Below are 72,089 nucleotides of genomic sequence, written 5' to 3'. Positions count from 1 at the left end.
TTTTCAGACATCCCATCTCAATGTGCACACTCTTTAGCCGTCAAACACCACCTGAGATGTAAGTAATGAAACATTGTACTGACCTATTTATCTGGAGACCCATACAACTGTTCATACAGGGGTAGGACCCCTTTCACTAGTTTTTCCAGTTCATCTGGAGTGAAGGCTGGGGCCCTATCCCCTGCAGTACATGCAGGAGTGACACCCAGATACAGAACACAGCAGCTCACGCAGTGGAGGTCTTGCTTGCTCAAGTGTCAAGCATCAAGTGAACTGGGCTATACAAAATGGCAGTCACAGCCGCCGCGGCCATGACCGTCACTGCCGGTGGTGATCATCATTGGCCCCAGTTTCCCATTGACATCAATGTTAACCAAGGAGGAGTTTCATGGCGGTTCCGAGTACCTTCTGCCATGACGACTTCCGCAGGTGGAATGAGGTCACTTCTATCTGTCCACTGCATGCAGGACAGGCGTCTGCCATTTTACATTTTTAAATGAATTTTATGTGATCCTACTGTGTCATTACTTGAATATTTGCATAATATGCTTAATGTAAGGTGTCAACTTATTGACACTTACATATGAAGTGGGTGTCAGCTGGCAATACTTCAAGTGTATGTTCATTTACATGTGAGAACATTCCGTACTGTGTAACATATAGGAAGCTTTTGTTTGTTCATTACTTCATTTCTTGTACACATCCCTTTGTCAATAGTATGGCAATACGAGCTTCTGCCATAATGTTTGGGTAGGAATTGTGTGTGGATAAATGTTTCCATCTGCAACATGCTTGACAACTTACTGGACCAAACCTTTTTGATTGTCCTATGATATTTATTGGTCACAACACTGTAAGAAATGTACTGAGTACTGTTGTCCCTCTACCTAGATACAGCCAAATCTGAGTGATGAGGAATGCATCAGTCTACTGGACTCTAGCAGACCTGGAAACCATGGAAGAGAGGCACACTATGATGACCTATTGACTGAACCTTCTGGCCATCAGGGAGCTGGTTGCCCAGTTGCAGCCATACCTCCTGCCAGCCTTAAGGAATCCCCATGCCATCCCTCCAACAGTAAAGGGTGTTGACTGTCCTGCATTTTTTGACTAGTGGCTCATTTCAGGTGACTGTGGGACTGGCTGCAGGGATGTCACAGTCGATGTTCAGTGTGGTGTTACAGGATGTGCTGGATGCCTTACTAAAGCATATGTACAGGTTCCTAAGGTTCCCACAATGTCCAGAACTGAACACTGTTAAGGCTGCCTTTTACAACGTTGCTCATGTGCCACATGTATCAGGGGCCATTGATGGTACTCACATCGCCTTGGTACCTCCGAGGGCCAATGAACAGGTGTACAGAAACCGGAAGAAGGCACATCCCACTGTTGGTGGAGGGGACCATTGCTGTGGCTGAGGCTGGTGACCCTGATACTGATGAGAAGGCAGACGAGGAGGAGGCATATGACAAAAGGACTGATCTAATTCGCCAATACTTTCAATGATTCTCAGGTATGTGTGGTCTGAAGTTTGTGGAACAGTTGAACCCTGTATGGGTGATGTGTTTTTGTCCTTCAGTGTGGTACTCATCAAGGTGTATGAGGAGGCTACTGCCTTCCATCTTTATTTTCAAACCTGAAGGGATGGTGACTTAACATGAGGGGAAGTGTAAATGCAATGCTGCCATTTACATGTAATAAATGCTGGTGCCATTAAATATCATCCTTATAGATGTACTCAAGTTGTATGGTCCTAAGTCTGAATTGATGAGACAATGGAATGTACACGTCGTTGAATTGTTCTGTTCAGCAGCCATATCATTTTGTACTCTGAGCTGCTGTCTGGTATGTACCTGTTTTTTACAATGCAAGGTGGTGTACTGTTGGGAATGTCACCTAAATGGAATGATACAATTACTTTGCATGTGCGTGACTGACAGTCCTAGCCTATAGATACATGGTGTCCTACCTACTGCAGCATGTATCCTGTGTATGTGAAATGCTGCTGTATGTGTATTATAATGGCCTACATGGGTGACTTCATTTCACCTTTCCCCTATTTTTGTTTCTAATCAGGTCACATGTGTTTACAATCTGCTTCCTGACATGACTGATAGCACCATTGCCATTGGATGTTGCTACCATATGGATGTACTGACACACTTGCTGGAAAATCCTCCAACATCTGTAATTCTGACAAACATGTTGTACAGATATGTGTATTTGATTACTGTTTGTTGCAAAAGATGTCACCTTAAACAATGAAGACACATACACCATTACTTGTGCTCATTAGTGTATATTTTGTTTTTCAAATCACAGTTCTGAGGAGTGGGGTCATGGATCTGAAATCATCAGAGTGGGTGATCTAGCTGTTGGTTCCACGGGTCCTGTATCCATGAGCCCAGGGATAATGGGGTTTGGCATTGGACAGTTAACAGGATGTATCAGTGTCACACAAGAGAGAATGTTCAGGAGAGGGATCACACCCTGGTGGTGTGTTTGGTCTTGGCCTCAGGTACTGCAGGATTTCTGGATAGATGACCTCTTTTGGGTGGGGGGGGTTCCTCAGCTGCAGGGGTGGGGGTCCTCCTGGCCTGTAGGTCCTCTTGCTGGGCCTCCATTCCAGTAGCTGGGACAGATGTTGGGAGTACAAATGTTGTAAGACTACTGAATGGGGCCTGCTGTTGGGTGGAGATCGCACGTTGGATTCTTGTGAGTTCAATGAGCACCCCTACAATGGAGACCATGATGGCATTGTGTGCCTGCTACTGCTGCATGGCCTCCTAATGGTATTCCCTCCACAGCCTCTGGTTCTCCTGCAAGGTGGTAAGTATCTGGCCCAACGTGCCTTGGGATTGCTGGTAGGCTCCCAGAACTCTGGAGAAGGCCTCCCGGCCTGTTGTGTTGCTACCTTATCCCCTGGCCCACTGTTGCCCTCCCCCTGTGCCTGTGCCCCTGGCGCAGTGTGCCCACTCCCACTGGCACCAGGACCTTCATTGTCTTGAGTTTGGGGTGTTGACTCCTGAGGTATTCCCGTCAGGCCCTCAGGGTATAGAATGACCAAGAACTTCTCCTCCCATGGTGTGAACTCAGAGGGAGGAGGTGGGGGGGCCTCCTGATGCAATGGACTATACCTTCCCCCGTAGGTCATTCCACCTCTTCCTGGCGTCGACCCTTGTGGGTGGGTGGCTTCTCATTGCATTCACCCTGTCGACGATCCTCTGCCATAACTCAGTTTTCTGGGCTTTGAATGTCTGCTGGACCTGTGCTCCACACAGTCGTGACTCCACTCTGGCAAATTCGTCGACCACGACCCTCAATTCCTTGTCTGTAAATCGTTGGTGTTTCTGTGGTGCCATGGTGGCTGTGTTGTGGGTGGTGGGGTATGTGATGTGCAATGAAGCTGGGTGTGCTGTTTGTTGGGGTAAGATTGAGTGCTAGGGTGTGCATCTGGTTTGCGGTGTTTGTGTGCAGTAGTGATGTGCGTGTTGTGTTGCTGATGCTGTTGTTTCTTGTCTGATGCATGTTCAGTGTGATGGTGCTTATGATTTCCAGGTGCAGTGTCTTCTGTTAGTGCGGTCTTCCCTCTCTCTGTCAAACTTTCTGGATGCAAAGGATTGTGGGGGAGTGTAGGGATGTGTTATATAGTGCTGTGATCTTGTGTATGTGGTGTGTATATGTGTATCAGGTGTGGGGTATTCGTATTGTCCAATGTGGTGTTTTGTTCTGGTGGATTTGCATTTTTGACGGCAGCGATTCAGACTACCAATGGATTACCGCCTTGAAAAGACTACGGTGCTGATTTATGATTTGTAATTTGGAGGGCGGGATGTTGTTGGTGTGGCGGTGCTGGAACCACCTCTATCCTGCCATTGGTCAGGCCAACGATTTTGGATTTTGGCTGTTTTTGGGCACTGTTCTGTTGTTGACTCGTAATGTGGCGGCCTTCAGGCAGCCATCACTGGCGGTCTTTTGGCGCCCGCTAAGACGGTGGTCTTCGGGAAATACTGCCAAAGTGATCCTGAGCACCTAAGTCCGAACGTAAAATCTTCACCTAGGCCTACTGTGCAGCGTATCTGACGAGGGCTCCAGGAAGGTCGGCTTCAATTCTGACTTGGTCCCGGATGAACATTTCCAAAACAAAAAAGAGACTGTGGCGGTCATTTTGAGTCTGACGGTAATCACAGCACCGCCGGTGGTGGCGGTAACTACAGCCAACAGGCCGGCGGTGCAGACCCCCAAATAATGGAGCATAGGAGAAACAGCCAGCTGCCCATCCACCCTCTGCCATCTTGGAAGCACCGCCGACGACGGCAGAGGCCACTTGCAGGCCAGCAGAAGGGCCCAATCCGACCAGCATATTTTGAACACCACACCACCAGCAGTTCCGGGTTGGGAACCACCGCCACTCAAAGCCTGGCGTAAACGACCCTTATTAAAGGGAAACACTCACCGGAAGCCCACAGAACATGCCGACGCCAACATGGAGTGAGAGCTGGAAATAATGCCAGTGATTGTCCATGCCATATTCATCCAGGACCGTGACCGCCGAAAAAGACGACGACAGCCTAGCACACAAGGGAGGAAAGGACACAATTACACATTCACCCACCCCACCCACACCTCAACGCACTCCCAACCCCTTCTACCTCCCCATGCCATACACACCCTAACAAAATGTACTTACCAGACACAGGCCAACAAATACCTTCACCAACGCACACACCTGTGTACACCACACCCCCACAGTGAAACAGCTCAATTTAGCACCAACGTGTCTGCTGGGCATCAAATTATAATGTTAAAGAAACTATTCACAAAACGCCAGTGGCCAGTGGCCAGTACAAAGTCATGGTAGGGCAAAGATACCCCACACTTGACTCTCACGATGTAAAGGAACACTCCACTGAGAAGGGGCATCAATGGGGCAGCCAGGCACCTCAGAGTTCAGGGGCAGCGGGTGGCGAATGGGGACTCAGGTTTGGAAGGGGGCGTAGGTTCTGGAGGTGGAGAGGATTTGGCCTTGCCCTTGGGAGGAGGAGGAGTGGGCCTGGACCTGGACCGGGTGTGGGAGAGGGACCAGGGGCAACAATAGTCTTCTTCGTCTCTGGGGAAGGTGAACGGGAATGGGTAGGGCAGACTGCAGAGGACATGGATGAGGAAGGAGTGGGTTTCATGAGTCCAAGACAACATTTAGGAACAAGATGGGGAGCCAGTGGGTTCGAACAGGTCAACATGGGAGAGGGATTGCTTAAAAGGTGCAGCTGGAGGGGTTTTGGAGACATTTTGGGGCGTGGAGGATGAGGGAGTGTAGGTATGAGGTGTAGGTCTGCTGTACTTGGATGCAATAGCCTGTACAGTATGCCCAGGTTTGGTGGATGTGTGTGGAATGGATGTCTGGGAGCATTTCTGTGTCCTGGGAGGAGGGGGGTTGGGCACAGTGGGGGGAGGTGGGTGTTGCTGTGTCTGTCTTTGAATGTTGGGTGTGTGCCTGCATATGGTGGGATGTGTGGTGCTTGTGTTTGACTGCATGCCTCTTGGGTGTTGATTTGGGTGCATGGCTGTCTGCATGTGTGCTTGGGATGGGAGTGGGGTACTGGAAGGGGTAGAGGATGCAGGAGGGGGACAGAAAGACCAGGGACCCTGGCTGCCGTGAAAGAGGAGACCAGAGCCTGAAAAGATGTCTGGAGACCAGACATGGCACTGTGAAAGCCTTCCAGGAACGCATTGCATTGCTGCATCTGGGATGCCAGCCCCTAGATGGCATTCACAATGGTTGTCTGACCAACAGAGATGCTTCTCAAGAGGCCAATAGCCTCCTCAGTGAGGGCAGCCAGGCTAACAGGGGCAGGAGATGAGGTGCCGGGGGCGAAGGAGACACCCACCCTCCTGGGTGAGCGAGCACAGGCCACACGCTGGGGAGCTACTGGGAGGGGGGTGATGGTATGGGAGTGGTGGAAGATGTTAAGGAATGGCTGGGCCCGGTAGGCTCCGCCACCACAAGAGAGCTGCCATCGGAGGAGGTGTCAAAGTCACTACCCCCAGTGGTAGTTGCCTCCCCCGTGGTAATCCCCTCACCCTCCAACCCACTGGTCCTCTTGGCATCGGTGGACCCTGCCTCCTGGGAACCGTGGGCTGCAGCATCCCCACTCGCTCATCTCCCTCACCAGAGGATGCTAAAGCACACAAGCACACAGGAGCACAGAGGGGGGAAACAAAACAAGAAAGAAGTAGGTCAAATCCACATCAAAAATACCTATTGGCACACATACACCCCCACCTATCTAATGCACTAGCACCCAGCATACAGAATTGTTTACCTGAATGTGCCCCTGACTGCTAGGCAACGTCCCACAGTACAACAAATGACCATCCTGGACCTCTACTAGTTAACACTTTGCAATGGGACACAAGGAGAGACGTTGGCAAGACAACTAATCTGCCAATCCATGAGACCACATCTGAACAATAGCTCAAACAGGTGACCCCGCACAGGCCTACATTTCCAGCCATATCTACCTAAGGACACTATTCCATGGATGTAGAGGGGGGTAGGACTTCAGGGACACACCTGTCTATGGGCCTGCCACTACACTGCATGCACCGCATGGCACCTAACTACACTCAGCATAGTAGCATCAGTGTAGGTACTCAACCCCTTGTGGCCTGTTGTGCTGCCTTCAAGCACCCATCCAAATTGGGATAGGCCACCACCAGTATGCAGGCCATTAGGGGGGGTCAGGGTCCGGCGGGCACCTCTCCTTCGTTGGGAGGCCATCCCCAGCTGGGCCTCTCCGGTCTTCCTGCCCCAGCGCTGTATGTTCTCCCACCATTCCTTTCTTCTCATGGGCGCTGACCTGCATGGGACACACAGAGCAATGAAACAGACGTCAGTGTGGGTGTCCCATACACATATGCCATGCCAGTTTGACCTCACATGGCCCATGGAGACGCACATATTGACAATAGTCAAGACGACAACTGACAGACAGAACATGGGTAAGCATCCACACAGGCACCAACACCTACAGGCATCCACCACATTCACACACTTTTAAGGAGGACTAATAGAAACTTACCTGAGCCTCTGGTCACTCATAATCCTCCGCAGTGAAGGCCGGGGCCCATTCCCCTGTAACAAATGCCATTACTAGGCCCAGAGTCAGGACACAGCAGATCATGCAGTGGAGTTCCATTCCTCTCGAGTTGTAGGAGTCAAGTGGCAAGGACATGACAAAATGGTGGTAGTTATCACGGCGATAGACACCAATGCTATCCAATGAAGAGGTGCACAGCGGTGAACACCACCTATCGCCATGACGAATAATGCCAGCGGAATGTGGTCACTTCCTACAATAGACTACCTGTAGGGCAAGGGACTGCCATTTTGCATACACAAAGTCTGTCCGGGGTCCTAATCCATGGCTTCATTCACTCTACCCTTTGTTGATTTATGGTATGATGAGTGATCCTCTTCATGGAATCATAGTGGGAAGAGTGCCTACACTGAGATGCAATGCAGAATACACACCACACCAGGCAATATCTAGGCAGGATTACCATGTTCTCTGCGTCTGTGTGAGGGACACTAGTGTTGCATGTACAAGTTGAATTGTGGAATATTGTGACTGAAGTGTATGTGGCAAATCAATGTGTTTCTCTTCTCCCCATAGGTACAGACCCTTGTGGGGAGGGAGGGCACAATCTGGATCCGAGGAAGGGATTAAGGGACGTTGGCTTCATCTGTGACTTCGTCTCGGTGAATGAGAAGACTACGAAAAAAAGACTAATTCCAAAGGTAAACTTTGACCGTGGCCTACCGCTTGCTGTAGCCGAGTAGAGGTCCATCGCGGTCGGCTTCATACTTTGACATTGCCCCGATGTGCAACCAGACCTCCCAAGTGGCGCTATTAGTTTCTATTCATATCTCTGGTTCCCCTTATCTGATTTTAATAATTAAACTGTCTCCTGTGTTTTATTTAATTACTGTTTTGTGATATTTGAATGCCTTACACACGTTGGCCCTCATTTCAACATTGGCAGTGAAAGCTGCCTACCGTCGCGACAATGGCTGCCAAAAATCTATCGTTTCAGCTACCATCCGTTCACCAAATTATGACCACAGACGGATTTCCGCCACAAGAACGGCGGAAATCCAGCTTTGGCCATACTGGCAGATGGTGGTAAGGTGGCGCTGCTACCCCTAGCAGCACCACGCCAGTAGACCGCTGCCAGCCGTATCATGACACTTGATACGGCCTGGCGTTGTGCTGCAGGCAGGCGCTGCTGGCTGTAGCAGCGCCACATCCTGTTCCCTGCTAGAAGACCCCCTGGATGCAGGTAAGTTGGGCTTCTGACAGTGGAGGGGGGTGGTGGGTGTTGTGTATCTGTGTGTGGGGTTGTGTGCATGTATGTATGAGTGTTTGCGTGAATGCAACTGTGTGTGTAGTGTTGTTTGAGTGGGTGTATGCATATGTGAGAATGCTTTTAAGTATGGAAATGTGAATGCGTGTCTGCATGTCAGTGTGAATGCGTTTACTGATGTGAGCAAGAATGAATGGATGCATGCGTGTATGCCAGTGTGAGTCTGTGTGTGTATGCGTGGTGCATGTCTGTGAGTGTGCGTGAAGGGATGTGGGGGGGAAGGGGGCAGCGTGGATAGAGGAGGGGTGGAGGTAATCTGGGGAGTGTTTGGGAGGGTGGGTGAGCCTCCTACCAGTGACAGGGAAGGGATTCCCTGTCACTGGTAGGGCCTACCACCATGGTTTTTGTGGCATTGCGAATACCATAAAAACCATGGAGGTAGGCAGGCTCATAATGCCGCTGGCGGTACATTAGCGGCCGCCGCGCTGGAGATTGTAATCTCCAGCCTGGCGGCTACTACCACCAAAGCGGTAGGACTGGTAAATTGGCAGGTTGGCTGCAGCCAACCTGCCAATGTCATAACGTGGCGGTATGTACCGCCAGTCTGTTGGCGGTACTACCCCCACATTACCACCTCCTGCCGGGGTTATAATGGCCCTCTTTGTCTCCTAAGTTAAGCCTTGTTGCTCGTTACCAAGCTACCAAGGGTTGAGCCAAGATTAATTTATTGAGACCCTTACTGGATCTAAGTGGGGTGTTGTGCTGTGTACCTACCTACCCTTACCACAAATCTACTTTCAAACAAGCGGGCATTGTAGAAAGTCATTTATTGGCCCTTTCTGTCTTTTTACATTTGCCAGACCAGCTTTCGTTGTTCAGTGTTGTTATGCGATTGATTACATTTTTTACAGATATATTTGTTTTCAAACCCTTTTTGATATAACTGTGGAACATTCATTTGGTCTAAACAGTCCTCTTGCATACTTCTTTCTTAGTGTATGCATAGCTGCTTGATGCGTTTCTTGACCCTCACAACTGTTTTCGTAGCAAATTTTGTCAGTTCACTTTACCAATATTCTCTTACCACCTAATACCCATAAAAAAGGAAAGCACCTTTTTCGGTTGGACCACAAAAGGAATTTAACCTTTAACATAGTTCATACTAAGGACTATGCAGTGGACAATTTACTTTCTATGGGTTTCTCTGTAGCTAAAATGGGAAGGCTGTGCAGGTTGATAGTCCCCTGCATATTGATATGCTACTCACTGGTCAAGAAGTAGCCCACATAGAGTCTGAAAGCCCGTTCCACCAGGGTCAAGGCTGCTACCACTGCATTGGAGCAAGGAGTGACTATCATTGACATCTGCCAGGCTGTGACTTGAGCATTGGTGCATATGTTTACAATGCACTACTGCCTTGATAGCCAGGTCTGGCAGGAAGGTCTGCAAAACATTTTGCTCTGAGCCCACTCAACAGACTCTATACCTTGGGGACTTACTGCTTTGGTATATATTTTAAAGAGAATAATCTATCGCTAGAAGTATCCATCAGAAGGGCAATTTAGTTATCTTTTGTAATTCCCTTTTTGCTGGATACTCTATATTAATTACTGAAGATTCTTCTTAGCCATTGTGTCTTACTGTTCTGTAGAGTGTTTCAAATTAGTATTCAGCACACATTTGCCAACACTTATTTATGTCAAGGGGGGTGGGGGACAATGGGGACTGGGGAAACAACTAAAAAAACACTTACCATTCTCGCCGCTGCCTCCTGCTACCTTCCTCCTCTTCTGGTGTTTCACCATTCACTGGGACACCAGCACAGGCTCCCCAGCAATCCTGGTGCTGCTTTCATGCTAAACCTAGCATGAAAGTAGTGTCAGGTTTGGTCTGAGCAGCTTTGACTCCCACTCAGACACTGCTCTGGGGTCTGAGCAGGTTTTCCAGCCCAGCTGTTCAACACAGCAGGTTTGGAGAAACTTGAGTGCACATGTGTGTTTGGCTGGCCTGAGTCAGCCGGCCAAACACACATGCGCACGTAGGTGCACTCTCTCCTTCTCCTCTTCCCCTCTCCCCCCTCCCGTGGCCCACCCCCACCCCTCCCTGCACTGCTGGCTGAGCCAGCAGATTAAAAATAAAACAATAGTAAGCTATCATTTTATTTCTCATCTGCTAGCTCTTAGCCAGGGGAGCATTGTCCCTCTACTATTGAGGAGGAACCACTCCTGACTCAGAGGGAGAAGACAAGACATCAAGGGTGGCACTTATATATGGCTCTGCTCTGTAATGTCTGCATTGGTACGGAGTCAGCACAAGGTGAAGGGTCGACTGCTACAAAACAATCTCCAGATCCAGTGTGGCACCTGTGTGATATGATATTCTGAGATGAGAATTCTGCAGTTAGAATATCCAACAGAAACACTGTCACCAAAGGTAAGTAACTTGTTTGTCTAATCATGGCAATCAGTCGTATATATCCAAGCTCCCAAAAGGAGTAAACTTGATGCAAAAAACTGTGAGCTGAAAGTTCAGAATCTCTCATAACAATGTTTGAATGTTACAATTGCTCCACTTTCTCTATGGAAGCTTATAGTTAAACATGGAATATATTTATTATTTTAGCCTGTGTCAAAATGACTCAAACCTATCCTTTGTAGAATCAAATTCAATTTACAGTGCACTTTTCATCTTACAAAAGTACATCTCAAATTTGACGAAGTGGACCTTTGTGCCATTTCAGCTTTCAGAAAACAATAATACTGAAAATCTATTTACTTTCAAAAGTCTCTGAAAAGGTACTTGACATGATTGAAACATCTGTTTCATTCAATTGAGAAACTTGTACCTACATGGAGTTTTAATAGATATTCCTCTTTTTGATAAATCTGGCCTGTCAACATTTTTTTGTCTGCTCTATGAAGGGCTCTTACTAGAACTGCAAGGAAGTTTGACAGAAGGTTCACTGATTTCAAGTATTACTTTGAAGTATGTAGGTGCACATGATGTAATTGATTAATGTGATGCATCATGTATCAAGAGAAGAACATAAACATCTATACTGCAAGACCATGGAATACATTTTAAAAAACACACTCCTGCCCCGACCAGCTTTGCTCGCAGTATTCTTTTAGCGTTTTTAACTCTGACTTCTGATGGTGTTATTATTTTTCTCATGCATGGTTTTATCTATTTTTGTTGGAATATTTTCATTGATTGTAATTATTTGAAAATTTACATAAGTAGAGAACATTAATACTGTTGAAGTAATGTTGTGTTTTGTATGTTTTGTTATAAGGGCTTCATTCAATCTCCATTGGGCCTGATTTAGGTGTCCGTTTGACTTTTTTGCCTCTGCTTCCCATGTTTTGACTGTGTGCTGGACTCAGTTTTTGCTGCTTTCAGTACTCTGAGCACTGTACCACTGCTGACCAGTGCTAAAGTGTAAGTGCTCCTGTGTAAAATGTGTATATATAATTGGCTTTTCCATGATTGGCATATTTGATTTACTAGTAAGTCCCTAGTAAAGTGTACTAGAGGTGCCCAGGGCCTGTAACTCAAATGCTACTAGTGGGTCTGCAGCACTGGTTGTGCCACCCACATTAGTAGCCCTGTAAACATGGCTCAAACCTGCCACTGCAGTGTCTGTGTGTGCAGATTTAATCTGCCAATTCGACTTGGCAAGTGTACCCATTTGCCAGGCCCAAAACATTCCCTTTTTATACATGTGAGGCGCCCCTAAGGTAGGCCCTAAGTAGCCCCATGAGCAGGATAAAGCGTAAGTTAAAGGTGGGACATGTACTTATGTGTTGTACCTGTCCTATCAGTGAAATACTGCCAAATTTGGTTTTCACTGTTGCAAGGCCTATCTCTCTCACAGGTTAACCTGAGGACTGCCTTTAAATATTTTTAAAGTGGAGATTCCCTTTGAGAGTAGATGGAATTATGGAGCTTGGTGTCTCTGAACTCACAATTTAAAAATACATCTTTTACTGAAGGTGTTTTTTAGAAAGTAGGCATTTTCTTGCTTTAACCATTCTGTGACATTGGCTGTTTGCCAGACTGACAGTTGGGCTTTTTGTGAATTTCCTCTAGACAGTGACACAAAGGGCGCTGGGATGTAGCCTACATATTCTGATGAGCCACCTGAGCTAGAGTGGAGGGAGGAGTGGTCCCTTACACCTGAATGGGCTGTGCCTGCCCTCACACAATGCAGTCTCCAACCCCCTAGTGTGTGTTTGGGGCCTGGCCTTGGCAAGGCAGGATCTTGTGGACAACAGAGACTTCCCTTTGAAGTTTGCCTACTTCAAAGGCAGAAAAGGGTATAAGTACTGGACCCAAAACCCCAGACTTTAGATCACTTCTGGAATCAAGAGGAACCTCTGACAAGGAGAAGAGCTGAAGAGCTGAGGAGAAGTGCTGTCCCTGTCTGTGACTGTGCTTTGTTGGGCTATCCTACAGTTGCTGCTTCTGCCTGTGAAAGGGGACAAAGACTGGAATTTGTTGTGCATTCCTGCTTGAAGAAGAATCTCCAAGGCCTTGAACTAAGCTTCCCTCCTGTTTTGAAGTCTCAGGGCCATCAACGACTTCCTCTGCCAGCACCTGGAACTCTGCTGAGACTCTTGCCCTGCCATGTGGTGCCCTATCTAATCCCTGGGCCCTTGAAAGTTTAAGTTGGCAGAATAAGAGTACCATCCGCAACGTGGCTGCTAAACGACGTGCCACCCGCTTCGCTGCTGAAATCGATGTTCCACCGGCATCACTGCTGGGAGATTAACGCATCGAGGCTGGAGAAATGACGCAACACATGTTTGGTGCTGCTGATAATGATGCAAACCCAATGCAGCGCGGTTTTCTAACACTGTGCTACCGGATTTCTTTTGCATCATCCCTGGGCATTAAAGTCCTCATGAATGTGCACGGATCTGAGCTGCCCTGTCCGGCAATCGGCTCATCGCTCTCTTGCAGAGAGAACAAGCATTTGCAACACCGCTGAACAACCCTCACCACCGTCGGACAGTGTGTAGTCCTATGCCCATGGGCTGTTGTGCGGCCTGGCCCCTGCAAATCCTGTGGGTCTGACACCCAGGTGAGAGTCTGAGACCTTGCTCTCCCCAAAATATGCATTACAGGGCACAATGCCCCCTCCAGAACCATTGAAGAAGCCATCCACTCACCCCATCCTTCCCAGGATGAAGCACACTGGGCACAATGCCCCCTCCAGAACCAGTAGAAGAAGCCATCCACTCACCCCATCCTTCCCAGGATGAAGCAAACTGGGCACAATGCCCCCTTCAGAACCAGTGAAAGAAGCCATCCACTCACCCCATCCTTCCTATGATGAAAATAACTGGGCATAATAAGAGACAGTGGCCTTGCATTCCCCGGGACCAAGTAGTGACCAATTCACCCACTTGAGAGACTGTGCCCTGCTCTCTCCAGGGCAGAGTGATGAGCATGTTGCCCCCTACAGGACCATCTTCCCGCTGAGGTGCCCCCCATTCCCCATCCCCCTGAGGTGCTTGTCTATTTTCGACCTGATGCCCCTGCAGTGTTCTCTCTGTGTTGTTGCAGGAGTGAGGTTGGGCCTTGAACTTTGTGATGTGGCACTGTGGGCCACGGACATTGAGGACTGGGCAGTGTCCCTTGCATTGTAAATATGTATATACTTGTTGGTTTGGATGCACAAATTTCACCTATATTTATCTTATTACAGCCTTTTTACACTATAGTAGTTGTCCTTGCATTATTCCTGAGAGGGTACAGGGTGTATATGTTATGTTAGTGCATCTGGTTGTGTGTGTGGTGTCACTATCTTCCCCCCTGTGCTAGGCGGCAGTACTCACTGTGGTCGTCAACTCCGGCGTTGGTGTTCGTAGTGGAGCAGAAGGTAAAAGAGCATGGGGAAGACATGCAGCTCGGGCTCCATGGTGGCGTGGTTCTTACTTGTGTGTCCAGAGGTGAGTTGTTTCCCTTCTGTGCAGTGTTTCCGCCAGGCTTTTGATATCGTTGGTACCACCCCGGAAAAGGTGGCAGATAGGTGGGTCATATTACTGTGGGCGATACATTGTCTTCCGCCTGGCTGTTGGCGGTTACCGCCATGGTGCCTGTTGGTTTCACCCTGGCGGTCACTGTGTTAAAGTGTCTGTCTGTCTGAGCGTGGTCATAATTTCATATTTATTACCGCCGGCCTGTGGGCGGTATTACCGCCGCTTTATCGCCGACCTCCAGGGTTGGAATGAGGGCCTAATTCTTTTGAAAACCCATATCGTGACATGTTGGATTTTTGTTGTTTTCGACTTGTTTGATTTAGATAAATATTACCTATTTTTCTAAACTGGCGTGGTGCCCATTTTGCAGTGTTTTCACTGTATTACTGTGTGTGTTGGTACAAATACTTTATACATTTCTTCTGAAATAAGCCTGACTGCTTGTGCCAAGCAACAAAGGAGGTAAGCAGGGGTTATCTAAGTGTGTTTCACCATTGCCCTGACTAGAGTCAGGGTCCCTGCTTGGAAAGAGTGCAAACTGACTGTCAACCAGAGACCCCATTTCTAACATTAGTGATCAGCGGTGAGGATTGGTCTTGTATTTGTACTTGAAATACAGTGATTAAGTATACAATACTGTTTTCAGTGCAGGCCATTACGTGACCAGATACTACTTGCTTTTGCTCTTTTTGGACTTTTTTCCTATGTGACGGGCTGGATTGCGATTGTCCGCACACATCCCTGACTTGTGCTGACTGCCCCTGGTGCTTGTCGTCTGACCCGCCTCCCGTCCCGTGATTGGTGGGATGGTCATGAATGGTGGGCCGCTGAGAGGTCAAAACTGCCACTGGCAGCACTAGCGGGGTCAACGGTTCAAAAGAGATAAACGATGACCACGGGAGGAGGAGGAAGAACCTCGACCACGAGAGGAGAAGGAAATCGCTCATCAGAAGGACGAAGGAGAGGGAGAGTGATGGCGCCTCGAGACCCGGGACACAGCGACTCCCAACTTCTACCTGAAAAACCAACCGGAGGCATCTGACGGGTTCAGCTGAGACAGGCAACCGGGAGGACGGAACGCTACCACCTGCCACGCTTCTGGAGAAGCGTGGCAACTCCAGGTGCGTGGGATCACATACCCGGGAGAAAACGAGAGAGAGAGAGAGAGTTTGAGAGAACTGTATGGAAAGGGGGGAAAGAAGGGGATAACAGAATAGGAACAAAACGGGCACGGAAAGGAGGAAAGGGGGGGGAGAAACCGACACACCACCAATTGAGCACCATAGAGCACTTTTCGTAGACAATTCGTGGCGAACTGACCACTTACCATATTTCCTCTGTTCTCTCCACATGTACTTCCCGGGGACACCTGTACGCCAAGGAAACAAAGAGAGAGACGAGTGAAGAAATACCACAACAGAAACCGCCAGTTCGCCCACCGCCCAAAAAGAAAATCTTAAAACATACCTGCACTTTAACTCACCAATTATCACCTTAATCCAATAAAACACTGGTACACCGGAACAGCGCGTTTGAGTATTCCTTCCACGCGGGCCCAGTCACAAGTGGTGTCAGAAGTGGGATTTTAGAATCCCCACCATGGAAGAAAAGGCAACCATAGCTGACGTAATTGCTCAATTAGCTGAAGGGCAACGTCATCTACAGTTGATATGGGAACAACAAATGAAAGAAGCTAAAGAGGAGCGTGAGGCATTACAAACTGCTGTTAAAAGTCAGGCCACGATTATGGCCAACAACCAGCTGGTGCATGAAACCGCATTGGGAAAACTTACCGACACAATCGCCCATACCAAAGTACACCCTAATGTACCGAGCAGTGTGTTTCAGCATTATCAGTAGCAGGAAGATCCCGAATCTTTCATCACAAACTTTGAGAGGATAGCCAGTACAGCTAATTGGCCTGAGGATAAATGGGGCCAGTATATCGCCCCTCTTCTCACTGGTCACCTGCAGTCTACTTACCAAGCAATTAATCCGAGTGGGACTCTTCCTTATAGAGAACACAAGAAAACCATTTTAGAAAGAGTGGGCTTAGATAGTGAAAGCTACCGCACAAGATTCCGACAAACGAAATGGCAGCACCAGGAGAACCCCCGCACTTTATATTACCGAGTTCAACACGCAGCTGGTAGATGGTTACATCCCTCAGAAAAATCCAGGGAAGAAATGTTTGATGTTATAGTCTTAGAGCAATACCTGGATGCCTTACCATCTACTACTCGCAATTGGGTACGGCAACATCCCGGTCTCACTAATGAAACGGCTGTGGATCTAGCCTGTGCTTATCATAGGGGTCCGGACTTCAGTGCTACCGGGAGACGAGCTCCTCCCCCTCCTATCTGACTGGGTATCTCTAGAACTGTCACACATCGACCAGTGGCGATCCATGGCCCGGACCGCGCTCAACCTACGGGCCCGGTCGCTACCGGTTACCCTTGCACCGGTCCACAATGTTATAACTGTTCCGAATGGGGCCATATTGCCAGGTATTGCCCTCAAAGAAAAGACACAGAAGAACCCATGGAGATAGGTCTGACAAAAGGGAGAGTGTTCTGGACTGGAGGGGAAAAACCCAAATATACCCTCCCCATCATTGTCAATGGTAAAGAAAGAATAACTCTAATTGATTCAGGTTGCAGCCAGAGTGTTATAAGGGGGATCTAGTACTACCAGGCCAGAAAGATACGGAAACTCAAGTCCTCATCGCCTGTGTACACGGTGATCGACGATACTACCCCCTTGCCAATATATGGTTGAAGTGGAGGGACCAAACCGAGAATTTTGGGTCGGGGTACTCTCTAAATTAGAGGAAGACATTATACTAGGGACCGACTATGAGGGTTTTCCCTCTTTATTAGAGAAGGCTGGACAAGAACACCTGTTTAGAGACTGGTGGAATGAGGCGCCCAGTGGGGTGGTTATAGAGGAGCCCAAACCTGTATGAAATACTCTCAGTAGGAGGCAATAAAGGGAGCAACGGCGTTCTTATGGGCAGAATACCTCCTCCCTAGATATCCTTATAAACATTAGAAAAGTTTGCACGGGCACAGCTGACTTCCGACGGAGTCAGAATGAAGACCCTACGTTGAAACACGCATGGCAACAGGCAGCATCCGGGGCAGCACAAGGGGTAGGTCCCAGATTCCTGATACATAATAATCTATTATATAGGAAACCCACCAACTCAAGGGGAAATGATCTGCAATTAGTGGTCCCCAGAAGCCACCGCCAACAGGTGTTACAGTTAGCACATGGGGATAACGGGGAAGGACACCTGGGAAGGGAGAAAACGGAGGAAGCCGTACTTAGAAGGTTCTATTGGCCGGGGGTTTATGGAGAGATTCGTAGACATTGCTCCGAGTGTACCAAATTCCAGCTATACAATCCCTCTAATACAAGACCCGTTCCCTTACACCCACTTCCAGTTATTGATATTCCCTTTACCAGAGTTGGAATGGATATCATTGGTCCTCTCACCCCTTCTACCCGAGGTAGACAATATGTCTTAGTGTTAGTGGATTATGCCACGTGGTATCCGGAAGCCATTGCCCTCCCCAGTATGCATACGAAAGCTGTTGCCCAGGCAATGACAGAGTTTTTTTCGAGGGTGGGATTCCCGAATGAAATATTGACGGATCAAGGGACTCCTTTCATGTCCAGATTGATGACTGAAGTCTGTCGATTGCTAGGGGTGATACAAATCCGTACTTCAGTATACCACCCCCAAACAGACGGACTAGTGGAAAGATACAACAAGACTATTAAGTCTCTCTTACGGAAAAGTATATCTGAGGCGGGTAAGGATTGGGAGAAGAAACTTCCTCTGGTTCTATACGCTATCCGTACCCACATGCAATCCTCTTTAGGTCATAGCCCCTTTGAAATGTTGTTTGGCCGACAGCCTCGTACATTGCTGAATATGTTATCGGAACAGTGGGAAGACACCGAAGAAGAGATAAAAGATTTGTTAACATATACCCGAGATTTTGAAGAAAACCTCCATACAGTATGGGAAGAAGCCCACACTGCTTTGCGTGAAGCCCAGCACAAGCAAAAGCAAATATGTGACACCCACGGTGCAGTTCGGACATTAGCAGTAGGAGACAAAGCATTGGTCTTACTCCCTAGCACTGAAAACAAATTATTGGCTCGATGGCAGGGTCCCTTTGAAGTAATTGCCCAAATAAACCCCACCACTTATAGGTTAGCCATGCCCCAAAGTGGCGGAAGAGAACAGATATACCATATCAACCTTCTTAAGAAATGGGTAGAACCCACTGGTGGACAAGTCATCCATTATGTTACCTCTGATGTAAATGAAGACATCCCTTGTCCGTTACTTTCTCACCATGATGTATCAAACCCAGGAAAACCCTGGATCAATCCAGACCTTACACGGTCGTCCCTAAGCCAGTTACACCACCTGGTGATCCAAAACCAAGATGTGTTTTCTAAATATCCGGGAAGAACCACCTTAATCCAGCATCCCATTCGCCTCAAAGAAAATACGGTATCCCGACAGAGACCTTACCGTATCCCCGAAGCCAAACAGAAAATGATAGAAAAAGAAGTCCAAGCCATGTTAGCAGCTGGTATCATAGAGCCCTCAACCAGCCCCTGGTGCTCGCCGGTCGTACTAGTTCCCAAGCCCGACGGCAGCACCCGATTTTGTGTTGATTATAGGGGGGTCAATAATTTAATATACTTTGATGCCTATCCCATGCCTAGAATTGACGAGCTGGTGGAAAGATTGGGTCAAGCCAGATATCTAACCACGCTGGATCTCACGAAGGGCTATTGGCAAATACCCTTGAGGGGGGAGGATAAAGAAAAAACAGCCTTTGCCACCCCTTCGGGCTTGCACCACTTCACTGTCCTGCCATTTGGGCTACACGGGGCCCCTGCCACCTTCCAAAGACTCATGGATGAAATTTTACGACCATACAGGCAGTATGCAGCGGCCTATCTTGATGACATCGTTATCTATAGCAAAACGTGGGCGGAACATATGTCCCACCTAGAGGCCGTTTTAGGTGCCCTTAGGAAAGCTCAGTTAACTGCCAATCCGGAAAAATATCGGCTGGGACAAACTAGTATTAAATATCTAGGCTACATTGTAGGAGGTGGTAAGATTAGGCCCCAAGTAGAGAAACTAGAAGCTATTTCCCAGATGTCCTATCCTAAGAAGAAAAACAATATCAGGGCGTTTTTGGGGCTTGTTGGCTATTATAGACGCTTTATTCCCCATTTCTCCACGATAGCTGAACCCCTTTCCAACTTGTTGCGGAAGACGTGTCCCAATTCTCTTGGTCCTCCTTCAGTCTCTGAGTTACGTAGTTGTGACAAACTCAAGACCGCTCTCACTTCTGCACCAGTCCTCTGTTGTCCTGATTTTGATAAACCTTTTGTTCTATTGACCGACGCCTCTGAGGTGGGCCTTGGGGCTGTGCTGTCGCAACCGCAGGAAGATGACTCCCTTCACCCCCTTTTGTACATCAGCCGGAAACTTCTTCCGCGTGAATGCCACTATCCGGCTATAGAGAAGGAGTGTTTGGCCATTAAGTGGGCTATTGAATCACTTAGGTACTATCTGTCTGGCAGAACATTTACCCTGGTTACCGATCATGCTCCTCTCACCTGGCTAGCCCACAATAAGGACACCAATTCCCTTGTTCTGCGTTGGTTCCTTTCCTTACAAGCTTTTTCGTTTCAGATCCAGCATCTCCCGGGTAGCCAAATGGTGACTGCGGATTTTCTGTCCCAGTATCCTGCCTCTGAGTGTCTCGACAGGCCACTCTATAGGGGGAGTGTTTGTGACGGGCTGGATTGCGATCGCCCGCACACATCGCTGACTTGTGCTGACTCTGCCCCTGGTGCTCGTCGTCTGACCCGTCTCCCGTCCCGTGATTGGTGGGATGGTCATGAATGGCGGACCGCTGAGAGATGAAAACTGCCACTGGCAGCACTAGCGGAGGTCAACGGTTCGAAAGAGATAAACGAACGACCACGGGAGGAGAAGGAAATCACTCATCAGAAGGACAAAGGAGAGGGAGAGTGGTGGCGCCTCGAGACCCGGGACACAGCGACTCCCAACTTCTACCCAAAAAAACAACCGGAGGCATCTGACGGGTTCAGCTGAGACAGGCAACCGGGAGGACGGAACGCTACCACCCGCCATGCTTCTGGAGAAGCGTGGCAACTCCAGGTACGTGGGATCACATACCTGTGAGAAAACGAGAGAGAGAGTGTGAGAGAACTGTATGGAAAGGGGGGGAAAGAAGGGGATAACAGAAAAGGAACAAAACGGGCACGGAAAGGAGGAAAGGGGGGAAGAAACCGACACACCACCAAATGAGCACCATAAAGCACTTTTCGTAGACAATTGCACTTTAAAGGCACTGTGCACAAAACGGCAGAGGAACAAAGAGAAGGGAAAGAGGCACTAAGCACTATAAGGAGACCACAAGGACCATACCAGGACAGCGCATAGAAAAGACAGAAAACAGAAGAGAGACAGTTACAAAAATAAACCTGGTTCAGAAAGAGAAAGACAGGAAGAAAATAGAATAAATAAAAAAAAAAGACCAAAACCCCAAAGGCGAACTGACCACTTACCATATTTCCTCTGTTCTGTCCACATGTACTTCCCGGGGACACCTGTACGCCAAGGAAGCAAAGAGAGAGACGAGTGAAGAAATACCACAACAGAAACTGCCAGTTCGCCCACCGCCCAAGAATAAAATCTTAAAACATACCTGCACTTTAACTCACCAATTATCACCTTAATCCAATAAAACACTGGTACACCGGAACAGCGCGTTTGAGTATTCCTTCCACGCGGGGCCCAGTCACATCCTACTTCCATATTTTTGCTGACCTTTTTGTTGATTCTTGAACTTCTCATTGGGAACTCTTTTTTCTGCCTTGGAACTCTCCACTTTTGATTTGCCATCTTTTCTCAATTTGGAGATGCACCAGCTGGAGCTGTTTTTGAGTTGGGGAAACTGGAAAGTTACACAGTTGCACAACTGCGACAGTTCTGTAAGGATCTTGCCTGCCCTATTAGGCGCTCCACCAGGAAGGAGAAGCGGCAAAATGTACTGAGGGCCTGGGTGACAGTCAAGGAGGCTGGAGGGCACACAGAGGAGGATTAGGATGATTGGGAGGTGCAGAGTGTTCACAATGGTGTAGTGGATGTACTTGTTATGCCTGCGGGAAGGGTCACCAGGGCAGGTAGCAGTGTGTCATCCAAGGATCTGACTCCTGAAGAGTTGCAGGACAGACAGGCAGAGAGCGTTCACAAGCTGGAGTTAGAGAATCTTAGAATGAAAATGGAGAGGGAAATGGAGGAAAGGAGGTTGAGAAGAGAAGACAATGCTCCTGGTTCATGAGCTCAATTTGAGAGAACTAGATCAGAGTAGCCAGTCTAGTAGAGATGGTGGCAGCAGTACCACATTAGCCTGAGAGGAGGGTGCACATTCTTACAGACCTAGTGAAGGATTGGAAGAGGGAGGATGACATATATCTGTGGGTTAAGGGGTAGGAGTCTGCTCTCCAAATGAATCTGGTCCCTGAAGCACACTGGGGGGTGGGCCTTTGGAAGCACTTTGAGGTAGTGAGGAGGGATACTCTGACATCCTTAGGGGATCCTCAGGGGCTCACTTACTCTCTCATGAAGGACACCCTACTTACTAGGTATGGTCTCACCCCTGAGCAGTTTAAGGACAAGTTTAGGTCCGATAAAAAAAAGGAATCCAAAACAGTAAGGTAATAACTTTTGAGAGGCTGTAAAATTTGATCACTTGGGAGCATTTGTATAGACTTTATTTTCCAGAGCTGCGCCAGCATCTGAATGACAGCAAGCTAATTGACCCCCGGACGATTGCACAGGAAGCAGACCGTTGAGAGAGCACCAGGATCCAGAAGAGGCATGGGGGAGACCATGCCAACCTAGTTCCCAAGGTAAGGATTCCTAGCCCCCACTTGAAAAGAAGCCATGATTTTCCAAAGGGAAACCTGCAGAGGGGTGTTCCCACAAATGTTATGCATGTGACCAGGTGGGTCATGTGAGGGGTGACCCCAAATGTCCCAAGTGGACACAGGCCTCCACGGGTGCTCAGTCACAGGGTTTGGCCAGTTTAGCACTTGGGGAAGAGTTGGTTCCAGGTGGGTGAGAGCCAGCTGAGATGTCCCTTGTCTCAATAGGGGACAGTGAGATGGTCCAGATAACCCTTGTGCCTGAGAACACTAAGAAGTACAGTCAGTGGGTGACTATCAATGGGCAGAGGGTAGAGGCTCTGAGAGACACAGGAGCCAATGTGACTTCTGTGAGAAGTCACCTGGTGCGCGAAGAGCAAATAGATTCCCATGCACTTCACCAAGTAGTTGTGGTAAACAACTCAGAACGCCTGTGCAGAATGGCACAGGTTCCCTTTGAATGGGGGGTCTCAGGTGGCTAGAGAGTAGCTGTGAGTTGAACTATGCCTGTAGATTGTCTGCTTGGCAATGACCTGGAAGATTCCCCATTGAAGGAGGTGGAACACAGATCTTACTCGGAGATGTTGAGTCTGCCTGGGTGAGTGTTTGTGTACACCCGGTCGATGGCAGCCCATCTAGGTGATCAGGAGACCCTGGGGCCTGAAAGTGTGGCCAAAGTGCCTGCCAGAAGGAGGAAGGGTAAGGGGTGCAGAAAACCCATTCCAAAAGTTCCCAAGGGCCAGGAGGAGGCTGAACCTGAGGGGGAAGCCCTGGAGCCTACAGGAGAACAAGTGGCTTAATTGGGAGAGCAGGAGGGGGGACGACTCACCATGGAGGCATTCTGTGAGACACAGAAAACATGCAATACTCTGGACGGTTTGCAGGAGCAGGTTGCAGACCAGGCGTATGTGAAGGAGTCTGGTTCACACCTGATCTACTGGGAGGATATCCTCCAGTATAGTGAGCCTAAGGTTTCTGAGCCTGGGTCAGCCTGTGTGCTGGTGGTACCCTAGTGCATCAGAGCCAGCCTACGGGGTCTGGCTCATTATGTGCCTTTACCTGGTCATCTGAGGCAGGACAAGACTTGTCAACAACTTGTCACCCACTTTTACTGGCCCCAAATGTACTGGCACTCAGATGCACACTGTAGGTCTTGTCAAACTTGTCAGGCAAGTGGCAAGAGTGGGGCACATGTAAGGCTCCCCTCCAACCTTTTCCTGTATTCAGCACCCCCTTTGAAAAGGTTCATACTGACATTGTGGGGCCACTGGATCCCAAGACAGCCATGGGCCATAGGCTAATCCTCGTCTTGGTTGGACCATGCCACTTGGTGCCCAGAAGCCGTTCCTTTGAGGTCATTCACCTCATTCATGGTGGGACGTACTTTGATTTTTTTTTCTTCCTGCGTGGTGTTCCCCAATGAGGTGGTATCTGATAGGGGCACCAACTTCATATCAACCTATATTGGAAGGAGTGTGGGGTGACATATTTGTTCACCACTCCTTACCACCCCCAAAGTAACGGTCTGGTTGAGACATTCAACCGCACCTTGAAGGGCAAGATCATGGGCCTGTCAGAGCCCTTGAGGCATAAGCAGGACGTCCTCTTGCCATGCCCTCTGTTTGCCTACAGGGAGGTGCCTCAAAAGGGTCTTGGATTTAGCCCTTTTGAGTTACTATGTGGCCACCCTATCAGGGGACCTTTCAGTCTGGTTAAGGAAGGCTTGGAGAAAGCCTCCAGTAAGCCCCCCAAGGATGTATTCAGTTACATGCTGCTTTTTAGGAACCAGAAAGCCCACTTTAGGAAGCTCGCCCATAGGAACCTAGAAGCAAGCCAGGAAGATATGAAGCACTGGTACGACCAGAATGGCACTCTGGTTGAGTTCCAACCTGGCCCAAAACGTTGGGTGATGGCCCTATTGGACCCTAGGGATCTCCAAGATAAGTGGACTTGGCCATTTGAGATAGTGGAGTGCAAGAAGGATGTCACCTATCTGGTGAAATTGCAGACTCCCAGGAACCATTTGAGGTTGCTACATGTCAATCGTCTCAAGCCTCATTTTGAGAGGACAGAGGTAACCTTGCTCTTGCTGCCACCTTTCTAGGTTGGGCAACCAGGTGTTGGACGGACTGGATGATTTAAATTCAGCCTACCTAGAGGACATTACTGTGTTCAGCTCCACTTGGGAGGAACACATGAAGCACCTCTACAAAGTGTTAGAGGCCCTTCAGAAGGCAGGCCTCACTATTAAGGCTAGCAAGTGCCAAATAGGGCAGTGTTCGGTTGTGTACTTGGGGCACCAGGTGGGGAGTGGCCAAGTGGCACCCCTACAGCCAAAAATTGACTCAATTTTGGCTTGGGAGCTTCCCAAGACCCAGACTGAGCTGAGAGCCTTTTTAGGTCTCACAGGATACTAAAGGAGGTTTGTCAAGGGGTATGGCACTATTGTTGCTTCCTTTGACTGAGCTAAACTCCAAGAAGCAGCCCAGAAAGGTGATCTGGACTGAGGCCCTCATTACAACATTGGCGGTAAAAGCCGCTTACCGCTGTGCAGAACACCGCCAACACACCGCCGCGGAAATCCGCCACATCTATTATGACCCACAGCTCGGAATCCTCCAAAAATCAGACACCCACACAAGTCCGCCACACCAAAGGTCAGTGATAAACTGGCGAAAACAAAACCTCCACCGTCACGCCAACTGAAATACGCCCACACTATCAGACACACGAATCCATGCAGCGGTCTTTCAAACGCGGTAGTCCATTGGCGGTACACACCGCCGCACTCAAAATACACACACACATACAAAACACAGCCACATTGGACAATTCCAAATACACACACCTGATACACATACACACACCACTCCCACACACCCATTAAAATATAAAACACACACCCACATCACCCACAAACCCTTACGACCACAAATCACGAACGAAGGCCAGAGAGAGACACCACCATCAACAACACTAGCATCCACAGGCACACAACGCCATCACCCACAGAATTTCCACGCACCGCACATTACACACCACTACATATCAGCACACTTATCACCCCGCACACCACCCCACACATCACTTACACCACCCCATGGCGGGGCAAAGACACCCCAGGTTCTCGGAGGAGGAGCTCAGGGTCATGGTGGAGGAAATCGTCCGGGTAGAGCCACAGCTATTCGGATCACAGGTGCAGCACACCTCCATTGCAAGGAAGATGGAGCTATTGCGAAGAATAGTGGACAGGGTCAACTAAGTGGGACAGCACCCAAGAAATCGGGATGACATCAGGAAGAGGTGGAACGACCTATGGGGGAAAGTGCGTTCCGTGGTCTCAAGACACCACCTGGCGGTTCAGAGGACTGGCGGCGGACCCCCACCTCCTCCCCCACAACTAACAACATGGGAGGAGCAAGTCTTGGCTATTCTGCATCCTGAGGGCCTCGCAGGAGTAGGTGGAGGAATGAACTCTGGTAAGTCAAATCTTAACTATTACATCCCCCACCCTACCTGCATGCCAGCACATACCCCTACCCTCACCCTCACCCCCATCACTCTAACTCCTCACAAATGTCCCAACATCACAAACCACACATCCTAACACCAAGCCCTGCATGCAACAACAAAGCATGGACACCCATCACCAAAGCATGCCCACTGCACATACCCATACACCCCCCTAAACCATCATCACACAAGGTCCCACACAGGAATGCAAGCACTGGGGTACACGGTCACCCACCCATTGCACACCATGACACACACAGATGTAATAACCATTCTTTTATACCCCTGCAGGACCCCTACCCAACGTCACCGGACAGGAGGGTCCACACATGTCCACACCACCAACAGAAGAGGCCCACAGTGATGACAGCACCTCTGTCCAACTGGATCTCGATGACCAGCCCGGCCCGTCGGGGACCTCTGGAGAGTCGGTTCCCCTCACACTGGCACAGGCCATCACAGAGCTTCCCCCCTCTGGAAACACCAGCACAGCACCCACCCAGCGGGCCCATACCTCCGTCCCCAGAACACGTCAATCAGCTGTGTGCCCACCACTACAGGGAACCCAGGCTAACCCACCACCCCAACAACAACAGGGACCTGGGGGCAGTGGTAGTGGGCACACGGTCCAGGGGACGGAGGCCCAGGAACACAGGGGAACTGGGAGGGCTGCTGTGGGACAGGGGGCAGACAGGCCCAGGGAACCCACTCTCCACGAGGTCCTCTCCTCCATCATGGGAGCCTACCACCACTCCCAGGAGACAATGGCAACGGTACTGACCAAGTTTCAGGAGACCCACCGCCGGCAGGAGGAACAGTATATGGGCTTCAGGGAGGAACTCAGAATCATCAACTCCACCCTGGGCACTATCGTAGGGGTGCTGAAGGAACTCGTGAACACCAGGAGGGACACTGTGGCACTACAAGGGGCCTCTGACACTAGCCTGGACAATGAACTGCCCACCACCTCCGCCGGTGCTAGTGGACAGGACGCCCTGCAGAGGGGGAACCACCTCGCAAATGGTCCTAGAGATCCAGGAACAAGATAGAGAACGATGCCAAGACCCCGCCAAGAAATAAGACCACCCTGATTGTCATCCTACTGTACCACTTTGTCAGCCTTAAACTGCCCCAGCTCCACTTCCTATGCCCATTTGGGCAATGCACCTGTGAGACGAATAGACTGGACTCTGCCATAGACATTCCTCCGCCATCACCCCCTCACCATTTTACTACCCCCTCCAATATTGAGCACTTAAATAAACACCCTTAAAGCACAAAACAATCTGGAGTCTGTCTGTGATTTCGGAATACTGTATTAGCAATAACTGTGTCAAAAAGCTTTTTCATTGGAATGTCAACATACCTATGTCACACAGCTCTAGTCCATGAGGAATCAAAGCAGATGTCACACAGTGGGACCCACATCTATGAAATCGTAAGGGAAAGTGACAACTCAGTGACCATACACTGGGTGAAAACGACAGACAGTAGAGAGGCAGTAGTGTTTAAGCACATGTAGTAGGCAGGTCTGTATTCTTACCTGTGTCTCAATGGAAATATTGCTGGATCACTGAGTCCCTGTTGTCCATGTCTTCTTCCTCTGCTTCCTCGTCTTCACTGTCCACAGGCTCCACAGCTGCAACAACACCGCCATCTGGATCATCCCCCTGCAGAAAAGGCACCTGTCGTAGCAAAGCCAAGTTGTGAAGCATACAGCAGGCCACGATGATCTGGCACACCTTCTTTGGTGAGTAGAATAGAGATCCACCTGTCATATGAAGGCACCTGAACCTGGCCTTCAGGAGGGCAAAGGTCCGCTCGATCACCCTCCTAGTTCGCCCATGGGCCTCATTGTAGCGTTCCTCTGCCCTTGTCCTGGGATTCCTCACTGGGGTCAGTAGCCATGACAGGTTGGGGTAACCAGAGTCACCTGCAAATGGTGAGGGACAACTGTTAGACACACACTAACCTGTAGGGATATCCCCAGACCCACATAACCATTCCCACTGACTAGCTTCCAGGTGCTCACCTAATAGCCACACACGGTGCCTCTGGAGTTGACCCATCACATAAGGGATGCTGCAATTCCGCAGGATGTAGGCGTCATGCACTGAGCCAGGGAACATGGCATTCACATGGGAGATATACTGGTCTGCCAAACATACCATCTGTACATTCATCGAATGATAACTCTTCAGGTTTCTGTACACCTGTTCACTCCTGTGTGGGGGTACCAAAGCCAAATGTGTCCCATCAACGGCACCTATGATGTTGGGGATATGTCCCAGGGCATAGAAATCACCTTTCACTGTAGGCAAATCCTCCACCTGAGGGAAAACGATGTAGCTTTGCATGTGTTTCAGCAGGGCAGACAACACTCTGGACAACACGTTGAAAAACAGAGGCTGGGACATCCCTGATGCTATGGCCACTGTTGTTTGAAATGACCCACTTGCAAGGAAATGGAGTACTGACAGCACCTGCACTTGAGGGGGATTCCTGTGGGATGGCGGATAGCTGACATCAGGTCTGGCTCCAACTGGGTACACAGTTCCTGGATTGTGGCACGGTCAAGCCTGTATGTGATAATCACATGTCTTTCCTCCATTGTCGACAGGTCCACCAACAGTCGGTACACCGGAGGATGCTCCCATCTCCTCACATGTCCCAGCGGACGGTGCCAATGAAGGACAACAGTGAGCACAGAGTCAAACAACTCAAAGGGATGTACCCACAGCTTACACAGAACACCATTCATAATCTAAAAAGTGGCCTGTATGTGTGTTGAGTCTAGGCCTAGGTATGTGTGATGCAGTTGAAATTGTAGGCATGTGGGTCCCTGAAATGGCGGCTGCCTGACCTGTAATGTGGGACAATGGGATGTGAGGTAACTGCGCTGGCGTTGTACACTGTCGCGGTAGGCGGTCCAAGACCGCGGCAAAATGCTGCATTGGTTAACATTGGACCCTATGGGTCCAAGGAGCCAATGACGTTGTACGCCGACGGTGACGGTACGCACCGCCGCGGACGTGACCGCCGTTTTCTATCTGTTCAATCACTCGAAACCTGATCTTTGACAGGAGAGGACCTACACTGCAAGTGCTGCTGTGACCTCGGTCTGGAAGAGACAAAGGCTCGAGTGTCTGGGGAAAGGGCCCCTGCCTTCACATCGGAGGAGTTGGAGAAACTCGTGGACGGGGTCCTCCCCCAGCACACGCTACTGTAAGGTCCTCCAGACAAACAGGTAAGTACACTGGGAGCATGCTGTGCGGGCTATGCCTGTGTGGAGAGGGGTGGATGTTAGAAGGAAGGGGGGAGAGTGCGGCGTGCATGAAATGACGGTGAGTGCATGTGCCACATGGCAAGGGTAGGGATGGGGGCCAATCACTTTGACGGTGCAGTTGGTAATAACAAGGTGCCGGCTGAGCTAGAGGCCAAAATCTACAGGTAGGCACTTCGCAAAAAACACCTCTGTTTTCTTCCAAAAATTTGTATGTGTCCACGTTGCGCTTTGGGGCGTTTCCTGTCGCAGGCGCTTCACCCTGTACAAATCATGTAGGTCATCGCCCACCAGAAAAAACATATTTGGCTTGCCATCGCCAAGGACGTCAGGACCCTGGGGGTCTACCACAGACAGAGCACCCACTGCCGGAAAAGATGGGAGGACATTTGCCGCTGGAGCAAGAAGACGGCGGAGGCTCAGCTGGGGATGACCTCCCAACGTGGGAGGGGTGCCCGTCGCACCATGACCCCCCTGATGTTCAGGATCCTGGCGGTGGCGTACCCAGAGTTGGATGGACGCTTGAGGGCATCACAGCAGCCACAAGGGGGTGAGCACACTCTCATTCTGCTGATTTTGTGTGCAGTGGATGTGTCTGGGTGGGGGAAGTGGGCTGTGTGTTTCCCTAGGCCAGGGCGAGTTCCATAGGCAAGGTCCCTCCATAAGGCAGGCCATGTGGCACCCCACCCCACCTCTGTAGAGTGCCAAGTACACCTAGTCATGCCTCTGTGTCATCCATGTGTGCAGATGTCATCCATAGCCTAGTATGCCATTTCCCAGGAATTGAACAGTGGAGCCCAAGAGTGCGGCGTAGTGCATGGGGTTTGTGTGTCTGTCGTGTCCTCCAACTGTAGCGGTAATGAATGCACTCAACATGTCTTTCTTCTGTCGTCCCCCACTTTTTGTGGTCTCCCTGTTCTTGTGTGCATTAGCATCATCAGGCGGAGGAGCAGTGGCACCGGAGCACGAGGGGGCTGCATCCCACATGGCCATGGAGGGCCACACTACAGAATCGGACTTCACCATTGGGACGGAGGGCGAGGGGAGCTCCACGGCAGGGACAGGAGCTGACACCAGTGACACAGACTCGTCCTCTGATGGGAGCTCCCTTGTGGGGGCGGCAACATCTGTGCCACCCCCATCTACAGGTACAGCCGCCACCCCCCCTTCCAGCACCGCCCTCCCAGCAGCCCCTCAGCCTTCGCCCCTTGCCCACTCACCGGGAGGGTGGGCATCACCTTCGCCCCAGGCACCTCAGGCCCTGCCCCAGTCACCCCTGCTGCCCTCAGTGAGGAGGTCATTGACCTCCTCAGGTCCCTCACTGTTGGGCAGTCTACCATTTTGAATGCCATCCAGGGTGTAGCAAGGCAGTTGCAACAAACCAATGCATTCCTGGAGGGCATTCATTCTGGTCAGGCGGCCCTTCAGCGAGCATTTCAGACTCTGGCCTCAGCACTGATGGCAGCCATTGTCCTTGTGTCTAGCCTCCCCCTCCAACTTCCTCCACCCAGACCCAATCCCCTGTACCTCAGCCTATCCCAAGCACACCTACAGACCAGCATGCACACACCTCAACACACAAGGGTAGCTCTGGCAAACATAAGCACCACACATCCCACAGGCACTCACGCAAGCATCACTCACATGCAAACACACCAACATCCACTGCCTCCACTGTGTCCCCCTCCTTCTCGTCTCCCTCCTACCTCCCTGTCTCGTCTACACTCACATCTGCATGCACTACCTCTACAGCTACTACTACCATCACCAGCACACCCACCACCACACCCCGCTCACGTGCAGTCACCACCCCCACTACCATTCACACGTCCCCTGTGTCCTCTCCCAGTGTGTCTGTGACGCCCCCTCCCAAGATACACAAACGCAGACACACACCCACCCAACAGCCATCCACCTCATGACAGCCTCCAGCCCATGCACCTTCACCCAAAGTCAGCAAACGGACACCTCCTGCAACACAATCTCTTCCTCCACTCCCAAACTCCCTCCAGCTACCCGTCCCAGTGTCTTCAAAAAACGTTTCCTGTCCAACCTTGACCTCTTTCCCACACCTCCCCCACCCCGTCCGTCTCCTAGGGCCCAAACTAGCACCTCAGCCACAACATCTCCGGGACCAGTGGTGCCTGAAGTCACCGGAATATGGAGTGCTCCGGCCACCAGGGCAGCAAGTGTGGCACGGAGCCACAGCACAGACAGTCCCCCACCTGTGAAGCATCAGAAGTTGGCCAGTGCCCGGCGGGAGAGGGGGAAGACTCCAGCCACCAAAGCCACTACCAGGGGTCCAGGTGGGAGTGTGGAGTCAGCTGCGACACCTTCCAAGGTGGGAAAAGGGCACAAGAAAGTCAGCAAGTCTGGGAGGAGCAGCACGGCGGAGAAGACTGCCATCATCCCAGCTGCCCAGGAGGCCACCGCCAGCACCAGCACCAGCCCAGCTGCCCAGGAGGCCACTGCCAGCAGAAGCCCAGCTGCGCAGGAGGCCCCCGCCAGCAAAAGCCCCGCTGGTCCATGAAGGACGGCCAGCAAAAGCCCCGCTGGGACATGACAGACGGCCAGCAAAAGCCCCGCTGGGACATGAATGACCGCCAGCAAAAGCCCCGCTGGGCCATGAAGGACCGCCAGAAGCTGAGTCACTGCAAAGGAGACCGCCGCTCCAAGCACCGCTGAACAGGGCACCGCCGTCTCAAGCACCGCTGAACAGGGCACCGCCGTTTCAAGCACCGCTGAACAGGGCACTGACGTTTCAAGCACCGCTGGCCCATGAGCGCCAAGGGCACTGACGCTACTGACTCCGTCACCGGCAGGATGAAGCACTCTGGGCACCATGCCCCCTCCAGAACCAGTGGAGACTGTCATCCACTACCTCTGTCCTTAGCATGATAAAGCACTCAGGGCACCATTCTCCCTCCAGAACCAGTGCAGACTGTCATCCACTACCTCTGTCCTTAGCAGGATGAAGCACTCTGGACACCATGCCCCTTCCAGAACCAGCGGAGACTGTCTTCCACTACCTCTGTCCTTAGCAGGATGAAGCACTCTTGGCACCATGCCCCCTCCAGAACCAGTGGTGACTGTCATCCACTTGAGAGACTGTGGCTTTGCACTCCCCAGGATGTAACAGTGGGCAACCCACCCACTGTAGAGACTTGAGAGACTGTGGCTTTGCACTCCCCAGGATGTAACAGTGGGCAACCCACCCACTGTAGAGACTTGAGAGACTGTGGCTTTGCACTCCCCAGGATTGAACAGTGGGCAACCCACCCACTTTAGAGACTTGAGAGACTGTGGCCTTGCACTCCCCAGGATATGGCAGTGGGCAACCTACCCACTGTAGAGACTTGAGAGACTGTGGCTTTGCACTCCCCAGGATTGAACAGTGGCCAACCCACCCACTGTAGAGACTTGAGAGACTGTGGCTTTGCACTCCCCAGGACGTAACAGTGGGCAACCCACCCACTGTAGAGACTTGAGAGACTGTGGCTTTGCACTCCCCAGGATGTAACAGTGGGCAACCCACCCACTGTAGAGACTTGAGAGACTGTGGCTTTGCACTCCCCAGGATGTAACAGTGGCCAACCAACCCACTGTAGAGACTTGAGAGACTGTGGCCTTGCACTCCCCAGGATATGGCAGTGGGCAACCCACCCACTGTAGAGACTTGAGAGACTGTGGCTTTGCACTCCCCAGGATTGAACAGTGGCCAACCCACCCACTGTAGAGACTTGAGAGACTGTGGCTTTGCACTCCCCAGGTTTGAACAGTGGACATGTGGCTCTCTCGTGGATTTGGTGTTGTGCACTCAACCGGCTGAGGTGCCCCCCCTTTCCCTCCCCTTGAAGTGCCTGTTTGCTTGCTCTCTGATGCCCCTGCAGTGTTCTCGCCGTCATGGTCGGGGATCTTGTGTGGGCCTCGCCCATACCGCGTGGGCCCAGTGTTCCACGGACTTAATTGGAGCATTACCTGGACTTCTATGCTTGGTATATATTTTGTACATGGTGTATATATATATTTTTGCCTACTTGCTTTTAATATATTACAATGGTTACACTCATTTTCTATTGTCTTTGCATTCTTCCTGGGGTGTTGGGGGGTGTAACTGTGATGTATCATTCTGTATTAGTGTGTGTGTTGTAGTGGGTGGGGGTGTTGCGTGTTGCGTGTGTGTGTCCCTGTTTTTTGCCTCCCCTCCCCTGTGTCATAGGTGCAGTACTCACCGTGGTCGTCGCCGCCGGCGTTAGTGCTCCTGGTAGAGGAGCAGGAAGACAATTGCAGGGAGTATGTGGAGTTCTGGGTCCATGGCGTCCTCGTTCCTCGTGGGGTGTGTAGAGGTGAGCGTTTTCCCTTCGAAGTCCTGTTTCCGCCGTGCTTTTATCCGCGGCGAATCTGCCCTGGAAAAGGTGGCGGATTGGCCTGTTGTGATACTGTGGGCGGTACATTGTCCTCCGCCTGTCTGTTGGCGGTGACCGCCGCACTGTTTGTTTGTACCGCCGTGGCGGTCGGAGTGTTAAAGTGGCTGTATTTGTTGGCGGTTTCCGCCATGGTCGTAATTGCAAAAATTTTACCGCCGGCCCGTTGGCGGTCTTACTGCCGCTTTAACACCGACAGCCAGGGTTGTAATGACCACCTGAGTCTTGCCAGACAGCTTTTGAGGACCCTTAAGCCAGCCATGTACACGGCACCCATGCTGAAGGTGCCTGACTTCTCCCAGGAATTTGTAGTGCAGACTGATGCTTCCAAGCATGGTGTAGGAGCAGTGTTATCACAGCTAAATGAAGAGGGCCTAGACAAGAATTTAGCCTTCATTAGAAGCAGGTTACTTCCCCGGGAACATAGGTGGAGTGAAATGGAGTGTGAAGCTTTTGCTGTGGTCTTGGCGCTGAAGAAGCTAAGATCCTGGGAATCACTTCTGGGTTCACACAGGCCTCTCGGATGGTTAATGCCAAAGAGGGGTGAGAATCCAAAACTGTTGAGGTGGTCCATTTCCCTACAGGGGATGGACTTTACAGCGGAACACCTCCCTTGAACAGACACACCAATGCTGATGGTCTGTACAGATTCTTCTGCCTTAGTGATGAGAACTCCCATGAGGTAGGGTAGTTCTCCCCACTTTCAATTCAGATACAGACCTGGCATCCTTAGTGTGGTCTCCCCTGTATTTCTTGCCTCTGCTTCCCATGTTTTGACTCTATGCTGGACTCTATTTCTGCTGTTTTTGCTGCTCTGGGTACTTTAACACTGCTGACCAGTGTTAAAGTGCAAGTGCTCCTGTGTAAAGTGTATGTGTAATAGACTTTTCCATGATTGGCATATTTGATTTACTAGTAAGTCCCTAGTAAAGTTCACAATAGGTGCCTAGGGCCTGTAAATCAAATGATATTAGTGGACCTGCAGCACTGGTTGTGCCACCCACATTAGTGGCCCTGTAAACATGGCTCAGACCTTCCACTGCAGTGCCTGTGTGTGCAGTTTTAACCTGTCAATTCAACTTGGCAAGTGTACCCACATGCCAGGCCTAAAAACGTCCCTTTTTATACATGTAAGGCACCCCTAAGGTAAGCCCTAGGTACCCCCATGGGCAGGGTACAGTGTATGTTAAAGGTGGGACATGTACTGATGTGTTTTACATGTCCTAACAGTGAAATACTGCCAAATTCGGTTTTCACTGATGCAAGGCCTGTCTCTCTCATAGGTTAACATGGGAACTGCCTTTACATATTTTTAAAGTGCACATTCCCTTTGATAGCAGATGGAAATATGGATTGTGGTGTCTCTGAATTCACAATTTAAAAATACATCTTTTAGTGAAGTTGGTTTTTAGATTGTTAGTTTGAAAATGCCACTTTTAGAAAGTAGGCGTTTTCTTGCTTTAACCATTCTGTGACTCTACTTGTTTGTGGATTTCCTGTCTGGGTCAGACTGACAGTTGGGCTGTTTGTGAATCTCCTCTAGGCAGTGACATAAAGGGAGCTGAGGTGTAGACTGCATATCCTGATGAGCCATCTGAGCCACAGTGGAGGGAGGAGTGGTAACTTACACCTGAATAGACTGTGCCTAATGCAGTCTCCAACCCCCTAGTGCGTGTTTGGCGCCAGGCCTGGGCAAGGCAGGATCTTGTGAACAACAGAGACTTTCCTTTGAAGTTTGCCTACTTCAAAGGCAGAAAAGGGTATAAGTACTGGACCCAAAACCCCAGACCTTAGATCACTTCTGGAACCAAGAGGAACCTCTGTCAAGGAGAAGAGCTAAAGAGCATAGAGAAGTGCTGCCCCTGCCTGTGACTGGGCTTTGTTGGGCTACCCTGCAGTTGCAGCTTCTGCCTGTGAAATGGGACAAAGACTGGACTTTGTTGTGCATTCCTGCTTGAAGAAGAATCTCCAAGGGCTTGAACTGAGTTTGCATCCTGTTTTGAAATCTCAGGTTCATCAAAGACTTCTTCTGCCAGCACCTGGACTCTCTGCTGAGACTCCTGCCCTGCCAAGTGGAGCCCTATCCAGTCCCTGGGCCCTTGAAAGGTGAAGGTTGCAGAACAAGAGCTAAAATCCACACACAGAACTCCGTGCAGGGATATTTTTGATGCACCATTTGCAACGCGGCTGATAAATGACGCGCCACCCGCTTTGTGGCTGACATCGACGCTCTACCGGCAATGCGGTAGGTAGATCAACATATCGCGCCTGGAGAAACGATGCATCACTCGCTTGCGGCTGCTGATAACAACGCAAACCCCACACAGTGTGGTTTTCGAACACCGTGTGACCAGATTTCTCACGCAAAATCCCAAAGTCATCATGAACCTGCTCAGATCCGAGTTGCCCTGTCTGGAAATTGATGAATCACTCTCTTGCGAGGGAGAAAAACGATGCATCGTCTACCAGACCGGAGAAGGAACGACACACTGCCTCACTTGCGGGTAACAAATTGACGCATTGATGTCTTTTCCGATGCATGCTCGTCCATGCGATTTTATTTTTGACGCAAACCAGGTACTTTGTGTAAAATCAATGTTTCCATTGTTTTCTATGGAGTAAGACTCTTATTCTTTTGAAAATTCATATCTTGACTTGGGTATGTTGGATTTTTGTCATTTTGGTCTTGTTGAATTAGATAAATATTGCCTATTTTTCTAAAGTGGTGTGGTGTCCATTTCATAGTGTTTTCACTGTATTACTCTGTGTGTTGGTACAATTACTTTACACATTGCTTCTGAGATAAGCCTGACTGTTTGTGCCAAGCTACCAAGGGAGTAAGCAGGGGTTATATAAGTGTGTTTCTCCATTGCCCTGACTAGAGTGAGGCTCCGTGCTTGGACAGAGTGCAAACTGACTGCCAACCAGAGACCCCATTTCTAACACCATCCATCACATTACGATCCCCATAGGTTAGAATGGAATCGTAATTCGGCGGACGGGATATCCGTCTCGTTTGTAATGGAGTATTCCCCTCGGGAGACATCTAAATCAGGCCTTTATAAAAGATCTTATCTGTTTACTCTCCCATGTTTGGTAAACATTGGGACTGTCTTCTTTGTGAATGATGTAATTGTTCATACCTTTGGTGATGTTACTGGTTACGTCATTGTTTATGTAAACGAGCATGTTTTTAGTTGTTTTACATTGATCATTTGTGACATCATGAGTGGATGCATTTTATTGGTGGGAATTATTGATGCCTTGCTAACCACAACTGGTTAATTTCAGTGTGCTTTAAGCCTTGTTTTATGACCGTATCATCCCTTCAGCTGTGTTTTTTAGAGGATTTTTTTTAATTTCATTTACAAAATTTACGAAGCTTTGTCAGATATAGTTTAAGGTTTGGCAATAATATATTTTCCCTCCTTGCCACAGCAAAGAACTGTTGACACATTATACGTAGTTGTAGGACATTTCCTTTGGCCATTCCCTTCAACCAATCACCCTCCCTGTGATATTTGCTGTGGTTGGCCTATATATGTCCCTGGCAGGATAAGCTTGGCCCTAAACAGTTTATAGTGGAAAGTTGGAACACAACCTCTTTATCCATAGATCTCCAGTGGTGGGGAGGGGCAAATAAAAGTGGAGGGTTGAATATATGACCCACTGACAGGGATCGAAAAAGACAGCAGTTCTTTTAGGTTCGAATCCAAAGCTTTCAACTTTGGTCCCTTTTAGATAGTGTTTATAACGTTCCATGATTGAGCGCTCTGGAACTGAGTTTGAAAGCACTACGAGTTTCCCACAGAGCCTTTCAGAAAGTTAAATCTAATTTAAATACAAAACTAAAACGATCACTTACCTGGCACTCGTTGCTCCTCTTTGTTGGCAGTCAGTGGCTCCAGCACAGGCTCCCAGAGCCTTGCCAGCACCCCTCTACCACAGAATCACCAGGATAGACTGACGCAGGCTATTTAGATGCTCCTGCAGGCACTGGGTGCCTATGCCTGCTCTCCACCCAGCTGTCTAAGAAATCTCGGGTTGGAGTGTCTAAAGTGTGCATGTCAGGCTGGTTGTCACAAGACAGCCAGCCAAAGTGATGCTAATGCGTCCCTCTATGATAACTTATTACACATCAGGACTCGTTTTAGGCCAATGAATCTTTTGACCCAGTTGAGAGACACCTTAGGACGAGATAACTAATCAGTATGTCAATCAATACGTCATTAATGTCATCAATATTTATTACCACAATGCATTTTACTTTAGTCAAAGACATTAATCTACTCAAGACACCACCATGACCTTGCAGTCATGAATAACCACACCAGTTTAGTAGAATTTTATGAGGTTAATTCCCTATGATTACAATTCTAAGAGCAAGTGTGTTAATTTCAAAAGCAAAACACTCAATAACATTGTCATGATTTGGCAACTCGAATAAAACTTCATCAAAGCAAGGAACACAATTATTAGAACATAACACAGAGTCAACATAGATAAACTTCAGCAGAGTGTCATTAACGCGTCAGTTCAACAAAACATAGATTCAGTCATTTTGTCTATTTGCGTCGGTATAGTGAACCCCTGTCCTAACCACTGATTAGCATTAGCATGTTGGGCTTCATGCAAAACAATTTAGAACACCAATTTGGAAAACGTCTAGCTATAGTCTCTGTCAAAGTAAGCAGTTGGTACGTAGAAAGGAAAAGCAAACAGACAAATCACAAGTTCATTGTCATAGTTACCCTCCAAGGTTTGGGTCAGCACTCAGGTTCAGTCTTCGTCTTCAGGACATCAGTCAATTCGCCATCAGTCAAGGACTCAGCTCACGGGAAAAAAGGGCACTTCCCTCATAAGGAGGTAAAGTGTAAAATGGGCAATCTAAGGAAGAGGATGGTTTAAGTAAAACCAATAAGTCACCAAACAGAGTGACAAAGTTTCTGGATCAAATCGATAGCATTTCCCTAACCAAATCTCCTAGTCTCCTGCTCCCTAATTCTCTAATTCACTTCCTGGTGACAGGGGTTTTTATCCCCTTTTTGTTATACATTCCCCTAAAACTTGATTGGACAGTTGTTGCACCCCACTATCTTTAGCCAATTAAAAAACAGATTATGGGGGTCATTCTGACCCCGGCAGTCATGGACCGCCGGGGCCAGGGTTGGCGGGAGCACCGCCAACAGGCTGGCGGTGCCCCGCAGGGCATTCTGACCGCGGCGGTTTTGCCGCGGTCAGATGCGGAAAACCGGCGGTCTTCCGCCGGTTTTCCGCTGCCCTTTAGCATCCTCCATGGCGGCGCAGCGGGATTCTGACAGCCCATACCGCCATCCTGTTCCTGGCGGTTCTCCCGCCAGGAACAGGATGGCGGTATGGGTTGTCGTGGGGCCCCTGGGGGCCCCTGCAGTGCCCATGCCAATGGCATGGGCACTGCAGGGGCCCCCGTAAGAGGGCCCCACTTTGTATTTCAGTGTCTGCTTTGCAGACACTGAAATACGCGACGGGTGCCACTGCACCCGTCGCACCTTCCCACTCCGCCGGCTCAATTCTGAGCCGGCGTCCTCGTGGGAAGGCTCTTTTGCACTGGGCTGGCGGGCGGCCTTTTGGCGGCCGCCCGCCAGCCAGCCCAGTGCAAAAGCCAGAATACCCTCCGCGGTCTCACGACCGCGGAGCGGTATTTTGGAGGGGGGAACACTGGCGGGCGGCCTCCGCCGCCCGCCAGGGTGAGAATCACCCCCTATGTCATTAATCTTTCACCCCACATTAGTTCTCAGACATTTTATTGGTCCATATGATTGACGTCTTCAGAGGTAGCACGTCCGGTATGATTTCATCCTTCTGTAATTCTTTGCACATCTTTTGGTCAGTAGCTCCATTGTCCGTACCGGTTTGAACAACCTTGTACATTATACTAATCTACAGTGTTGCATTTTAGTTATTTCATTTCTACAAGCAATATGAATTTCATGAGAACGGATCTACTATAGCTACATTCAGCTTCTAGTTGAAGAAAACAAGAGGTCATGTCCTTTTGCGAGTCAGCACACTGCACGTTTAGAAAAACACATTTAATATGAGATCCAAGCAGCTAGGCTTCGACTCATGCTAACTTAAGGCCTACAAGATTTATTAGCAGAACTTTAATAACATAATCGTTAATAATTAGTACAAAACCATTCTTTTGCATAACATTAGTCATTTTTATTAGTCCCTGTATACATTGGCGGCCACTCCTCGTGGTCACATTTCAACGCACGTTTTCAGCAAAACATATTAATATACTTTCTACATGGCATTATTATTATACATTAATTCATAAATATTTCATGTTAATATAGATTATATAAGCTACGCTCTCTCAGTCCCTCCTCTGATGAAGTTCGTCATCACATAAACCTTTCCCTTTCAACCTTTCATTTGTAATTTTTCACTTTGCGCATAATGCGCATTTCAACATCTTGACCTTTGTGTGAACTCTCCCAAATTTCATTAAACATTTTCTCCCTTTCATTTTCTTTGTTTCTTCTACTTCGTTTTGTCCAATTTCTTTTAATTCTTTCATTAGTTTTGCATGCTCACCATAAACCCAATAAACAAATCAAGACAATTAATAGACCCCCCAATATTTTTGCAAGAATCCCGTTCCAAATATTGCTAAACCAGCTCCCTACTCTGGCAATTCCTTTTCCAACTTTCTCCCAGACTCCAGGTTCCTTAAGTTCCTTCAAATCTGCACTATCTCTCGTTAGGTTAGTAAGCATACCTCTAATCTTTTTACTATTAGCAGGAATAAATGAGCAACAATGACGCTTGTTAAGCATCTTACAGACTCCACCGCTCTTTGCTAAAAGAATGTCTAAAGCAAGGAGATTTTGAAGAGTCATAGCTCTTTCTGCCGCAAGTTAAGTATCCATCAGGAGTTTTGCCCCTGTCAAATTTGTCAGCATGTTATCCACAATAGTAGACAACTTTCGAATCTTAATGGAGTTTAAGATAACCCCCACTGAAGAAATTATGGTTCCAAATATGTCACCAACAACAGCAGCCGCTGTTTCTCTCTTTTGTCTAGCTTGTTGTAATTCAGAAATTTTAGGTATTTGCTTTAAGTCATCAATCTGGTACATTTTTGGGAAAACTATCCCAAATAACATGTCCCATACCATCCCTTTGGAAGACGGTAATAAGCATTAAGTCCACATATATAATAGATCCCAGGGATTGCTGGATCCTGTCCATTTAACATGAATGTCCATTTACTCTGAAACAAAAACAAATGACTGCATTCACTCGTTCCCATAAATAAACTGTTGTGCTCAGATTTTGGCCTATATATACAAAGCCTTCCTACATGTAATGCATCTATAGCTAATTTGCCTTGCGTCTTTATTGTGGTGTAAGCATAATCATTTGCATATGTGCGTTTCTCTAGTCCTTTTTCTAGCCTCTCTTTCAGTGCTTTGCGTCTATCATCAGTGTGATCTAAGAAGCTCTTCTCTACAGGTGTTAATAAGCAAGTCAGATTGTTGCGGTGTGCATAAGCTGTCTCAAATGTCAGTGTTGGTTCAAAGAAACCTCTAACTAATTTTATACTATGCTCTTTAGCTAATTTGTTCAGAAACTCAATCACAGGCACAAAAGAAAACACTACATCCAAATTAGAATAAAAATATTGCACATGTTGCTGGTCATAGAATCTTGTTGGTAGCAAACTACAACTTATCCCGTAAATTAGTGGAAAACTATGATAGGTGACCCCCTCTTGTACTGATGAAGGAATCTTTGTGCACACATAACAGTTTCTCGCATCCATTTTATCAACATACTCATTCAGCAAGCGATAGAAGACATTAGTAAAAGTTCCCCCTTTGAATTAGTTCCCTCATGCAAGTGTTTTGTGTCCTGCTCAAACTTTTCCCACAGTGCTAGTGTAACAGTCTCAGGTTTTGAAGCAATGTTAGTCACTTTCTTATCCAACCATGGCATTCCCACAATCACACCTACAATTATTATTGCACACACAATACCTAAAATAACACTTAACCAACCACACACTTTACCCTTTTTGCTACTACCTCTAGAGTAAGCCATGATCTGTAAAGAATCAGATAGTAGAATAACTCAAAACAATCAACTTGAGGACGATTTAAAACTCTTTTGTTTTTTCTTAATGCAAGTCTCTCTTTCTCTCTGTGTGTATTTACAGCGTTTCACTCACCCCAGGACCCCTTTGTCAAATCAGGTTAGCAGCTTGTCATATTCGGGTTTCAAAGTGAAGTCAGGTTATCAATGTCACATTCGGTAATTTTTCAGTCTCTTTTCTCAGCTTTCAGCTTTCAATTTCAATTTCAATTTTTAACACAGTCTCTTTTCTCTGTTTGAATTCAGGTACCGTAGTGTTGGCCTGGTACTTCTCGATCAAAGCAAAATGCCAAGAATTCTTGTTGCTATTCAGATGTTGTTGCATATGCCATTCAGTACCTGCGTACCTTCTATTTGCGACCGTATCGTCCCTTCAGCTGTGTTTTTTAGAGGATTTTTTTCAATTTCATTTACAAAATTTACGAAGCTTTCTCAGATATAGTTTAAGGTTTGGCAATAATATATTTTCCCTCCTTGCCACAGCAAAGAACTGTTGACACATTATACGTAGTTGTAGGACATTTCCTTTAGCCATTCCCTTCAACCAATCACCCTCCCTGTGATATCTGCTGTGGTTGGCCTATATATGTCCCTGGCAGGATAAGCTTGGCCCTAAACAGTTTATAGTGGAAAGTTGGAACACAACCTCTTTATCCATAGATCTCCAGTGGTGGGGAGGGGCAAATAAAAGTGGAGGGTTGAATATATGACCCACTGACAGGGATCGAAAAAGACAGCAGTTCTTTTATGTTCGAATCAAAAGCTTTCAACTTTGGTCCATTTTAGATAGTGTTTATAACGTTCCATGATTGAGCGCTCTGGAACTGAGGTTGAAAGCACTACGAGTTTCCCACAGAGCCTTTCAGAAAGTTAAATCTAATTTAAATACAAAACTAAAACGATCACTTACCTGGCACTCGTTGCTCCTCTTTGTTGGCAGTCGGTGGCTCCAGCACAGGCTCCCAGAGCCTTGCCAGCACCCCTCTACCACAGAATCACCAGGATAGACTGACCCGGGCTATTTAGATGCTCCTGCAGGCACCCAGTGCCTGTGACTGCTCTCCACCCAGCTGTCTAAGAAATCTCGGGTTGGAGTGTCTAAAGTGTGCATGTCAGGCTGGTTGTCACAAGACAGCCAGCCAAAGTGATGCTAACGCGTCCCTCTTTGATAACTTATTACACATCAGGACTCGTTTTAGGCCAACAAATCTTTTGACCCAGTTGAGAGACACCTTAGGACGAGATAACTAATCAGTATGTCAATCAATACGTCATTAATGTCATCAATATTTATTACCACAATGCATTTTACTTTAGTCAAAGACATTAATCAACTCAAGACACCACCATGACCTTGCAGTCATGAATAACCACACCAGTTTAGTAGAATTTTATGAGGTTTATTCCCTATTGATTACAATTCTAAGAGCAAGTGTGTTAATTTCAAAAGCAAAACACTCAATAACATTGTCATGATTTGGCAACTCGAATAAAACTTAATCAAAGCAAGGAACGGAATTATTAGAACATAACACAGAGTCAACATAGATAAACTTCAGCAGAGTGTCATTAACGCGTCAGTTCAACAAAACATAGATTCAGTCATTTTGTCTATTTGCGTCGGTATAGTGAACCCCTGTCCTAACCACTGATTAGCATGTTGGGCTTCATGCAAAACAATTTAGAACACCAATTTGGAAAACGTCTAGCTATAGTCTCTGTCAAAGTAAGCAGTTGGTACGTAGAAAGGAAAAGCAAACAGACAAATCACAAGTTCATTGTCATAGTTACCCTCCAAGGTTTGGGTCAGCACTCAGGTTCAGTCTTCGTCTTCAGGACATCAGTCAATTCGCCATCAGTCAAGGACTCAGCTCACGGGAAAAAAGGGCACTTCCCTCATAAGGAGGTAAAGTGTAAAATGGACAATCTAAGGAAGAGGATGGTTTAAGTAAAACCAATAAGTCACCAAACAGAGTGACAACGTTTCTGGATCAAATCGATAGCATTTCCCTTACCAAATCTCCTAGTCTCCTGCTCCCTAATTCTCTAATTCACTTCCTGGTGACAGGGGTTTTTATCCCCTTTTTGTTGTACATTCCCCTAAAACTTGATTGGACAGTTGTTGCACCCCACTATCTTTAGCCAATTAAAAACAGATTATGTCATTAATCTTTCACCCCACATTAGTTCTCAGACATTTTATTGGTCCATATGATTGACGTCTTCAGAGGTAGCACGTCCGGTATGATTTCATCCTTCTGCAATTCTTTGCACATCTTTTGGTCAGTAGCTCCATTGTCCGTACCGATTTGAACAACCTTGTACATTATACTAATCTACAGTGTTGCATTTTAGTTATTTCATTTCTACAAGCAATATCAATTCCATGAGAACGGATCTACTATAGTTACATTCAGCTTCTAGTTGAAGAAAACAAGAGGTCATGTCCTTTTGCGAGTCAGCAAACTGCACGTTTAGAAAAACACATTTAATATGAGATCCAAGCAGCTAGACTTCGACTCATGCTAACTTAAGGCCTACAAGATTTATTAACAGAACTTTAATAACATAATCGTTAATAATTAGTACAAAACCATTCTTTAACAGAACATTAGTAATTTTTATTAGTCCCTGTATACATTGACGGCCACTCCTCGTGGTCACATTTCAACGCACGTTTTCAGCAAAACATATTAATATATTTTTTACATGGCATTATTATTATAAATTAATTCATAAACATTTCATGTTAATATAGATTATATAGGCTACGCTCTCTCAGTCCCTCCTCTGATGACGTTCGTCATCACATAAACCTTTCCCTTTCAACCTTTCATTTGTAATTTTTCACTTTGCGCATAATGCGCATTTCAACATCTTGACCTTTGTGTGAACTCTCCCAAATTTCATTAAACATTTTCTCCCTTTCATTTTCTTTGTTTCTTCTACTTCGTTTTGTCCAATTTCTTTTAATTCTTTCATTAGTTTTGCATGCTCACCATAAACCCAATAAACAAATCAAGACAATTAATAGACCCCCCAATATTTTTGCAAGAACCCCGTTCCAAATATTGCTAAACCAGCTCCCTACTCTGGCAATTCCTTTTCCAACTTTCTCCCAGACTCCAGGTTCCTTCAGTTCCTTCAAATCTGCACTATCTCTCGTTAGGTTAGTAAGCATACCTCTAATCTTTTTACTATTATCAGGAATAAATGAGCAACAATGACGCTTGTTAAGCATCTTACAGACTCCGCCGCTCTTTGCTAAAAGAATGTCTAAAGCAAGCGGATTTTGAAGAGTCATAGCTCTTTCCGCAGCAAGTTAAGTATCCATCAGGAGTATAGCCCCTGTAAAATTTGTCAGCATGTTATCCACAATAGTAGACAACTTTCGAATCTTAATGGAGTTTAAGATAACCCCCACTGAAGAAATTATGGCTCCAAATATGTCACCAACGACAGCAGCCGCTGTTTCTCTCTTTTGTCTAGCTTGTTGTAATTCAGAAATTTTAGGTATTTGCTTTAAGTCATCAATCTGGTACATTTTGGGGAAAACTATCCCAAATAACATGTCCCATACCATCCCTTTGGAAGACGGTAATAAGCATTGAGGGGCATATTTATACTCCGTTTGCGCCAAATTTGCGTCGTTTTTTTCGACGCAAATTCGACGCAAAACTAACTCCATATTTATACTTTGGCGTTAGACGCGTCTAGCGCCAAAGTTCATGGAGTTAGCGTCATTTTTTTGCGTGAACACCTTCCTTGCGTTAATGATATGCAAGGTAGGCGTTCCCGTCTTAAAAAATGACTGCGATGCATATGCGTCGTATTTATACTCCCGGGCAAAAATGACGCCCGGGAGTGGGCGGGTCTAAAAAACCTGCATTTGCGCCGGATTTTAGCGCCTGGGTCAGGGGAGGCGTTAAGGGACCTGTGGGCTCAGAATGAGCCCAGAGGTGCCCTCCCCTGCCCCCAGGGACACCCCCTGCCACCCTTGCCCACCCCAGGAGGACACCCAAGGATGGAGGGACCCACCCCAGGGACATTAAGGTAAGTCCAGGTAAGTATTTTTTTTATAAAAAATTTGTGGCATAGGGGGGCCTGATTTGTGCCCCCCTACATGCCACTATGCCCAATGACCATGCCCAGGGGACAGAAGTCCCCTGGGCATGGCCATTGGGCAAGGGGGCATGACTCCTGTCTTTGCTAAGACAGGAGTCATTTCAATGGGGGATGGGTGTCGTAAAAAAATGGCGCAAATCGGGTTGTGGCGATTTTTTTGCCTCAGCCTGACTTGCACCATTTCTGGACGCCCATACGCCATTTTCCCCCTACGCCGGCGCTGCCTGGTGTACGTCGTTTTTTTTAACGCACACCAGACAGCGCCGGCGGCTAACGCCGGCTAACGTCATTGAATAAATACGGCGCCCGCATGGCGCTTCAGAATGGCGTTAGCCGGCGCTAATTTTTTTGACGCAAAACTGCGTTGGCGCAGTTTTGCGTCAAAAAGTATAAATATGGGCCTAAGTCCACAGATATAATAGATCCCAGGGATTGCTGGATCCTGTCCATTTAACATGAATGTCCATTTACTCTGAAACAAAAACACATGCCTGCATTCACTCGTTCCCACAAATAAAGTGTTGTGCTCAGAATTTGGCCTATATATACTGTATACAAAGCCTTCCTACATGTAATGCATCTATAGCTAATTTGCCTTGCGTCTTTATTGTGGTGTAAGCATAATCATTTGCATATGTGCGTTTCTCTAGTCCTTTTTCTAGCATCTCTTTCAGTGCTTTGCGTCTATCATCAGTGTGATCTAAGAAGCTCTTCTCTACAGGTGTTAATAAGCAAGTCAGATTGTTGCGGTGTGCATAAGCTGTCCCAAATGTCAGTGTTGGTTCAAAGAAACCTCTAACTAATTTTATACTATGCTCTTTAGCTAATTTGTTCAGAAACTCAATCACAGGCACAAAAGAAAACACTACATCCAAATTAGAATACAAATATTGCACTTGTTCCTGGTCATAGAATCTTGTTAGTAGCAAACGACAACTTATCCCGTAAATTAGTGGAAAACTATGATAGGTGACCCCCTCTTGTACTGATGAAGGAATCTTTGTGCACACATAACAGTTTCTCGCATCCATTGTATCAACATACTCATTCAGCAAGGGATAGAAGACATTAGTAAAAGTTCCCCCTTTGAATTAGTTCCCTGATGCAAGTGTTTTGTGTCCTGCTCAAACTTTTCCCACGGTGCTAGTGTAACAGTCTCAGGCTTTGATGCATTGTTAGTCACTACCTTATCCAACCATGGCATTCCCACAATCACACCTACAATTATTATTGCACACGCAATACCTAAAATAACACTTAACCAACCACACACTTTACCCTTTTTGCTACTACCTCTAGAGTAAGCCATGATTTGTAAAGAATCAGATAGTAGAATAACTTAAAACAATCAACTTGAGGACGATTTAAAACTCTTTTGTTTTTTCTTAATGCAAGTCTCTCTTTCTCTCTGTGTGTATTTACAGCGTTTCACTCACCCCAGGACCCTTTTGTCAAATCAGGTTAGCAGCTTGTCATATTCGGGTTTCAAAGTCAAGTCAGGTTATCAATGTCACATTCGGTAATTTTTCAGTCTCTTTTCTCAGCTTTCAGCTTTCAATTTCAATTTCAATTTTTAACACAGTCTCTTTTCTCTGTTTGAATTCAGGTATTGTAGTGTTGGCCTGGTACTTCTCTATCAAAGCAAAATGCCAAGAATTCTTGTTGCTATTCAGATGTTGTTGCATATGCCATTCAGGACCTGCATACCTTCTATTTGCGACTCTTTTTCTTTTCAGCCTGCATTCACTTTGCAATTCTCCTTCACTTAAATCCTCTTTCCTGGTTGTATTGACTTCTTCCTCCATTGTTTCACCTGGAACGACCTTTTCCCTTGCAGCTTGTTTCTTTGGCCAGTTATCACCTTTATGCGTCTTCTTCCTACTTGGCTTTTCAGCACGCTGAACAGCACCCTCCTCTTGTACTATGGTGTTTTCTCTTGACGGACCTGCAATTGGTTCAGGAGGTGTTGGTGTGCTTTGACCTCCCTCTGCTCTTTCTCCCTCTTCTTCTTCTGGGTCTGTAACGGGTTCAAGCTCTAACCCGTATCCGTCTGCTTCTGGGAGAACCTCTCCTTGGCTTAGTTCTCCTGCTGCCTCTACTGAGATAGGCTCACCGTTCACCTCTCTCGAACATGTTTACTGTTTGAGGGACTAATCTGTCCTCAGTGGGCTCTCCTGCAGTCTCAGTGCCCCCTTGAATATTCTCCAGCCCTGAGACTTCCTTTTCTGGAGTTGTTGTTTCGGGAACTTCAAGTTCCTCATCAATCGGACATGTGACCTTCTTTGTGTGACTGGCATGTATCCAATTTGGAACACCTGCACACTTCACAGCAGTGGTTGTTGTCAATATTACTTGATATGGTCCCTTCCAGTGTGGCCCCAAACACGACTTCCTCACGTGCTTCTTGACAACCACCCAGTTACCGGCTTGTAGTGTGTGACCTGGATCACTGATTGGTGGTAATGTATTGGCCTCCACCTGGTGGGAAAAAGAGCGGACCACATCAGCCAAACCCTTGCAGTAGTCCAACACCAAATCATCCGAGACATTCACAAGAGCATTTGCAGGTACTGCGGGCAACCTCATAGCTCTGCCCATCAATATCTCGTGGGGAGATGGTCCTGTCTTCTTATCAGGTGTATTTCTTATTGACATCAGTACTAAGGGCAATGCATCTGGCCACTTCATATTGGTAGCTGCGCACATTTTTGCCATTCTCGATTTCAAGGTGCCATTCATCTGTTCCACTAGTCCTGATGCTTCGGTTGGTAGCTACAATGCAGCTTCTGTTCAATGTCTAATGCAGCACACAAGAGTTTAATCACCTCATTGTCGAAGTGTCTGCCCCTATCTGATTCTAAAGAGACCGGAAATCCAAACCGTGGTATTAGTTCTCTGAGCAATAGCTTTGCTACTGTGAGACTCTCATTTCTACGTGTAGGGTAGGCTTCGACCCAGTGACTGAAAACGCACACAATCACCAACACATACCTCAAGCCTCCGCACAGAGGCATTTCAATGAAATCCATTTGCATCTTGCTAAACTAACCTCAAGCTCTCCCTATGTGGCTCAAAGTCACCACAGTCCCTTTTCTTGCATTCCTCTGTTGACAGATGATGCACCTGTGACAGGTAACCTCTGCAGCTTGTCTGAATTTCAGATTAAACCAATCAATTTTTAACAACCTGATCATTGCGTCTCTCCCAAGATGTGCCTGTCCATGATAGAGCCTTGCAAACTGTGACAAAAGGCTGTTTGGCAAAACCAACCTCCCCTCCTCTGAGACCCACAAGTCATCTGCTCTTTGTACACATTGCATTCTCTGCCAGGAACGTTGTTCCTCTCTGCTAACACGACCCTGCAGTGATTTTAATTAATCTAATGTATCAACCACCCTTAATGCAAAGTTCAAACATGTCTAATTTTCAGTTTGCAGTAATAATTCCCATTGATCCTTGAACGATATACAGTTCAATGTACAAAACCTTGCGACTTGATCTGCATAGCCGTTTCCCATTGACACAAAGTCCTGTGACTTAACTTGAGCATTGCATTTCACCACGGCAATTTCAAGAGGTAATTGAATCGCATGTAACAAATCTTTAATCTGTTTGCCATTTTTCACTGGTGATCCAGAAGAGGTCATGAAACCCCTCTGTGACCACAATTGGCCAAAATCATGTACAATTCCGAACCCGTACCTGCTGTCAGTATAGATAGTGACTTTCAAATTTGCACCTGCGTGGCATGCCTTAGTAAGGGCAATCAATTCAGCCACTTGTGCGGAATATACTCTTTCGAGCCAGCAAGCTTCTATAATACCGGTGATTGTACACACAGCATAAATGGCTCTCAGTATTCCGACTGAGTCTCTCAAACAGGATCCATCAACAAACATAATGCAGTCCTTTTCTTCTAACTGCGTATCTTTATTGTCAGTTCTGGATTTGGTACATAGTTCTGTTACCTCAAGACAGTCGTGCTCCACTTCCTCTGCATTGTTAACCTCAGTGTTTTCAACAGGAAATAGAGTTGCCGGGTTCAACACAGTACATCTCCTCAAGGAAACATTAGGTGATCCTAGAATAACTGTCTCATATCGGGTAAGTCGGGCATTTGTCATATGCTGTGTTTTAGTTCGAGGTAGCAGGATTTCAACTCAATGTGGAACCATTACTGTTAGGGGATGTTCCATCACTATGCCTTCACACTGCGTGAGGCTTTGACCAACTGCTGCAACTGCGTGCAAACAACCCAGTAAGGCTGCTGCGACTGGGTCCAAAGTAGCTGAAAAATATGCTACAGGGCGGTTTGCACCTCCATGGACCTGTGTTAAGACAGCCAAAGAACAAGCATCACTTTCATGACAGAACAGTAGCAAAGGCTTCGTGTAATCAGGCATACCTAAGGCTGGAGGCCTACAAATGCACTCTCTCAATTCCATGAATGACTCAAGCTCTTCCGCGGACAGAATTATGGTATACGGGTCCTTAGTTTCCTTGCCTGTCAGTTTTATCGATGGTTTAGAGATAATTGAAAAGTTGGGTATCCACTGGCGACAGTAGCCCACTATTCCCAAAAACATTCTGACATCTCTCTTTGTTGTCGGGGGATTCATCTGCAGTATGGCTGTCACCCTCTCTTTTGATATTCTCCTAGACCCTTTCTCAATCAAGTGCCCTAAGTATTTCACCTCTTTCTGACAGTACTGCAGCTTCTTTGGGGACACTTTGGGCCTCATTATGACCCTGGCGGGCGGCGGAGGCCGCCCGCCAGGATCCCGCCCTCCAAATTACCGCGCCGCGGTCAAAAGACCGCGGCGGGTATTACGAGTTTTCCCCTGGGCTGGCGGGCGGTTCCAGTTAAACCGCCCGCCAGCCCAGGGGAAAACGACCTTCCCACGAGGATGCCGGCTCGTAATCGAGCCGGCGGAGTGGGAAGGTGCGACGGGTGCTACTGCACCCGTCGCGTATTTCACTGTCTGCAAGGCAGACAGTGAAATACATTTTGGGGCCCTCTTACGGGGGCCCCGCGACCCCCCCTACCGCCATCCTGTTCATGGCGGCTTTCCCGCCATGAACTGGATGGCGGTAGGGGGGGTCAGAATCCTCATGGCTGCGGAGCGCGCTCCGCAGCCATGGAGGATTCCAATGAGCAGCGGAAAGTCAGCGGGAGACCGCTGACTTTCCGCTTCTGACCGCGGCTGAACCGCCGCGGTCAGAATGCTCATTGGAGCACCGCCAGCCTGTTGGCGGTGCTCCCGTGGTCGGTGGCCCTGGCGGCCACCGGCCGCCAGGGTCAGAATGACCCTCTTTATGTCCGTTCTTTCCTAAGTGATTCAATAAGGCAATTGTGTCATACCTGCAGTCGTCTTTTGTCCTGGACACAATCAACAAGTCATCAATGTATTGCACCAGAGTTGAACTGATAGGCAGTTCTAACGACTCTAGGTCCTTCTTCAATATCTGATTGAAGATGGATGGTGACTCAGAAAACCCTTGAGGAATTCTGCACCAACTGTACACCTTGTCCAGGAATTTGAAACTGAAGAGAAATTGGCTGTCCTCATGAAGAGGCACCGAAAAGAACGCTTGTGACAGGTGCACAACTGTGAACTACTCTGCATCACACGGAACCTAGAACATGATCTCTGCTGGATTTGGCCCTATGGGGCAACATTTTACCACAATCTTGTTTATTTTCCTCAAATCCTGCACAATTCGAACCTTCCCACAAGGCTTTTTCAGTCCCATTATTGGTGAATTACATGGGCTGCTCAATACCTCCTTCAGAACTCCTTGCTTTACAAAATCCGCAATTATCTTTGACACCGGAATCTTGTGCCATGTGGTACTGCGGCACCTGGGGAAACACTGCATTTGGCTTCACCTGTACTTTAACCGGTTCCACTCCTTTTATCAGTCCCACTTTCTTTCCTGTCAGGTCCCACACTTTCTCTGTCACTGTTCCCTGTAATTCAGCTGGTAAGTCTGACACTGTAAGCATCGGGAATAAGGTTATCAAAGGGTCATCTTCATTTACGGTCTCTGTCTCCAATTCTGACAACTGCCCATCATCCCCCTCATCATCACTGTTTGTCTGCACCTCAATTCCTTCATTAGAACAGGTAATTGAACATTTCGTCTTGCACAGTAAGTCTCTGTAGGGACACAGGACTAGAATCACAGACTACAAACTCATGTAGTCCCTGGAAGTTACCAATCTCAACTTGAACTGGGTCAGTAATCAGATTTGTCAAGTACTGGTTCGCTACTCTTACCACTCTTATGGTACGCCCTGAAAGTGGCAATTTCAGAACCTCTGCACTTCTGACTGTAGAGCACTTAGCTCCTGTGTCAACCAAGAATGAAACCTTGTGACCCATCACTTTTCCCTCTACATGCGGTCCTCTCTGATCTACTTCTAGGAACGCTGCAAGCCTGCACTCCTCACTGTCAGAACTGTCATCCAACCATTCATCATTCATTGCATCCTCACCACGCAATGGGAATTGCTGCACTGTGTTATTTTGACTCATCATTTGGCCTGTGACCTACTGAGGAAGCATCACCTGTTGCTGTCCCATTGGAGCTAATGGTAGTTGCATTTGCTGTCTAGGTACCATGGGAACCTACTGTTGTACCTGCTGCATTTGTGCCGGTTGAATATGCGGCATTTGCATTTGCTGCATGGGTTGTAACCCCTGCATCTGAGCCAGGTTATTCTGGAAGTTCTGATTTTGACCTCTCGATTTCGGACCCCTCATATTTTGAAATGTACCGACATCAGTGCTTTCTTGAACAACACCATCCTGCACCATATTTGGGCATTCCTGCTTCCAATGCCCCACGCCCCCTCAAGCGTGACATGGTGACATGTTTTTCATCCCCTGTGCATCATTTTGAACCACAACAGTATTCAAATCTGGACCGCGATTCACAAAACCTCGACCTCGGCCTCTCGGTTGCGCCTGAAATACACCATTCCCTTGTGGTTGCTGCTGTACCAACTGTTGGATTCAGTTTCCCTGCATACCTGCCTGCGCTGCCTTAATCTGCATCACCATCACTTTCTCCTTCAACTTTCTCTGCTTCAGTTCCATCTCGTCACTACAGTATTTTGCATACTGCAACACCTCATCAATTGGCTTCGCTTGCCAACAGATCAAATGATTCTTAATCATCTGGTCTTAGCCCTTCAACAAATCTGAATACAAGATGGTTCATGTCTTTTGACTCAATAGTCTCAGTGCCACTGTAATGCTTGAACGCTTTCAACAACCTCTCATAATAAGCATGAACTGACTCTTTGACCTCCTGTGAGGTCTGGTCTATTTTCTGCCAATCAGTCACTTTCGGCGACACTTTCTGCTTCAAAAACTCAATCATTTTATGATAGTACTTCAGCACCTCTTCAGAAGGTGCTCCAGTCACCTTATCCCTTGCTGGCTCCTGTGTCAGCCAGTTCACATCCCTCTGCACTCAAGCCATAAGTCAGGTGGAACAATGATCTCAAACAAGGTATTTGAGTCCTCCCAGAGACACTTCGCAAGCTTTACAAACCTGTCTGTCTGCTGGTACCACTCTATTGGCTTTTCCCTTAACCTGGGGTAATCGTTTGTGAATGACAAAATATCTCCTCTAGACCACGGTACATGGACTAGAACTCCTCCAGCTGTTTCCCTCATTGGTAATATCTTTACTGTCCCAATGTCCGGTGAGGCTTTAGTCTGACTTGATCCCGGACTTTCACCTTTCTCCTCATCTCTTTTCTTTGCCCATCTGCCTTCCCATTTCTCTAAAGCTCCCCAGATCTGCGCACTGTGTAGTATTTCTTTAAGATGCGCTTTCATTCCGGCAGACCTCATATGCTCAAAGGCCTTAGAATCAAAGTCCAGTCTGTAGCTTCTTTTCAAATGTTTAGTATTCTCAATGTCTATATTGTATTTGTCTGCCAGGTTCGCCAACCTCTGATGTACCTTACCCACTTCTTTAGTGATTTTGGGGCACAGATATCTCAATTCTGCTTCTGTGTATGATTCTAATCTGTTTACCCACATTGTCCCTTCCACTAGTTCCGCAGCTTCCACTCCCAGTCTTACAAAATTTAGATATTCTTCTTTTTCTGGCTTCTCTGCGGTTACCGCAGTCTTTTGTGAAGCATAGGTCTTTTCTAACCACTCATTCAATTGTTGCACAGAGAAACCTTGCAGTGAAATATTTCCTGACTGCATCAATGGTGATTGTGATGTCTCCACACTCATTGTCTGTGGGGCTAGCACACTCAACCCTGCTTGTCTCATTACCTCTAGAGGAGCTCCAATCGGACTGAGGTCTAACAAAGATCTGAGTCCTTCTGCTGCTTGTTCTCTTGGTAAAATGGACTGGGGAGTTCCTGTGAACCCTCCTTTTGTTATTTCTGGGGTCCTCACTCCCTGATCGCATGTGCCAGGCTTTTCTTGCGCATACAGTGGTACTGCTGGTCCAACTGTAATAGGTAGTGATATGGCAGGTGGTGTCTGACCTGGTCCCAAACTCCGTGGAGCGGTAACTCCCAAAGCTTGGCTCCCTGTGACTGATGCAGGTACTAATGGAGATCTTGCTGCTGGACTATAACCCGGAATCAGCGGTTGCTGCGACTGGGGCAGCAATTGCAGAGTTGGCTCAATCTGCACTAACCTTGATTTTGTATATATTGGATCAGGCGGCACTATCAGACTTGTAGTAGTCTCTAGTACTGGGACGTCTGGATAGATTCTCTGTATCTGCGGTGGAGGTTGCAACTGTATCTGCATGTCTGGTGCAGTGGGTACACTGGCATCCCTTTGTGTCAAAACTGCATCACTAGTCTGCACTGTATCTGTAACTCCCTTATCCTGCGTCTGGTTCCCAGGACCCGCACTAGTGCTCGGGGCATTGTCGTTTATTGCATAAGGTGGCGGGTGATCATGCAACAACTGATTAAGAAACTCCTCATCGTCTGAGTTGTCTTCCTCTATCCAAGACCTCTTAGTCTCCTTTGGTCTGCTAGAACTCTTATCTGTCTTACAGGTGGCTTTCTTTCCCTGTGTCTCATCTTCTTGTGTTATTGCTGGGAACAATTTAAGTCCGTCAACTATTCCCCTTCTCCACATTTTGCTCTCATTGTCCCATCTAGCCTCAGCTAAAGTCTTCTCTGCCCTCTTCATTCTCCTTTCGAATTTCTGCTGTCTTTGTTTAATAGCCATTAAGTCCCAGACTGCTAATGCCGCATACTGAGCTGGCCTCGGAGGTGGCTTTTGTACACTCAACATCCACCTCAAATTTTCTAAAATTCTCGTATTGAACGTTCCATGTTCCGGAAACGCCAAACATCCCTCCTTCTCTGTTAATTTGCACCACTGTTTCATCCATAGGCAAGGCGCAACTCCCTTTTCCTCCATTACTATGTAAGCTGGAGTACCTTCCGGCGGTGTAGGCTCCCCCTCACTCGCCATAATGAATGTGTCTCCTTTCAGAGCACTCCTAAAAGCCCTCATTAAATTAATCCTTGCGTCTTTTCTTTTGTTTTGTTTTTAATCAGGAAGTGACTTTAATTCCCAGGACACTCTTCACCCGCCTTTTTTTCAACCTATCGCTTCTCACGGACGGCTGCCAATCCGTGCGTGACCCCTCTTAGCAACTGACCTATCCTAGCGCGGCACTGCTGACGTCACACTCACACTCTGCAGCTGACAAAGTCTTGCGTCTTGTCCTCCTCACACTGGATTCACACCAAACTAATTCAAAATTACTGCAAGCACCTTTAACAACAACTCAAATTTGCCGGTTTACTACAGGAAGGGTACACAATCGCTTCAGAACATTACAGAGATTTCACTTGAAGCCTCTGCCGCTACTCTCTCCTTCTCAGTTCCTGCATTCGCAAGCAGAATTCGACCCGCAAATCCTACTCTTGACTTGTCAATGGTTTGTCCTAGTGCACTTTAGAACTTACCAAAGCTCCATCAAAGGTTTCATGCACACAGTTTGACTCAAACTCTGCTTGTCAACCACGCCCGCTTGACCTATGTAAACCGCACAAATTACAACAAAACCCAAGTGTCTCCTACACTTGTCAATATACTCCAGAGTCTTAGACAACGACGGGTCTGTACATTACCAACCAACCATGTGGATAATTTTTTAGCACAAAGCGCCACACTCACATGAAGAACGCCGACTTCCCTACTCTCATACTGCGGAGTACGCCCACTCCTGCTAAAACAACATTACCAGGCCTAAATATACACAAACTTCACAAATCATCTGCAAAATGCATAATTTGCAAGCGCAAATTCTACACCACATATGCTAAAACGCTGAGAACGTTCCCAACTCACTTAGGCAGGCTCCGAGATCCCGGGAAAGTCATGGGGAATTTAGAAACGCATCATACCTCCAATTTGCATTATCTCAGAAAAACAATTTAAACAGTAATTCTCCGCCCTAGAGCCCTTAAAGGGCCAAACCGTCGCTCTGCAACCAGAACTGCTAACGCGTCCCTCTATGATAATTTATAACACATCAGGACTCATTTTAAGCCAATAAATCTTTTGACCCAGTTGGGAGACAACTTAGGACGAGATAACTAATCAGTATGTCAATCAATACGTCATTAATGTCATCAATATTTATTACCACAATGCATTTTACTTTAGTCAAAGACATTAATCAACTCAAGACACCACCATAACCTTGCAGTCATGAATAACCACAACAGTTAAGTAGAATTTTATGAGGTTTATTCCCTATTGATTACAATTCTAAGAGCAATTGTGTTAATTTCAAAAGCAAAACACTCAATGACATTGTCATGATTTGACAACTCGAATAAGACTTAATCAAAGCAAGGAACGCAATTATTAGAACATAACACAGAGTCAACATAGATCAACTTCAGCAGAGTGTCATTAACGCGTCAGTTCAACAAAACATAGATTCAGTCATTTTGTCTATTTGCGTTGGTATAGTGAACCCCTGTCCTAACCACCAATTTGGAAAACGTCTAGCTATGGTCTCTGTCAAAGTAAGCAGTTGGTACCTAGAAAGAAAAAGCAAACAGACAAATCACAAGTTCATTGTCATAGTTATCCTCCAAGGTTTGGGTCAGCACTCAGGTTCAGTCTTCGTCTTCAGGACATCAGTCAATTCGCCATCAGTCAAGGACTCAGCTCACGGGAAAAAAGGGCACTTCCCTCATAAGGAGGTAAAGTGTAAAATGGACAATCTAAGGAAGAGGATGGTTTAAGTAAAACCAATAAGTCACCAAACAGAGTGACAAAGTTTCTGGATCAAATCGATAGCATTTCCCTAACCAAATCTCCTAGTCTCCTGCTCCCTAATTCTCTAATTCACTTCCTGGTGACAGGGGTTTTTATCCCCTTTTTGTTGTACATTCCCCTAAAACTTGATTGGACAGTTGTTGCACCCCACTATCTTTAGCCAATTAAAAACAGATTATGTCATTAATCTTTCACCCCACATTAGTTCTCAGACATTTTATTGGTCCATATGATTGACGTCTTCAGAGGTAGCACGTCCGGTATGATTTCATCCTTCTGCAATTCTTTGCACATCTTTTGGTCAGTAGCTCCATTGTCCGTACCGGTTTGAACAACCTTGTACATTATACTAATCTACAGTGTTGCATTTTAGTTATTTCATTTCTACAAGCAATATCAATTTCATGAGAACGGATGTACTATGGTTACATTCAGCTTCTAGCTGAAGAAAACAAGAGGTCATGTCCTTTTGCAAGTCAGCACACTACACGTTTAGAAAAACACATTTAATATGAGAGCCAGGCAGCTAGACTTCGACTCATGCTAACTTAAGGCCTACAAGATTTATTAGCAGAACTTTAATAACATAGGGCCAGATGTAGCAAAAATAAAAATTGCGAGTCGCATTTTGCGAGTCGCAATTTGGAATGCCAGGAAATAAACCGGTCTGATTTAGCGACTCGCAGCCGGACTCGCAACGCTGTGTGCGAGTCCGCAGATTGCGAGGTCGCTGTTTGCGAGTGTGCAAAAAACGAACTCGCAATTAGCGAGTGGGTGTCGCAAATTGCGAGTACCTTCAAAATTGCTTGCAGGTGCAGCAGAACACTCCAGAAAGCACACCAGATCACTCTGGAAACACTTCCTGGCACATGATGATGACATCACAGCCAGGAAGTTCACTAATACACCTGGGAGGAGGCTGGACCACACCCTTTTATAACTGCCAGTCTTCACACTGAACAAGCAGCAGCAGCCATGGAGGGAATCCCACGAAAAAGGAAAATCAAATTTTCTGAGAGGGAGCTTGAGGTGCTGACCGAGGAATGTTGTCAGCACCATGATGAGCTCTTTGGGAGAGCAGCCCTCACTGTTCCTGAGGCCACCAAAAAGAAAATCTGGCAGGAAATGTAAGAAAAAATTAATTCCCTGGGTGTGAGCCACAGGACAATTGAGGACATAAGGAAGAGGTGGTATGACCTCCGCTCCCGGACCAAGGAGAGGGTGGCAGAAAGGCTCCGGGAGATGAGAGGCACTGGAGGGGGACCATCATCTGTGCCACCACCCACACCCCTTGAAGAAAGGATTGAGGAAACATTTGAGCCGGAGGCAGTGTGTGGATTTGGGGACCTGGACACCTCAGAGCCCGGCACATCAACCGGTGAGTACCATGTGATAAGCCTGTACCCCTATCAATGTCATACCCCACCCACCATGTACACAGGTGCATGCACAACCAAATTAGCTCCATTTCAGGGTAGAAAAAGCCAGAATGATGCATTATGGGAAATGTAGTCAAATAGGCAGTTCATAGGCAAATGTTTATTAGGAATTGTGCAATAGATACTAGACACTGACAGTGTGTTCCCCATGTCCCACAGGTCTCCTGCAAGACACCCCCAACACCCCAAGCACCCAGGCCCAGGAGGACACCCCAGGACCCTCCAGCACCCCCACCTGCACAGTCAGCAGCATTCCTGCAGTGGGAACGCCTGCTGCAACAACAACACCAGGAGCTGCCCCAGCAACAGCCAGGGAGGATACAGGTGGGAGCACAGGGCAGCCACCACTGCGCAGGCGTCGCAGGGCAAGAGCATCTGGATCCCGGATACTTCCTCCAACCAGCAGTGAGGCACATCTGCTGCAGGGTCAGCGCCTGCAGAACATAATTTTGGGCAGGATTAGTGGGGTGCTGCACCGCTTTGTAAGACACAACCATGCAAGCATGCAGCACCTCAACAGACGCATGGACCTGATGTGCCAGAACACTGGGGACATTGCCTTTGCCATCAGGGAACTGGCGGGCGGACTGCTGGGCCAGGCAGAGGCTGGGCGGCGCAGAGATCGCCAGATAATGCTAAGACTGGACAGGATGGCCACATCGATCGGCAGGCTAGCCATCAACACAACAGGCCTGTCGAGGAGGACAGTTGGCCTGCAAATAGAGATGGGCCATTTTGCTGAGGATGTTGCCAGGGGCCTGGGACGTCTCACACACATAATAGAACTAATGGAGACACGGGAGATGTCGAGGGCCACCGGGGAAACACCCCAAGACAGTGAAGAGGGCTCCACAGTGAGCAGTGTATCTGCCACTGACAGTAGGGTGCTAAGGAGTGGTAGGCAGAGCACCATGGACGCAGCAGGGACCAGCCAGGCTGGCAGGAGGGGCAGGAGATCTTAGAGAACAGCCAGGAGAAATAAATGTGGCACATGCCGTTAATGTGCCACATGACTGGTTGGCATTTCCCTGCCCATGGACAATTTCATCTTGTATATAGTTCATTCATTACATTATTAAACAGTTATTTTACTTCCACTTAACAAAAGGAGTGTTTGGTTAATGGGTGAGTATGGTGGGAGTTTACACGTACCGTCCAAAATATTGCGTTGCAATGTGGTCCCGTCTCAGTCTGCCTTGATTAGCTAGACTCCTATCCCCATGATGGCGATGTGGTTGTTCTTGCTCTTCATCATCAGGATCTGGGTCTGCAGGGGTGAGAGGTAGCCCACGGCGGGTGGCTAAGTTGTGGAGGATGGCGCATGCGACCACAATTTTTAAAGCGGTAAGGGGGGTGTATTGGAGGGCGCCTCCACTGCGGTGGAGGCATCTGAATCTTGCCTTCAGCAGTCCGAAGGTGCGCTCGATCAGGTTCCTGGTCCTCTTATGCGCACTGTTGTATTGCCTCTCTGATTCAGTTCTGGGTGTTAAAAACGGAGTCATGATCCAAGGCCTGAGAGCATATGCACTGTCACCTGTTGGGCACAAAAGTACACTGTTAGGAAGTCCAGATAGTCGTGCACAGTGACCTGTGTGTATGTATGCAAGTGTCTGTGGCTCTACCTAGGAGGTAACCGTCTCCAAATTCCCCACGTTCCAGGCGTTGATGTATCCCACTATGCCTAAACATGTATGAGTCATGGGTACTGCCAGGAAACTTAGCTACGATGTCCGTGATGACATAATGGGCATCACAAACAACCTGTATGTTGAGTGAGTGGGTACACTTCCTGTTGCGGAAAATGTGTTCCAGATTAGCAGGGGGGCATATTTGAATGTGTGTCCCATCTACACACCCTATGACATGAGGAAAGTGGGCAATGCGGTAAAAGTCCAGCTTGGTGCTGTTAATTTCTGCCTCATTCCTTGGTAAGTATATGAAGTGAGACATGTGCGTGACTAAGGCATCTAGGAATGCCCTGAGGAACCTTGACACTGCACTTTGGGATACCCCACCTGCCACGGCAATGACCCCCTGATAGCTCCCTGAGGCCAAGAGGTGCAGTGCGCATAGTACTTGCACATGCGTAGGGATGGCGCAGCCACGCAGAGTCTTGTGTTCTAGCTGTGGTTTCAGTAAATCTATTAATTCTAGAATGGCTGTGCTGCTAAGGCGGTATTTGTCATAGATCTCCTCTTCAGTTTGCTGAAAAAGAGTCTGCCTGGTTCTATATATCTTCTCCTGTCTGTGGCCCCTCCTCCTCCTCTGCTGGGCTGCGTAGACTCTCCTCCTCACTGCTATCAGGTATATCTCCGCCATCTTGAGTAAGCCAGATGCCTTCTGGGTCCCCTTTTATACTTTGGTAATGGTTACCACCTGCTCTGAGTTAGTGGTAAATGGGACGTGCAAACTGGGCTTTTTGCGACTAGTCGCAATTTGCGAGTTGCAATTGCATATGGGTTGCGACTTGCAATTTGCGGGTCGCAAAATGGGGTCGCACCGGATGCGACTCGCAAACGGGTCCCAACGCTTTTTGCGAGTCGGAAATGGGCTTTTTGCATCCCATTTCCGATTTTGCACTGTCGCAAATTGCGATTCGGCCCGTTTGCGAGTCGCAATCGTTTGCTACATCTGGCCCATAATCGTTAATAATTAGTATAAAACCATTCTTTAACATAACATTAGTAATTTTTATTAGTCCCCGTATACATTGGCGGCCACTCCCCGTGGTCACATTTCAACGCACGTTTTCAGCAAAACATATTAATATACTTTCTATATGGCATTATTATACATTAATTCATAAACATTCCATGTTAATATAGATTATATGAGCTACGCTCTCTCAGTGACATAAGCACATTAAACTGAAGGGCACACATTTCCTCTGTGCTGCTGACTCCGCCCTCAGACTCAGCTGCCCACATTAAACATAGATTGGTAATAAATTTGTTTTATTACCTTTTTTTTTTATCTGCTTGCTGCCCTCACAGCAGAGGGGAGATGCTTGTCTGCTCTAATGGAGACACCCCTGCTGCAGAACTAACGGTGCCATTGTCCACTAGAGCAGTGGGGACCAGGCCATCACCTAATGACACTTGTTTAGACAGTTGGATTTCGCTATCAGTTTTTGAACAGCAGTTTGAGAATAATTTTTTAACTGACCACAAAAGTACTAGTGTTTCTGTGCAAAGCCTGTTGAGCACGTTCTTTTTAATGACCTATCAAGGCAGAAAATAGAACTTTTTTCCTTTACTACAATTTCTGAATAAATTAAAAAGAGCCTCTGAATTCATTCCCCTTCACTCAAGAACTTGCAGTGGATGGCCTGCTGAATGCCATGTGTAGCAGATTCTGATAGCAGTGAGGCCCTGCCTTGTGCTCAGGACAGGCCTATCTTTTTATGTGTGATGTACAAAGATCCCCAACCTGCTGGGAGTCTCACTTGTAAACTTACTATTTACTTCCAATTTTGTAATATCTGAAAAGAGTAAACTTAAACAAACATGTAAGTTTACCTTTGTGAATCAGGTGCTGACTCGTCTTACCATTCAGAAACAAGCAGATCGCTGCATTCTGATCAAGTTATCAAACATGAGGCCAGTCTAAGGTAGACTGCATTACAATAATCAAACCTTGCAAACAGGTTTAGCATCTGAACTTTTGGAGAATGGTTAAATAAATAGGAAATTCTCCCTAAGGCTTGATTTTGGAAAAAGCAAACACTTACTATTGATTTGATTTGTTCATCTAGTGTACATTAGTATCAATTTTCACCACCAAGAGTTTTTCTTTTCTAAGCGGATATGGGTTCCGCCCCATTAAAGGGGGGCAAAAATCATAGATCCAAAAATGTGACTGTCAAAAAGGGAACAAAATGCCTGTTTTGTCCCATTTAGTATCAATTTGTTGCACACCATTCACTGTTGAACATCCATTAAAAAAGTTCTTAACACCTCTGTGCTAAAGCCAACGTTGTCCTCAATCCTACAGAGAATTTAAGAGACATTGTTCATGTGCCGCACGCTTTGGGTAAAAAAGTCTCTTTAGGTACTGACAGGAGACTGTTTCTAGCTTTGTGACATTTTCTGTGTCAATGAGCCTCTTGTGTGCAAAAAGTATGCACATTTGATTAAGGCGAAAGTTCAAGTAATTTCGGTAATTTTACATGATACAAACATTTGGAATGACACCAGGGTTATAAAAGTTATTCTAACAACATCCTAACTGCTCCTCAGCTGACATTGTTACCTTAATTTAATACAAGTGTCTAAAAGAAAAGTTATCAAAGTTTGCAAATTTGGTGAGGATAATTTTCATTCCTCATTACTCCGACACTAGGGACCTGGATGCAACAACAATGTATCTCAATTGCCTAACAATTGTGTTCTGAACTACTTGGAACATGGGCCTGATTTAGAGTTTGGTGGGGGTTGTTCTCTCACAAATGTGATGGATATCCTGTCTGAATTTTTACAAGTGCAATAGAATATAGTACACTTGTGGTGGGAGGACAGAATATCCATTACTCTGCTGATGGAGAACTTGTCTGCCTGAATCTAAATCAGGCCCATTGACTTTGGGGTACAGATTTAATCATTTTAATGGAATTCTGTGCAGCAACCAAATTTGCAATACTGCTTAAGGAGGAAACCACAGCACAGAGGCATGAGTATTAGGAGAGCCCTGCAACTTCTGTCTTTCCCTGTGTTGTCACTCTTAAAGGTTGCCTTGCATGAAACACAGCCTCTCAGGGTGTCTGTGAGCTTTTGAGCATAGGATGTGTGCTAAAAATATATGCTTCTAGTACAAATTCCTATGTCTCAACAACTTCAGAAGGATTTTGTCATTTGGATGTGTGCTGCGAACGTTAGTACACTTACCATAAATGGGTTTTTCTGAGAGATTGAAACATTTCTCCTTGCTTCAAGGAGAGCTTAATTTATATATGTGCGCTGCGAGGCTGCTGTAAAGCCTGCCTTGATGCAAAGTGAACCATATCAGTGCAGATCATGTTTTTACACTGAAAAAGACACATTTACAATTCCAAATACCTTTTGTGATCGAAAATGAATAAAAATACATTGCTTTGCACCACTCCGTGGGACCTTGAGCATGATTTAAGAAAAGTGGCGAAGCACCCAGTGCAATGCCACGTTTCCTACTCCCCTTAGCACCCCATTTGCACTACCTTGTGGGTGCCATATCTAAGATACAGCGCACCATGGCGGTAGTTCGTAGCTTTGCAGGATTAGCGTAAAAAATGTTTAAACTAATCCCACAAAGCCCATTGAGGTCCATTGCAAACAATGGTGTGCCTCATTTTAACGCCTGCTCTGAGCAGGCATTAAAAGTGCTGAAGAAAATGACGCAGTGCCATTTTTTCGGCCCCCGCTAATGGGAGAACACCCACTTTTGCATACAAAATGCCTGGGTCAGGCATAATGTCGCGCACAGGGTTACAAAGTGGTGCAGTGCATGCATTGCGCCACTTTGTAAATTTGGCACTGCAATTTTGGTCTCATTGGGCCACATTAGCATAACAAATGACACTAATGTGACACAAGGAAGCAGTTGGGGGGCTTAAATCTGCCTCTTTGTGTCATATTGTAGTGGTGCAAACTGAGTTCAAAACGGTCTGTTGTCACTTGCAAACATCATGAGAATCCTGTGGCTTCATGCGACATGTAGTTTCCTCAACTGAACGTACATGTTTTGAGTATTACAACTAGCAAAGATGCAGCTGGGAGTGACCAAGATACAGATCATGCTCAACTCAGAAACGTATCTGTCTGCCTAGTTCCATCTTGACCTTCTAACCCAAGATGAAACTATTGAGGACAGGAATGATACCTTACCCAGTATGTACAATATGTATTCATAAGGCCTCAAGCTGCATCACCAGATTGGTTTTGACTGTAGACAAATTGACACAGCACTGTGCACATGATGACTCCTGTCAAATGTACAAGAACATTTTGGGTTTGCCTGCATCCCACTCAACTAGGCATCAAAATGGTCAAAGCCATATGTTGCCTCTCCACTGTTCTGGCTTCACTGACGGTAAGATGTAATTTTCAGTCCATCTTCCTAAGTGCAACTGATCTGCACATCCCATCAGCTGCTTGAGTCAAATGGGTTCAGCATACTTCACATATGTCAGGTCAAATAATCCAGTACCATGGTAACTTTGCACAATTGGATTACCTACAACTTAAATATGCCCAAGGTATTTGCTTACTGTAACAAAAAACCTTTAGAGGTTTTTCACATTTTCACATTGAATTGTCACAATTCAACCAATGACAATGTGCGTTTTTCATCAACAGGTGGATCTGCCACTGGGCAGAGGGAGTCCACAGAACAAACAACTATTAACCCCCTAAATAAAGCCCTCAGTGACGACAACACTCATGGACTTGTGGGTGTGAAGATTGATCCTGACCCATCTGGGCAACCTGGTCAGATGGCAACAGTGAGTCTCACTGTGGCCACAACATCATCTCCCACTCTGCTGCTTCTACATAACAGGCAATCATGTCTCCCCCAACCTGTGCACCTAGCACAGTTTCCACACTCTTATGCCCCCCAGTCCTGGATTCTGGGGTGCAACTCAATACTTCGGACCTTGAGCGTTTATGACCCAGTTGGAGAGGGCACTATGTGCCAAGGGTATAAGCTTGTGGTGGTAGAGTGCATGGGAGGGATGCTGTAGGGCAGCGGAGAGAGGCCTCTGGGACTGCTGCTGTGGGTCTAGCAGAATTCCCAGTGCATGTTGGCCCAGGTGTTGACCGAAATCTGGGAAATCAAGCAGCTGCAGAGGGACATAAATAATGACATATGTGGACACGTGGAGGCTCAAACATGGCATCCCTAACAGCGGTCTTGAGGGACGTACAACCAACCCTGAGCAGGGCTTTTCAAAACCAATCTTCCACTTCCTTTGGTTCATCGACATCAGGCCCATGTACACTGCCACATGTAAGGAGGCCCTGCCAGAGGAACAACCAGCCACAGACACCCCTGACTCTGCATCAGCTGATCCCCAATCACAAGCGGGGATGTCCAGCAAAGAATCAAGAACGTACGGATAGCAAGACACCTACCACCAGGAATAACACTCTTCCTTAAGGTCCTCCTTTGTGTGTCACACAATCACTCTGCGGACTGATCCTGAACCACCTTCCATTTCCAACTTCCAGTGGGGTGGCATCTACCCCAATGATTTCATTCACCATGACTGGCCCCTTCACAGTTCTTTTTTTGTTGAGTCATGTCAAATATATTTTCTGTTAGTCATAGCATCACAATAAAATCACCTATCATTGACTCATTGTCTGCTGTTTTTGATTTCACATTTAGCCATGTAAATATTTCAGACCATGTGAACCATACGATGATGATCCAAGGTACTTGTTAACGATGGGATAGGTTGCATGTACACAGTGTCCAGCTCATGAGTGCTAGTATGGAACCCATGGAGAATCATCCTCCGCTACAGTCCATCAATAAGCCTGGGATCCCTGAGTTTCCCACAACCCGGATCCTTTCAAAAGAGAACAAAAGTGGGCAAGGAAGGGAAGGAAGTCCGCACAACTCCATCAACCAATTGCCAGAAAAAGCACTGATACTAGCCTAAAGGAACCACCTGAAGATCATGCAACGTCAAATGGAGAGTATAATAGAGACATTACTACCCACATAAGTACAAGCTCTAACACAATAGTAGATGTGATAACACTCCCAGCCTCAGCAGACAACACCTAGTCAACAAAGTCCCCCCTGAGGTCACCCGCAGCAATTGGCACAATAATGAACTTAAGACCATGTCCCACAAGGGGCCACCAGAGTACAAAACCAAAATCCATCCGGCTTGCGCTGCCCGCCAACTAACACTGGCCAATGTGGGCAGCAAGGGACACAAGCCTGCCACTGGTCAGTGGGAAGATGATTATAAGGAGCAAAACCGGCACATAGAGCAAAATCAGCCACTTATATCAGACACAAATACCCAGGAGTCCACCCTCCAGTTACTCTGGATTCCAGAATTCACCTCCAGGTCCCCCACAGATGTTCTTAATCGCTCTTCTCTTAAGAATCATAAAAGCCTTACTGCATCTTCAGTTTGTAGTTTCAGAGGATCTTGCAGCAATAAAATGTATCCAAGCAAGAGGCAACCAACACACAGATCCAACACTCACCATCTTCTCGGCACCAGATATCCCAAAGCGGATCATGAAAAAAAAGGACCTATTGAAAGCCTGGGGCATTGAGGTGACCCTCTACAAAGGAGAGCGCTATCAAACTCCGTTACTAGCCTCACAATCCCTGGGAAATTCCAAAGGCACATGGTCAGTTTTGAAAGGAGTACATCAGGCCAGCAGACCCATTGAAGAAAGGTCCAGTGAGAAAAGTCCACCTAAGCACCCACTGACAGTCCAAGTATGGAGAGAAGAAGGGAAGGAAAGAGTGGTCTTGGGTCAACAAATGTATCCGGAAAGGGAATGGGCAGCGACGGCTTTACCTCCAAGACTGATGGGCAACAATTGAATAGGTAAGGATCAATCCACACACAGCATATTATCCATTTGCTCCTGGAACGTCGGTGGCCTACGGGCAAAACTGGAGGATCCTGCAGTAATACATTTTTTCAGTTCCTTCAATATTTTACTCCTACAGGAATCTTGGGCAATGGAATCAATACCAATAATTGGATTCATGGAATATCTTAGCCCAGCAACAAAAACAAATAGGCCCGGTAGGGCGAAGGGAGGCCTAGCCATCTACGTTAGTATGAGCCTTTTAGTAAAAATCTCTGAGCATAAGGAGGAAGACCAACCCTCTCAATTACTCCGGCTGGACGATTGGGGGAAAATCACACAGGAACTATTGATTCTGGTTAACACATACATCAATCCAAAAATTAAAAAAATGTAAGCAAAGAAATTGCTAACTCAACTGTTAAGGATAAAAATCACAGTAAAATTGGCATTCTGGCTAATGTCGGGCGACTTCAATCTCGGCTTAGTCCACAACCCCAGTGAGGACCTCATTCGAACAGTGGCAAGAATGCCCAGCCAAACCCTCCCAAAAAAACTCAGGAAAGACAAAATAGGAGAGAGTTTTACACGTACCTGTGAATCAGTAGGCCTCTTCGTGCTAAACGGACGGAAATGCCCCGATATTCCACCGGCATGGACAAGATTCTCTGGGAAATCGGTCTCCTATCTAGATTACACTTTGGTGTCCCCTGCTTTATATAAGTTAGTAAACACCTTTACTATCACGGACCACACAGAAAGTGATCATAAGCCACAGGTATTTGGGATCTGTGCATCACCACAAAAAACGGAGAAAGTGGTAGCCCTAAATGGGGCATTTGGCACCAAAATCTAAAGCGTCTCAAATGGTCCTCTGACACCATTGAAAGTCAGGCAGAACAGGCCCTACGAAAGCTAGAATCAATGACCACAAGTGGGGCAAAGTTGACAACAGTTTGGGAGTCTTTTCCCACCGACCTCGTAAAAAAAGATTCCTTAAATAACACGAGAAAGGGAGCACAATTGAACCACCTCCAAAGTTCACTTTTACCGCTGTCAGTGCGCAAAAGGAAAGCAGCTGTAGGTAAACTGTTAAGATCACTGCGTAAGTGCCCCGATAATGGATCAATATTGACCGCTCTGAGAGAGCAAAGGAAATTGTATAAAAGGGATCTATGGACCTTTAAAAAAAGGCCAACAGGAGGCCTGTGGGCCAGACTACATTTTGCGATCAAAACATCTGACTCTAAAAGATTTTGGAAAATCATCAATACAATAGACAATGGTGCAAAAGCAGGCAATAACGCATATATAACAGACGAAGTATGGGTATCCCATTTAAAGTACCATCTAAAAGAACTGACCATCGAAGAAGGCCCTCAAATTCAGGGGCATATGATTGGCTGGGAACCCAACATCCCTGAAGCTTTGAAATTGATGGCACCAGAACTATTAAAAATCATTGGAAAGTCACGAACAGACTGCGTCCCCAGCCCTAATAACTTACTGCAAGCATTATTCAAACAAGCGGAAAGGTGGGCCAGTTTCCTGGCTGCAATGTTCAACGATGTGCTCACAACAGGCAACGTCCCTGCACCCTGGAAAGGCTCAATAATCCACCCCATATATAAGGGTGGGAATGCGCTCTCCCTAAGCAACTACAGTCTAATCACCCTTTTAGACGTTGACCTCAAGTACCTGTCTTGATGTGTGCTAAAACATCTAGAATCCTGGATCACAGACAACAACATTCTACCCTTTAATTAAACAGGCTTCACCAAGCACCAAGGAACATTAACAAATCTTATGGGGCTAGGTCTGATCATAAATATAGCAAAAGCAAAGGGGACTGCAACCTATTTATGTTTTTTTTACTTTAAAGCTGCTTTTGACTGTGTCTCCCGTGGCAAATTGTGGGCTAAATTACTACTATGGGGGCTGCCACATTCTATTTTAAACGCCATCAAAATGATATACTCTGATACTTGGGTGAAGGCTCCCACCTATCTAGGGCAGTCAAAACAACAGTGGGTGTGAAGCAAGGCTGTGTATTGCCCCCAACACTCTTCAACCTGTTCATAGCAGATCTCCCCACCAAGTTAAATGGTCATTCCTCCCACTCTCCCTCACTGGGCAGTCAAAAAGTATCCAATCTGCTATATGCAGATGACCTGCTACTAATCAGTAATACCAGAATAGGCATGCAGAAATTGTTAAAGGCATTAGAAGAATACTCAGGACTTAATGATTTAGAAATCAATCATAAAAAATTACCTTAAACCGCAGGCCAACCAGCAAATGTAAATGGCATATGAATAGGAAAACCCTAGAGGAAGTAACATCATTTAGATACCTAGGATTTGTGGTGGACGCTAGAGGTAATTACACGCCACAAAAAGAAGCAATAAAAAGCAAGACGCAGGCCCTCACTTACACCTTTTGTTAGCTAGCAAATTCAATCTGCGGTCAGGCTCTGAACCCATTAACAGCTGTAATGAGAGTGAAACTACTTCCAACTATTACCTATGGGACCCAAATAATGAGGGGGATGGAAGTAGGTCTACTGGATAAGCATCTGATAAAGACCTATAAGTGTGTTTTTCGCCTCCCCGGGCGGGCTTCGCCCGTGGCGTATATTAAATGCTGCTACAAATTGAGCTGTGCTTTAAAAGGGTCTTTAGCCTATCTAGTCAGGCAGGGAATTATCCTAGAAAGGGAACTGCAACTACATAAGGTATCTAGAAAAAAGTAAGAGTCTTTTGAACTTAGATGAGGTATGGGATCGGTCTCTACCCATCCCCGTTTTCAATAAAGCCGTGAATAAAGCAAGTAAACTACAGAGCTGGCTAGAAGATAGGGTCTCATTGACCAAAAGAGAGCATAGTTGGTTGATCCTTAACTCCTACAAAACGTTTAAAGAATCACTACTTATGGGAGGCTCCTACTCACGAATAATAAAGCAATCCTTTCTCAGACTTAGGCTGGGTGAAGTCCCAACGTTAGACCTCATGCCAAAATGGAAGAAGGATCGGCAAGTAGGCCTCCAGGAGTGCCGTCTCTGTCATCTAGCAGAAGAAAACTTGGTGCATGTGGTCTGCATTTGTCCAGCTTTGGTGCTTGAAAGGAGACTCTTGCTGAAAAAAGAATTAAACAGTTTAAGAATTAGATCCTGCAGACAAGCATTAATTGCAGCTTTTAACCCTCGAAACACAATATTGAACATTAGGCTGGTTCAGTTCTTGGAAAGTTTCTCTCTCAAAATCATAGCCTCTCAAAATAACCAAGTCATAGTGAGGGCGGAAACGATAACAAAATCCCTATAACCCACTCTGAATATCTTAAAGAAGGGAAGGCTTCTAGGTAGTTCATTTGGGTTGCTTAGCAGGTGTTGTAATAAAGTCTGGTACTAACAATTAGACTTAAGTAGGGGTAAACAAAATTGACAGAAGATCTTTTCCCACTTTGTCCAATCTTTAATAATGCCTCATTGGTCTATTACTATTCTCTTTTAAATTTCTATGTGGAAGGAAATTTCATATATCATTTCATTTTAAACACAGGACCTTTTCACGCTGTATTTGTCTCACCTACACTAAGTTTGTTCTGTTGCCCTATTATTATTAATGCCATATAGCATTAGTAAGTTCTTTTTTTTAGTAATTTTTATGTGGAAGGAAATTTTATATATTTTTCAATCTAAGCTTAAGATCTGTAATTGTCTTATTGCACTAAAATTGTTCTGTTAAACTTTTATTTGGAGGGAAAAGTTTATGGTTTTAATTAACTAATAAACTTGTGTGTTACTACTACTCATGTGGGTCAATATGATGTTGTAGTGGCAAAATCTGCCCTGAGTGGCTCAGTCCATTGACTAGATTTGGAAAGGGTATTGAGGTAAATCCATGAACTGGTCCATATGTGCATTTTGCATCATTGTCAATGTGTGCCTTTGACTCATGGCAGGCCCCTGACTCCCACAGCTTTGTTATCACCTTCCCATTGTCATATTTGTCTAGTACTGGAGTATTGCACAATTGATAAAGCAACAGTGCAGATAGTGTGTAGATTCCAGGGAGGCTATGACATGTGGCTCATTAGGTTGGTTACAAGCAGAAACTGTAACAAACATACCTTTTTTGTTGGATGCCATCTCTGTAGGTTTGCCACATATGTTCAAATATGTGTTCTGTGGTATAGGTACATAGCACAGAAACCCACCCTGAAGTGGCATAAGTCAGCATTTGATAGGCCACAGGTCCACACATACACAGGGTTGAGTCTTTCTGTACCCACCATGCCAGCTCTTTCATTGTCACTCACATCTTAAGGTGAACTCTGTACTATGGTAGTTGCCTGCAGGGGCTGTTTGCAGTGAGTCAATGTTGCAGAGTGCAAATGTGTTGGTCCAGTCAGGCCTAATAAGTTTACCCTTTCTGAAGCCACATTGGTGTATAGTGTTTCATTGTGGCTTGCATCACAGTACATGTTGCTGGAGCATGGGTTACCAGATGTCAGTAGGCTTGCTTGCCCTATGTAGGCTATAAGGAGGGTAGTGGGATAGTCTTCAGATAACACCAAAAGTGTGTAGCAATGTCCCTGTACTTAGGAGCATGTGTGCTTTACACTTGTGGTGTATTGACAAACTACCCATTTTGTGCTTGGTATTTCTTACGTGTGGGTGGCACAATCATTTAGCCAAAACTTGTGTTTGTAATCTTTTGATTTGTCTCTTACATACATACAGGTCAATGTCTGTCAGAAAAAGTGTATTTGGAGACCCATCGTCTGGAAGGTACGGACCCTGGGGACACTGGGCCCGGACAATCGTAGAAGTCCAGCTGGGGCTGTCATCCCAATGTGGGCGGGGTGCACATCGGAGCCTGACTGCCCTAATAGCCAGCATTCTGCCTGTTGCCTACCTCGACTTTGATGGGCATTTGAAGATAGGACAGCTGCCACAAGGGGGTG

Source organism: Pleurodeles waltl, chromosome 9 (genome assembly GCF_031143425.1).
Source record: "Pleurodeles waltl isolate 20211129_DDA chromosome 9, aPleWal1.hap1.20221129, whole genome shotgun sequence".
NCBI classification, from domain to species: domain Eukaryota; kingdom Metazoa; phylum Chordata; class Amphibia; order Caudata; family Salamandridae; genus Pleurodeles; species Pleurodeles waltl.
Note: the sequence above shows the minus strand (reverse complement) of the source record.